The sequence below is a fragment of the Polyodon spathula genome, chromosome 1 (genome assembly GCF_017654505.1).
Source record: "Polyodon spathula isolate WHYD16114869_AA chromosome 1, ASM1765450v1, whole genome shotgun sequence".
Taxonomy (NCBI): domain Eukaryota; kingdom Metazoa; phylum Chordata; class Actinopteri; order Acipenseriformes; family Polyodontidae; genus Polyodon; species Polyodon spathula.
Genome location: NC_054534.1, coordinates 84076684 through 84148772, shown reverse-complemented (window position 1 = coordinate 84148772; position 72089 = coordinate 84076684).

Sequence of the window (72089 nt, the reverse complement as noted above, 5' to 3'; positions counted from 1 at the left end):
TTAATAGTAGTTCTATCTAATGCAGGGCAGGGTAAGCCTGTTCCCCTGTTTAAATTAATTCCATAAATCACCTAATCCAAATCACATTCCAGCACTTCTTTGTCAGAACCCGTACCTTTGTTTCGTTATCAGAAAACTCTTTCTTTGTCCGACACACCTTTCCACTGTTCAATTTCTTTCCTCTCTCTCCATTTCAACCCTCTCCCCTGAACACACCAACTGAAACCTTTTTAACCCCAACTTGATCACTCGCATCTGATCAGCATTTGCCCATTAACTATACAATTAAGCAATTGTTACATTTGTCATCATACAATGTGTGTGGCTATCCCCAGGGTCCAAAAGCCTCTAAATTGACGTTTGGTACATACACATCATCACAATATATATATATATATATATATATATATATATATATATATATATATACACACACACACACACACACACACATACCATATGTTTAAATGGCAATGGTTAAAAATCTATTTTTAAATCTGGTGTTTTGTACATTTAACATGTTTTAACTAGATGGCAATATAAAAAAAAAAAAATGTTATAATCTGCAATAAAATCACCTGTTGTTTAATATTTTAACTATTATTGTGTTATTTTATATACTGTTATTTTTGTTAATGGCTTCAGAGAATTTAAGAAAAAAGTCCCAGTTTTTCACTGTGGAAATCTGGTAATCCTAACCTACATGGACAGTAAAACTGAAGCTCTGATAGGGAATTTGGTCAGACACCATAATCCAAACTGAACTGAACAAAACTCACAAAAATAGTTAAATACAGTATATCCAGTCTTTTCTCAAAGGACTTTGTTTAATGCCGACATTAGAACTGTGCAGAATTGTGTAAACTGCATTATTCTCCTACTGTAGGCATTTAAGAAACTTATTAAATAAATTCCCCCAGTGCTTTTTTCCACGGCAATATGTAAGAATCTAAAAAATGCTATGTTAAAAACCGGAGCAATGCCAATACATAAATAGCTGCCATCTTTTAATATGCCTTGCAGGGTATTGTAAACATCCGGTTCACAGACCACATAAACAGTGTGCTTGAAAACTGCATAGTGAACACCATTGAACTCGGTCCTGAAAAAAATGGAAAAGGACAAAAAAATAAAAACAAAAACTTTAGCTCACATCCAAATGAACACTGTCTCTTTGCTTGCAGATAAGTGTGAATAGCATGCACACTGATATACTGTTTCAAAAGAAACTAACCAGACGGTTTGAAACGGACCCACTGTGAATGCAGCCTCAGTTTAACTTAATTTCGAAACTAAGCTATGTGAACAGGACCTGTCACTTGCTGCCAAATCAAAAACTTTTCTGCAGTTTTAAAAAAAAAACAACATCAATATTTAACTTGTTTAATCTGTTCTGTACTGTACATGCATTCGTATAGTTTTAGTCCCATACTAGAAGTCCATGAGAAAGTATTAAACTTTTTTGCTTCCAGAGAAATCTACTATTTTATTGCCCGTTAAAACTGCCTTAAAGTCAGTTGGTTGAAGAAACACTTACTGCATCCACTAAAGACACATTAAGAGCATCATACCAGAAAGAACACGTTACTATGTCCTTGTTTCTTAAATTTGTATTAAGTATAAAATAACACCAATAAGAAAATTAAGTAGAAACGGGAGTTACTGTGAAAAAAAACAAAACACTTCCGGTAGCATGATTATTATAACCTGCTATTTCTGCATGTAGTCGCAGTAGCTTTCCTATATTTGCCTCAAAATGTTACATATGAAAGGAAGAAGATTGGAATGGGTGTCATATCAGATCAAATGGTTTGTAAACATGAAGTAATGGAATCGTGAACGTGAATGGTCTGTGTCAAAATCCTTAGAACTTAACAGACTGATATTTCCATAAAGGCTTAAGGCTTCAGCAACTAACCCTTTGGACCTGTGTAGATTCCCTTAGTTATTCATTAGAAATCACTACCACTGATACATATTAATACCTGGAGTTGGGGTTGAGGTTGAGTCATCAAACCAGCCCCAATCTCTCTAGAAAGCTTTTATTTTATTTTATGGCATGCAGAGGTTCCCAACCTGTGGTTCAAGAGTAAACCCCTGGTGGTCCTTGTAAAAAAAAAAAGTATCCCTACTGCCAAACTGTTAAACGGCTTCAATACATGGTAACACTTTAGTTTAGGTATCCGTTAAGTGATTATAAACAACAGCAAAAGTGTATAATAACTGTACTGCAAAGGAACTGAAAAGGCAGACAGACTACATCCTTTTTAACTGATTGTAAACAATAGCAAAACATAAATAAATAAAAAAAAAAAAACTATATAATAGTCTGATTATTTCTAATCATAGTCTATACTTGTTAAAAGCATAATTAATAACATGTTTATAGTTTATCACTTACCTGTATAACGGATACTAAACTAAAGTGTTACCCAATACACTACCCCCAGTGTAGTTTCTCAACAATCAAGCTGTATGCCTCCTAAATGTTTTCTAATTGCTATATATTATTATTTTTTCCCCTCTCTCAGTAAGAATACAGTGAAGCAAGTGCAAAGGCAAGTGTAGATTTGCTCGACAAAATAAAACTATAGCAATGGTATTAAACTTACTAGAAACAACTTAGGAAATGTTAAATTGTCACATTTTCTTGCTAGTTTTATAAATCATTTGCACGTTTATTATTTGTCTTCATAGTCACTGCTTCTGAATAAGCTTTGTTTTTCTGCACTGCACTTAAATAAAAAGGGAACCAATCTACTTGGAGAATAGATCCTCAAGCAGGTTCAGAAGCCTTTAAACTAGAAAGGAAGGGGGGAGAAATCAACAAAAAAACAGAAGGGAGACCGCATCAAAACAAGGTCAACAACTCAGGTAAGACAGCCATTAAATGTATTTATCTAAATGCTAGAAGTATCAGAAACAAAATGTTAGAACTTGAAGCTAATGCACTAATAAGTAACTATGATGTGATAGGTGTTACAGAAACTTGGTTGTCTGAGAGTGATGGGGACGAATAAAATATTTGTGGGTATACACTATATAGGAAAGACAGGCAGGACAGAAGAGGTGGGGGGGTGACGCTATACATAAGAAACAGTCTTGAAGCCCAGGTGTTAAATCTTGACAAAGAAAACAAAGCCGAATCAATATGGGTCAGAATAATGGACAAAAATTCAAAGGGCATAATAAAAGGAGCATGCTATTGACCGCCAGATTCAGATGGTGAGCAAAATAATCTGTTATACAATGACATTAGAAATGCGTGTAGCAAAAAAAAAAAAAAAAAAAAAAAAAAAACATTATATTGTGAAAGAAGATAGCATTATACCAATCTGAATATTTTACTGCTAGTAGCCAAGGTAGATGGGTGTACTGTCTGTGCCAAATGGATGTATACACTGAACATGAAGGATCGATTAGCTATTCCACATTGATAAAATGCTTTTAGAAACATTAAAGCAAAACAGAAAAGCCCAGTTTAGTTCTTCAATTCTGATCACTGGGATTAGCCACAAACTTTAAAGGTTTCAAGAAAGTTGAAGCCAAAAGACCAGCTTTAGTTTCCATGTACTGCCAGGTAGTACAATCTGAGTTATTTAATAATTGTAATCCCTAGGCAAGCCAGATGTCAGCATTGTCTCCTGCTTTATTTACAGACAGACACACGTAATAATCACTGGCACCTTAGGTTCCAATTTTTTTTCCCCCACATGTATCAAAATATAACACAAATAGGACAAATGCACTGTTAGTTTAAAATGTTAGGGCTTCATAGGGATAAGTATATGACCCCATTATCTTGTGGTTAAGGTTAGGATGAGGGTTAAGCCATCTTCACTATAAACCCCAAGGATCCTAACATACAATATAGCATGTGCCCCTTTTTTATTTATTTTTCATTATAAATCACATGTCATCCATTATTATTATGGTTTTGACTTAACTGCTTCACCTATCATTAGTGAACCTAATACAGGTGCAGGTAATGAATGGCCACTACTGCAGATCTCAAATCTCCACTCTGTGGTGCTGTGCTCTACCCCATAATACAGCATCAAAGCTACACTTTGCTAATTTAACCCTGTCTTTTTAGTCAAACAATTGCTGACTCCCAAGTGTGCTAGTCCCTGTTGTCTGCTCATCACGTGCACTACAGAATTCTACATGAATTCTGGGGAATTATTGAGGGAAATGCCAGATCTGTCCCAAATGAATTGAATCAATGTAATAAATAAATACACAAATAAATAAATACATTTTAAAAAAATGTCCAAATTTACACGATAGAAAAAACAACATATATATATATATATATATATATATATATATATATATATATATATATATATATATATATATATATATATCAAAATTCAGGATTTAAACATGTAGTGGTATATTCAATTGATCTACACTTATTGGCTTATTGCCGTCATTAAAATAGGACCTTTTCTGAGGTTACATATTTTACAGAAAGATCTGTAAAGAGGTTTGGTCATAACCTTTCAATTAATTAAGAAGCTGGGGTATTTAGACCCACAATAGGAATATGGCATTAAGAAAATAACTAAAATATCATAAGTCCATGCAGACCAGGTACTGTAATGTAATAACTATATCACAGTAAATACTGCCGTGCTTAATTGTGCTAAGTATTTAAAAATAAATAATATTACTATAGCAACATTACCACCACACAGCACAGAAATTCATTATGTAAAAGGTGCAAGTTGCTCAGGCTAATAAGCAAGAAAATAGAATTTAAAACCTTTCAAATTGTTACTTAAAACTTGCAGTGTCCCACAGTCAATTTTAACAAAATTCCAATATTTTCGACAGTTAAGATTAATCAGAAAGTGGGCTTTGTTAACCATTAATTTAGAGTGCATATAGTACTGATATACTAATATTTAAATACAGCACTCAAATGCACATTACTTAAAATGTATTCAGATATTCATGTTGTTTTTGTATGTTCCAATGATTAAACCTAAAAGATATTGAAATGTGGAAACTTGTGGAAACTAACTTAATACTTAGTGAGCATCATTACTTTTTTCCAAAATGTTTTTATCCATATTTTTGTTAACCAATGCACACACCAAAAAAGCCTTAAAAAGGCAACAACCTTCCTAAATTGTACCAAATATTTGTATAGTTTCCAAAGGGTCTATTCATAAAAGGACTTGCAGACTGTCCTAGGTAACTGAATTTCATTTAAAACTAACTAAAGTCATCCATATTGATATTCATAAAATGACCTGTGCAAACCAGCGACTTTCGCTGAGCAATTTATGAATGGGTATATATTCGTTCACGACTGAAATCTGTCTCCTTTTGATGGCATCATCAGCTCTATAGACATTTGCTCAGTTCCGTCGTTAGCTGTTGGGAACATAAACAAATGAAATCTACCGACAGCCGCACCCACAGTGTGCCTATATGATACGTGATTTATATACTGTAAGATGCAATCATGTTCAGGTTATTTAAATTATAATTGTTATTGTTCCTTTGCTTTGCAGGACATACGAAATTAAATGAAAAACACTTGTAAATCAATTATTTAAATCATTATTTCAGCTTAACACAGATACAGCATTACTTATTAAAAAAAAAAAAAAAATACTCGGCAGTGTTACTCACTTGGGCATCAACTTTTATTTGAATACAGTTTAATTTAAAAAAAAAAAAATCTGTAACAATTTGTGTCTGTTTTTTATTTATTTATTAATATATGGGGGGATTTGTTAAATACGTTTTTTTTGACAATGTCATTTTGATGCTGTCATTAGTTTAGACTCCCCCGCACCCAGAGTTCAATAACTTCAAGTTGTCGACAGCAATTTGCTGTCGTTCACTCTTATGAATAGCAGGTTGACGCTCAGGACCAATGACAGCTTTATTCTAATGAGGTAACATTTAACCTTTCTCTCAATTCATTACAAACATGCCTTCATAGACGAAAAATCGCTGGGGCTTAACGACACATCTGAATGATCTTTTATGAATATCAACTGCTGTTAAATACAGTGGCTTGCGAAAGTATTGACCCCCCTTAGCATTTTTCCTATTTTGTTGCCTTACAACCTGAAATTAAAATTGATTTTTATTTGGATTTCATGTAATGGACATACCCAAAATAGTCCAAATTGGTGAAGTGAAATGAAAAAAATAACTTGTTTAAAAAAATTCTAAAAAATAAATAACGGAAAAGTGGTGCGTGCATATGTATTCACCCCCTTTGCTATTAAGCCTCTAAATAAGATCTGGTGCAACCAATTACCTTCAAAAGTCACATAATTAGTTAAATAAAGTCCACCTATGTGCAATCGAAGTGTCACATGATCTCAGTATATATACACCTGTTCTGAAAGGCCCCACAGTCTGCAACACCACTAAGCAAGGGGCACCGCCAAGCAAACGGCACCATGAAGACCAAGGAGCTCTCCAAGCAGGTCAGGGACAAAGTTGTGGAGAAGTAAAGATCAGGGTTGGGTTATAAAAAAATATTTGAAACTTTGAACATCCCACGGAGCACCATTAAAGCCATTATTAAAAAATGGAAAGAATATGGCACCACAACAAACCTGGCAAGAGAGGGCCGCCCACCAAAACTCACGGACCAGGCAAGGAGGGCATTAATCAGAGAGGCAACAAAGATACCAAAGATAACCCTAAAGGAGCTGCAAAGCTCCACAGCGGAGAATGGAGTATCTGTCCATAGGACCACTTTAAGCCATACACTCCACAGAGCTGGGCTTTATGGAAGAAAAAAGCCATTGCTTAAAGAAAAAAATAAGCAAACATGTTTGGTGTTCGCCAAAAGGCATGTGGGAGACTCCCCAAACATATGGAAGAAGGTACTCTAGTCAGATGAGACTAAAATTGAGCTTTTTGGCCATCAAGGAAAACGTTATGTCTGGCGCAAACCCAACACCTCTCATCACCCCGAGAACACCATCCCCACAGTGAAGCATGGTGGTGGCAGCATCATGCTGTGGGGATGTTTTTCATCGGCAGGGACTGGGAAACTGGTCAGAATTGAAGGAATGATGGATGGCGAAATTCTTGAGGGAAACCTGTTTCAGTCTTTCAGAGATTTGAGACTGGGACGGAGGTTCACCTTCCAGCAGGACAATGACCCTAAGCTTACTGCTAAAGCAACACTCGAGTGGTTTACGGGGAAACATTTAAATGTTTTGGAAAGGCCTAGTCAAAGCCCAGACCTCAATCTAATTGAGAATCTGTGGTATGACTTAAAGATTGCTGTACACCAGCGGAACCCATCCAACTTGAAGGAGCTGGAGCAGTTTTGCCTTGAAGAATGGGCAAAAATCCCAGTGGCTAGATGTGCCAAGCTTATAGATACATACCCCAAGAGACTTGCAGCTGTAATTGCTGCAAAAGGTGGCTCTACAAAGTATTGACTTTGGGGGGGGGGGGGGGGGGGGGGGGGGGGGGGGGGGGGGGGGGGGGGGCACGCTCAAGTTTTCTGTTTTAATGTCTTATTTCTTGTTTGTTTCACAACAAAAAATATTTAGCATCTTCAAAGTGGTGGGCATATTGTGTAAATCAAATGATACAAACCCCCAAAAAATCAATTTTAATTGCAGGTTGTAAGGCAACAAAAAGGAAAAATGCCAAGGGGGGTCAATACTTTCGCAAGCCACTGTAGCCGGCTATGGATGGAATCTGATCATGTACTCCTGTTTTCTCATTTTGACAGGCATTAGCCCTTTATGAATAGACCCCCTAGTCATTTAATTAGAGGGCAGTTTTTAAGTTATATATCTAAAATTCAAACATGAAAAAGAATAAATACACACATTATAATATACAACATTAATTTTCAGTCTAAAATCTTACAACATACAGGTCCAGCTGTGTTGTTCTAAGGAGTCCTAACAGAAATACAATGCTACACACAGGGCTTTTTTGTATGCCCGTCTGTCCCTGCAATTGACAGTAGTCTCCCCAAGTGTGTGTGTTTATAAGAAAATTGTTGTTTTATCTGTGACATTTCTAAGCAGTCGGTTTTTATAAACTATGTGTACACTACTGAATAAACACACCCTCAGGTAATTTCTTAATCAAACCCCACAAAAATAAAATCCTACTCAAGATGGAACAGAATTTATCCGAGCTTTCATTGTAACTAAACATTGCCATTAAAGAAATTATGGGCTGTGTGATCCACATGTGAGAATTGGCATGCTGCTTGCTGCTGTACATGTCTACCTCTTTCTCTTAATCCACAGACAGCATGGAGAAAGAACATTTGCTACCCTACACACTGTTGATATCTGTACTAACTAAGCTAAATAAGGTATTAAAACGCAAGATATAAACTGCACCCAACAACTCACACATGTACCTCTTCTGAGAACAGCAAAACACTGTCCTCTTTTTACAGAATCAGGTTACAAACTTAATTCCTATCACATATTAATACTGGTGCAGTGCCTTCCACAATTCAAAAAAACAAACCTGGATATGACGCCATTTGGGGGGCAGCAGCCTGAGGTCTTGCTGAGAGTGATGGAGACTTTTGGACTGTACTTAAAGGGACAATACCTTTTAAGTTTGGCCTATCAGCTTTTCTACACAAATATTGTTTTATTATGTCATTGCACGTAATACATTGCTTAAAAAACCAACCAAACAAAAAACAAAGAAAAAACTGCCATGCCCAGGAGTCATGCACAATTGCAGTGGTGTAGATATACTGCTTCAGCTGGGGGCTGGAGCGTAAGCACCTTTGTGTGCTCAAAGTTTTAACACAAAGCTACAGTTATGGCAAAAGTAAACTGAAAATACACTTGTCATAGATATATTTTTTCTTGTAGTACAATTAAAGTTATGCAGTTATATGCGACAAACATTATCTTTGCCACTAGATGATGTTCAGCTCTACAGCAGATATGTTTTAGATCAACACTGTAACCATATTCATTTTTCATTTTAACTATATACTCCATGTTTTCCAATGGCTGTTGATAGGTTGTTCACACAGTATTAAAACAGTTTATAGTACCTGTGTAGGCTATAACATCCAAAAACAGGTAACTCATGTACTAATACAGCTCTCTTCAGTAATATTATTTAGTAGGAAAAGAATGAACAAACTACACATTACTGACATGTGAAATGCAAGCTACACACCATCCTTAAAAGTGGTTTCTGCAATTTGAATTCCAAAGTGCATCCAAATATTATCAGGCAAGGTCACTAACCTCATTCATGTATCATCTAACTGAGGTCCAGGTCCTTCAACACGAGTCCACGGCTACAGCTCGTAAACATACACATATATATATATATATATATATATATATATATATATATATATATATATATATATATATATATATATATATTATATTTATTTTTTTAATCTATTTCCAGTATTGACATTTGGTCATAAAAAGCTTGACGTGTGAGTCACAATTGCCATGACATTTTATTTCCATTCAGTTGCCAATGAAAATGACAAAAAAAAAAAAAAAAATGTAATAAATAAGTAAAGGAATTGTCACACTGGGGCATGCTACTGTGAGAAATCACCACTTGTCCAATGCCACCATGTTACCCTTTTGAAGTCAGGAATGTAGGCTGAAGATGTTTATTTGTCATCCTGTTACGGAACTTGCTCTTGATAAAAGCAGGTTTTGCAAGTAGACCCACACATTGTCCATATTATCAGAGTCAGCTGGTATTCAGGACCAAGGAACTGACTGCTGTACAGAAAACATCAGAACAGTCCGTACATTGACAAAACTGACATGACACACAGCTCCAGAAAGTCAGCAATAGTATTCAACTCTTAATGGTCCAATAATAAATTGATTTATACAAGCAGTATTTTTTTGACAAAATTTGAAAATTGCAATTGAATTCCTTCTTGAGTTTCTCAAAAATGTAGTAAACCACATAATCTTTGGTTGGATTATCACTCACAGATCTGAACAATTCTAGGCCTGCTTGCTGAACTGCCAAACCAACTTTTGCTTCAAGTGTGGTACCAGTTCTGATCAATCATAAGAGCGGTCAGTACATTTCCTATTTTTATAGAATTATAATTGCTATGCATCACTATCTAAAAGAAGAATTACAGCAAAAATCTGTGTCTGCTGCTTGGATTATTTTTACATATACATTTTTTTGAGAAAATGATTTCCTAAAAAAAGATAACAGTTCCAATTTATGTCTGTCTATTGCTCAGATACATGATATCTAAATCTGAACTTTTAGTATTCTTGGTTTGAGTAGTCATTATTTACTGTAATCCAAACCTGATACTGCTAGGCTCTCACTCTTTCCTTATTGGTCCAACTCCATTTGCTGCCATTCACTTGTTTTCTCCTTTTTTCTGTCTTCTATCTTCACCTCTATTCATCCTTTCCCATCCAGTTTGTTCTCTCAATCGCAGTCTACTACCCCCCTCTCTGCCCTGGTTTTTTTTTTCAGACACATCAGTAGCCAGGAGGATACTCAGCTAACTGCAGCACAGCCACTGAGCAGCTGGTTACCATGGAAACCAAGAGGCTAAGTCCCACCTTTGCTAGGCCTAATCTGTCAATCAGATAAAAGACAGGACTCCAGCAGAAAGTTCTAGTGTTGGTACAACATTTACAAAATGGACATTATTATTTGTAAATAAAGAAACAATGGTCAAAACTTCTCTTAATACACACCTACATAGTGGGTTTGCATTGTGTAATCATAATCACAGCAGGCACATTAGGCTAACAACGAAAGGGCATACACAACGGTAGGAACGTTTTAAAAACACAAACTATTTAAACACAGCTGTTTTATCGTCTTATTAGCCCTAATCGGTGCTTGTCTTGTGCAGGCATTTTTAAAGGTAGAATTCAGTAAGTTGGTTGTGTTCAAGCAATTGGGCTTTAAAAACAAAACACAAATACAGTACATAATTGAAAAAATATTACATTGAAATATATAATGACCTACAAATTTGTGCTAGTATTGGTATTACTAATACTGTACTCGTATTCGGCATACATGTAGTGTATGGAAAACGGCAAAGGAAAATTACATGAGTCTTCTGAAGCTATTTATATAGCGAATATTTCAAAACAAATATATTGTAGCAATCTGTCCAGTGTGTTTGTGTACTGTATTCCCTGCTGTCTATATGTGTTTACGTGCTGTGTGTTTATTCCCTCCCTGCTGTGTTACGCCACTGCCTTGTTTACCTTTTGTGTGTGTATTCCTGTGCATAATGTAACCTGCCTTTTATAATGTAACCTGCCTGTTTGTTTCCTCTGGTCTGTTATGATTGGTTGTTATCTCTCTGTCCCCACTGGCTGTTGTTTGTCTGCGCCCATTGGTCCTAGTGTGAAGGTGAGGGCCAATTGGATGTGCAGGAGCCCTGGTACTCCATTAGCATAAAGGGCCGGGGCTGAAGTTATAAGAAGGCGGTGCGATGCCATTCTGTGTTGTTTTATTTGGTATTGAATGCAGTGAATCGGACAGAGCAGTTGACTCTGGTGGGTGCAAACTAACCCCCAAAATAAAAGCAATTTAAACCAAAAACCAGTGTGTTTCTCCTATTTTGTGCCTCCTGCTAAAACACTACATTGGCATCACCCAATAGACACCGACCATTCCCCACCCAGTTGGAAAGCACCCCATATCACCGGGTCCTCCCGATTCAGCTTGCTTGACCTGCGGAGCTCCGACACCAAACCAAGGACTGCTTTCTCCACTGGACAGGGCATCTGGCAGTTCAATTTCATGCCATTAGGATTGTGCAATGCCCTCGCCTCATTCGAGCAAATAATGGAGAAGGTACTGGATTGCATCCCCCGACAGACGTGTGTGGTGTACACGGATGACCTGCTGGTACACACTCTGACTGCTCAGAAGCCATGCTCTACCTGTGGCAAGTGCTGGAGCGGATCCAGGTTGCTGGACAGTGGCTGCACCCTGGCAAGCAACCTTCCTTGGTCACCTGGTCAGCGAGGAGGGTACTGCCAACGATCCTTGGAAAGTCTCTGCCGTGCAACAGTGGCTCACCCCAGGTATGCAAGACAGCTCCGGAGTTTCTTGGACCTTGTAGGAGGTTTATGAAGGGGTTCGCAACCATCGCCAGCCCCCTGCACCACCTCCTGGACAAAGGCCAGCACTTCCAGTGGGCCGATGAACATGGGGATGCCTTTGCCAAGCTGCAACTTGCTCTGACCGATGCTCCTGTACTCATCGCCCCCTCTGTGTGAGCCCCTTTCAACCTGGACACTGATGCGAGCAACGAGGGCATTGGCATGATGCTGTCCCAAGGGACCGCTGAAGAAGGAGAGCGGGTGGTAGCGTACTACAGTTGCGCCTCCATAAAGCAGAGTGCAACTAATGCGTGACCCAGAGGGAGCTACTGGCGGTAATGCAAGCCATAAAACACTATCAACCCTACCTCTGTGGTCACTGGTTTCTGCTCTACACTGACCATGGTGTCCTCCAGTAGTTGCTACACTTCAGGGAACCTGAGGAGCAGGTAGCCCATTGGCTGGAGAAGCTCCAGTCTTACTAGATGGACGTTCCACATCGATTGGGGGGGGGGGGGGGGTACAACAATGCAGACGCCCTGTCCAGAAGACCTTGCAGAGAAGTTCCGTGCTGGTACTGTGTCAGGCAGAAAGCACGAGAGAGAGGCCCTGGAAGAGATGTGCAGCCCCTGCCGAGAATGGCAACAGGACTTATATCTCATCTCACTCCTAAAGTGGAAGAAAGAGGACCGCCGTCCCAGCTGGTCTGAAGTAGCCCCCCTATCACAGGCTGTGAAAGGGTTGTGTTAGCTGTGGGCCACCTTGGAACTCCAAGGGCATCCTGCACTGCCGATGGCAAGTACCATCCACAGACAAGCCCTGCCTGTAACTAGTGGTGCCACCGTAACCACGGCACGCCAAAGTAGAGACCCATTGCTGACAGTACGACAACTGCACCACCAAAAAAGGTCCCACCGAGTGGTTGCATGCTCCCCTCTAATTGTACCAGGTTTGTAAAGTGATAGAGAGGGTTCGCGTTGACATCATGGGCCCTTTCTCCACCTCTGACAGTGGGAAAAAGTTTGTTTTGGCAATGGGAGACTACTTCACAGTGGTCAGGAGCTCCACTCAGAGCAAGGTGGAGCAAGACCCACACCACCCCTATTCACCCCCAAAGCGACGGCCTATTGAGTGTTTTAACCGCACACTTGGCACCCAACTTGCCATCGCCACCAGTGAGGACCAGCGGGATTGGAGCCACCACTGATCCTGCTGGCTTGCCACACTGCGGTGCAAGAGTCCACATGCGGCACCCCTTTCCTGTTGACGATGGGGCGGGGACTGCAGACGCCAGCTGCAATCCCGTATGGGTGACTGCCAGTGGTAAGTGAGCTGCCAGGGATGGAGTACACCCAGCGCTTGCAGGGCCACCTGAATGGCGCTCGTGCCTTTGCGTGGGAGCAGCTCCAAGCCACCAGGGTTCAGCAACAGTAGAATTATGATCTACAATCTGCAAACTTTTTGAGGACAAAAAGAGACTAAGGTGGGGGCAATGTGTTTGTGAACTGTATTCCTTGCTGTCTATATGTATTTACATGCTGTGTGCTTATGCCCTCCCCACTGTGTTCCGCCGCTGCCTTGTTTACCTTTTGTGTGTGTATTCCCATGTATAATGAAACCTACCTGTTTGTTTCCCCTGGTCTCTTATGATTGGTAGAAGTTTCACAAAAACAAAGAATTTTAGGTAAAATCTTTTGTACCAAAAATTTTGCTTTTGTGGATGAAGAAAATAAGTTACAAGAAATACAGTAGTCTACAATTATTTATTTCCACAAAATTGCAGAACCTAATTCTACAAAAGCCTATAAAATGCTGGCTTGTAGGTGATCATTCTTAGAGAGCATTAAAGGGTTAGGCATAGTATGATTGCTGTCACTACCAATAAGTCAATATGAGAAAAAGTAAGAGCTATTCTGAAATTATTTATTGTAATAAAACTGGAGAAGAATACAAGATAATTTCCAAGCATTTGAGTATGCCAATTTCAACCATTGTTTCTATTATCAAGAAGTACAAGACTCATGGTACTGTCATAATGCTCCCTAAGAAAGTTCTTTCACTAAGAACAGGTAGAAGAATTGTGATAATAACAATCCGAGTTTGACTGCCAAAGATATTCAATTTCTGTTACGATTGGTCTTCCATACCTTTCTTACTTCATGTCAATCTCCACATCTGCTGTATGCACAGTTTCATGGCAAATGCTTGGAAAATGCTTGCCATGTAACAATACATTCTCAAATGCTCTGTTGTGAAATAATATAGCTGACCAGTGGATAGTGGAATGCACATCTTGCTATAAACAATAGGATAGCTGTACTGCATAAGCATACTAGTATTCAATTATGTGAGTCTTGTGACTACCTTAACCTTGACGACTACTTCTTAGTAAACAATATTTGCAACAATAATCATCTGAACTGAAAATTGACATATTGCAATGAAAAGGCAGGTATAGGAAACATAACAACTAGAGTGACCATATTAACACCTACACCTAATGTACTGCAAGTGTCAGAGTAAAAGCTATTTTGGATAGAGGGTACACCAGTGACTTTGTTTTTAGCTGTGTTGCATTACATGATGGCAAGATAAAAAAAAAAAAAAAAAAAAATGAAGGCATACACAGGGATAAGTAGCATCATTCCACTGCGTAATACCACACATTTCCTTTTATTAAATGAACTGGTGCAGAAATTGCATTACAACAAAATAGCTTCCCAAGTACTCTACTTCAAAAAGAATGTCAGTAATAGTGAAAATGATAACATTGCACAAGGTTTATCTCATTAATCATTCATAGACCCATCTAGGAAAAAATAAATACTGTACATAAAGTACTAAACTGTTCTATTCAAGGTTTGTGTGGAAAGACACCAAGGGAATGGGTTTACCATCCCAAAATAATGATAAAAATACAATGCAGTGCTGCTGCAATGTGAGAAAAAGAAGTTGAATAACTGAACAGATAATGTTAAACCACTGGCTGTTTTAAGATTAGGGGACATTCATGACAGGGGCTCTTATTTATTTCTTCATTTATTTGTTTTATTGGTCCCTAAAGTATATAGGATGGAGCATGGTATATAGGTCTCTGTGGGGTTTACTCAATTTAGTTTCATGTGTATTTATGGATATTTGACCGACTGTTGTCTTTAAAGAATAAATTATTAAATAATCCATCAAAACAATCAAAATAATGTATTACAATAAATAATAAATGTTTTAAGCAACAGGTTATAAACTTGTAGATTTTGTAATCCTAGATTTTGTGATCGAGATACCTTTAAAAACAAAACAAATTTCGTAAGCATAATTGTATGTAATATGGATATAAGTAATCCAGCAATGACATTTTCTAAAAAAAAAAAAACCTAAAAAAAACAGATAAAACGATCCAGATAAAAGAAATCTGGAACACAAAATATCAGAAAACAAAATCCGGATCAATGATACGATAAAGTATTTATATATATATATATATATATATATATATATATATATCTATATATATATATAGATAATATATATCTATATATAGTATATATATATATATTCAATGCTTAGACTGCATATAACGAAACTGACGTATATTGTGGTTGTTCAAATAGTTACGACACCCCCCCCTCCCCCCTCTCCAGAGTAAAAACTAAATTTTTTTATTATTGAAAATAAGCGCGTTCCCCGGCAATTCAGATACTATAAAGAATATTGTATTTATATAGAAGTTCAGATCTAAAAATTAAGCATGAATAAATCAAAATAAATAAAATAAGATGTTTAGGTTCTATAAAAAAAAAAAAAAAAAAAAAAAAAAAAAAAAACTGTTATGAAAAACCACACTTTAAAAATATAATTCAATCAATCACTCAGATTTTGAGCTCCGGCCCTCTTCAGTTCCTGTTTGGAAGCACATCAAAACAAACCTAATCCTTAGTACCATATTAAAGCTGGAGAACAGCTAGTCCCCAACTTTGTTCCACTTTTTTTTTCGTTGCACTTGGTATTAAGTTAGTACGCAGCTGGGGATGATCCTGAGATAGTACTGTACTAGCTGGTACGCAACTTAGTACGCAGCACCATACTAACTAAGTTCGTTGCAATTAACCCAATGTAACCCGGATGGCTGTGGTAATGTCAGACCAGAAAGAGACAGACAATAATACTGTAAGGTATGAAATGCTGGTGCGTGTGTTTATTAAACAAATAATTATAAATAGAAAGGTTGAACACAGAAAAACTTATCCAAAAACAAAATGGCATGATGGCCAAAACAAAACAAACGCAATACAAAACACTGGTTTTAAAGCCAGCATAAGTAAAAGTTGTTATCATTTAAAGATCTCTTTTGCTTACGTTCCACCTCTGAACACCCCACCCCAAATGTGAGATCCGTGCCTCTTTTATACAGCTTTGCCTGGGCTCAATTGCTTGTTAAATCATTCAATCAGAGCCAGGCACAGTCTGCACCTGAACTGCTTCAGCAGGGAACTGAATCAATCCTTCCCTGCTCAACCAAAACATCTGTGCACAAATTCAATCAACAGTTAACTCGACAGGTGGATAATGCGACACCTTTGCTTAATACGACAGACAGTCTTAGACCCTGTTCACACTTGCAGTTTAGGCTGACCCACCTTATCTCACGTGTGAACGCATGAAAAATGAAAAGGCGGCCCTGGGCAGGGTGAAATTTAGACCAGCTTTTTGATGCGGCCTAAAGTACGCAATGCCGCCTCAGGGCCGGCCTATCTGCTTGTGTGAACCCAACGCAGGCCCTGGGCTGACCTTAACAAGTCAATGAGGGGACGTAGCTCAAACCACTCCACCTACTAGGACGTGCGTAGTAGATCAAACAATGTTGGTTTTAAGAGGTAGCACCTGGGACAATGCAGAAATTAACCCTTAGCGGTCCATTTATTCAGCGCTCGTCAGGTGCATCAGGTCTAATTTATTTTCACACGGGCTGTTTTAAATATTTTTTTCAGAGTAACACAGGTTTAAAAGGTATCGAATCGCAAAAGGACAGTCCTGCATCACCAGCCAAGCCCCACTTGTTCGCTGTATTTTTCACGTACCTCTTTATAGATACTAATAATTAATGCATATTTATAGATACTAATACTAATGCATACTAATAAATCCTCTCCCGATCACTTGTTTTATCACCAAACTCCTCAATGCGATCCAAGTCATTATTTTATTACTATAACATCTCAAAAAGCTCTGCAAATGTCTGTGATATTCTTTGAGTGTTGGATGCAGAAACAGCTGTATCTCCTTTATGTCCATGTTATCTCTGTGGTGCACAGGATTATCAGATACACACTTTTGAGTGGAGTTCAGAGAAAAACCTGAACTCCACCTGAAATCAGTCATGAATTGTAAGTATTTCTTTCATTAAAATGATAAAACTTACTATATATACACACACATACACACACACACACACACACACACACACACACACACACACACACACACACACACACACACACACTGTAGATTGTAGCTAAGATTGTAAATCTCAGTATTGATAAATAATATATACGACGTTGCATATTCAGTCACCATTAATATAATAATCTGTATTGTGACTAAGGTAATGATGTACGCATCCTTGTTTAAGAACATAAGAAAGAACATAAGAAAGTTTACAAACGAGAGGAGGCCATTCGGCCCATCTTGCTCGTTTGGTTGTTAGTAGCTTATTGATCCCAAAATCTCATCAAGCAGCTTCTTGAAGGATCCCAGGGTGTCAGCTTCAACAACATTACTGGGGAGTTGATTCCAGACCCTCACAATTCTCTGTGTAAAAAAGTGTCTCCTATTTTCTGTTCTGAATGCCCCTTTTTCTAAACTCCATTTGTGACCCCTGGTCCTTGTTTCTTTTTTCAGGCTGAAAAAGTCCCTTGGGTCGACACTGTCAATACCTTTTAGAATTTTGAATGCTTGAATTAGGTCGCCACGTAGTCTTCTTTGTTCAAGACTGAACAGATTCAATTCTTTTAGCCTGTCTGCATATGACATGCCTTTTAAGCCCGGAATAATTCTGGTTGCTCTTCTTTGCACTCTTTCTAGAGCAGCAATATCTTTTTTATAGCGAGGTGACCAGAACTGCACACAATATTCAAGATGAGGTCTTACTAGTGCATTGTACAGTTTTAACATTACTTCCCTTGATTTAAATTCAACACTTTTCACAATGTATCCGAGCATCTTGTTAGCCTTTTTTATAGCTTCCCCACATTGCCTAGATGAAGACATTTCTGAGTCAACAAAAACTCCTAGGTCTTTTTCATAGATTCCTTCTCCAATTTCAATATCTCCCATATGATATTTATAATGTACATTTTTATTTCCTGCGTGCAGTACCTTACACTTTTCTCTATTAAATGTCATTTGCCATGTGTCTGCCCAGTTCTGAATCTTGTCTAGATCATTTTGAATGACCTTTGCTGCTGCAACAGTGTTTGCCACTCCTCCTACTTTTTGTGTCGTCTGCAAATTTAACAAGTTTGCTTACTATACCAGAATCTAAATCATTAATGTAGATTAGGAATAGCAGAGGACCTAATACTGATCCCTGTGGTACACCGCTGGTTACCACACTCCATTCTGAGGTTTTTCCTCTAATCAGTACTTTCTGTTTTCTACAAGTTAACCACTCCCTAATCCATGTACATGTGTTTCCTTGAATCCCAACTGCGTTCAGTTTGAGAATTAATCTTTTGTGCGGGACTTTGTCAAAAGCTTTCTGGAAATCTAAATAAACCATGTCATATGCTTTGCAATTATCCATTATCGATGTTGCATCCTCAAAAAAATCAAGCAAGTTAGTTAGGCACGATCTCCCTTTCCTAAAACCATGTTGACTGTCTCCCAGTACCCTGTTACCATATAGGTAATTTTCCATTTTGGATCTTATTATAGTTTCCATAAGTTTGCATATAATAGAAGTCAGGCTTACTGGTCTGTAGTTACCTGGTTCAGTTTTGTTTCCCTTTTTGTGGATCGGTATTACGTTTGCAATTTTCCAGTCTGTCGGTACCACCCCTGTGTCAAGAGACTGCTGCATGATCTTGGTTAGCGGTTTGTAAATTACTTCTTTCATTTCTTTGAGTACTACTGGGAGGATCTCATCCGGCCCAGGGGATTTGTTTATTTTAAGAGCTCCTAGTCCCTTTAACACTTCTGCCTCAGTTATGCTAAAGTTATTTAAAACTGGATAGGAACTGGATGACATGTGGGGCATGTTGTCAGTATCTTCCTTTGTAAAAACTTGTGAAAAGTAATCATTTAACATATTTGCTATTTTTTTTTTCTTCCTCTACGATTTTGCCATTTGTATCTCTTAAACATTTAATCTCCTCTTTGAATGTTCTCTTGCTGTTGTAATATTGGAAAAACATTTTTGGAATTGGTTTTAGCTCCCTTAGCAATGTTCATTTCTATTTCTCTCTTGGCCTTTCTAACTTCCTTTTTGACTTGCATTTGCAGTTCTGTGTACTCTTTCTGTGTACTTTCTTTTTGTTCCTTTTTTAATGCTCTGTAAAGTGCCTTTTTTCGCTGCATTTACGCATGATCCAACACGATTGCATCTTTCCACAGTAACCGACTGCACTGTCAACACACGCCTTTATCGTATCTTATGCAATAAGTACAATACCAACAGTGTTGCAAAAAATAAGATCGCGACACTTATTATCAGTACTGAAGGGATAGGAACTATTAGAAAGACTAGTGGATAACTCGACGCTGTCGTTTCACTTGACTAACTTCTGACTGGAAACGGATTGTTCATTCATTCACTCGCAACTGTCAAGTGCAGCTGGATACAGTGTCATAATGTGTGAGAAGTGAAAAATTAGTTCTCGTTCAATTGGCATTAAAGCTCAGGTTATTTGGGATAGCAAGCTTGTCAGCAGAACTTTCAAAGCACATGTTTTTGCGTTCGAAACAAATCAGCAATTCTTGACTTCACTGTGAAATTGTACATTATTTATTATTGTTTTTGTCACAGAGTTAATTCTGTATAATGTACATTTGTTAACTTTTGCTATTTAAGCCATCTAATTAGACAGTACAAGCCAATACCTAAAAGTATAGTCTAGAGTTTTTGTGCAGTTTGTGGTTGGATTGTTTTCAATAAAAAGAACGGTGTACAGTGCTTCCTCGAAGAGCATTATAAACGGGGGAGCGGGTGGGTGATGCAGCAGGGCACCATATAATAAATAGTATATTTAAAAAACAAGAAAAAAGGTAACATTACCACTCATGGATAATTTTCATTGGCAGTTTTTAAACTATAAATAGCCTGGCTAAACAGCAGTCGGCAGTTCAGTTCAAAGCGACAGACAAACAAACCAAGATCTAGAAGGAGAGCGGGTTGGGCAAGGGGCGAGGGGAAGGGGGAACGGGTTCACACCAGGGTTCAGCTGCTGTTCAGAGTGGGGCTGAAGCAAAGCTGAAGTATCTCATCTCCTAGAGAAAGCTGCAGCTCCTCTTGCAGCAAAAAAGAAAATATATTAGGAAAGATAACCACGTAATAGGCCTAATATTTATTTAGTTATAAAATGAATGCTGAATAAGATGTCTGTGTTATAAAGTGCCAGCACAGCTATTTTCAGCTCAGATATTGTATGAAAAGGAAAGTTGTTTACAGTTTGAATATACTGTGTTTACTATAGAAATATTGCATGAATCACTAGCATAGGGAATTGGGGGACATGCTGTAGGAGTGTTATATCTGAGGCGAGTTACAATCGAAAACCTTTTTATAGCGAGGGAGCACTGTAGTAATTTTATTAATTCTTATTTCAATTGAACTATATGAGTTGTTCCGAGTTTGTACAGTCCTGTATACTGTAATTGATTCATTCACTGCAGTTCTGTCAACCGTGTTCATAAGGACATTTAACTAAAAATAAACGTGTGAATACTGTAATAATGTGAGTTCTGTTACTTATTATGCATGTTAATGCCATGGCTCGTGTGCAGCCATGATTAACTCGACACCTTAGATACATCAACGCTAAATAGCATTCCCGTGGGATGTTGAGTTAACTGAGGTTGACTTTACATACATATACTGAGCATCAAAAGAAACGTGTCACTTATATTTGGATAAAATTCACTAGATGTGATCGAAAAATGACAAAATCTATTTTGGAGCAGGTCCAGTGACTTTTTATTGTGCTGATTAACAGCTGACATCACAAAGATGCTGCAAAATGATCTGTCGATCTTGGGCAGGTGCTGTGACTCTTGGTCTCCCAGTTCGTGGCCTGTCATTGACACCTGTCAGTGTGTCTGGTTATATGGTCTCACCAGGTTTGAAATTGCTGGCTGTGAGCACCCAAGACGGTGAGCCACAGTACACTACCCTAATCCAGCCTCCAATATGCTTATTGCAAAAAGATGCTGCTCTCTTGACAGACATGGCATATTGTTTTTTTTTCTGTGATTTTTTTTATTGCTTTTATTCAAGCTTGCAATTCAACAGCTGAAATAACTCAATATCCAGTGTCCAATCAACTGGCTCAATAATTAGGTGATTAAGTGCATATGCTTCAGTCATAGTCACTCAAGCATGTCATGGTCAAGGACAAATGATCAAGTGATTAAAAAGAATCAACAACATTTCGTCAATGTCCATCTTTTATATACCTTATTTATTTTTTAAAATAAATGTGTTATAATAATAAGTTTCTTTTGATGCTCGGTATATGTATTTTGATTAATAACAACACAAACACAAAATAAACAAAATACAGACAGGGCCAGGGTGTACCCTCCCACAAACAACAATTAATGTTTTATAATACCAATAGGTACAATCAAAAGATTTTAAGCAGCAGTCATTTCCAATGTTGCTTCTCCATTTCTAATTGCCTTCCCACTCACTACAAATACTATCATCTTCAAAAATTGTAAGAACAAATCAAAAGAAACAAAGTCAGATTCACAAATGTTTTGACTGGTGCCTGGTGACTTTTTAAAACATTGTCAATGCTTTTTCAAAACATAACAACCTAGGAAGTCCTACAAGTTTAAATATGACAGATAAATCAGCAAACTGAGATAAGCAGTGGAAAGCTAAATCAAAGAAACAGTAAAAAAAAGTATTTGAAAATACACTCCAGAACCCCAAAGGAGGTGGCCCAGATTATTTAAACCTGGTAAAGAAATTGAGGAACGTTGTCTATGGTAACAAAACCTTCTATGGTAGTGATTCAGTTTTGTGCGTGTGGTGCCACCAGGTGGGGTGCGGTACACAAACTAGTCCGACCACATTGCATATGTTAAAGGGTAAAAATGATGGAATGTGGTGGCTACTGCATTCAGATCTTTATGTTGTTGACTAAAGAGACCAGCAAGAAACCAAAAAGGTACATATACAACATGTTTTTCAACAGCTGAGTAGAATGAGAATGTATTGCATACTTGCCAACATTTGGAAACTGTTCAGTGGGACAGTTGTCTCCGGGAGGTGGGGTGGTTATATGCATCATACACATGGGAGAAGTCATAGGCAAAAAACAGCCATTAACACATAAGAGACATATCCCCCCCCCCCCCTATTTTTTTTTAATAGGCTCTGAATTATAATATAATAGTTATGTCAATGTATGTAACCACATCCAAATTGCCATACTGCAGCAAGATAATAACAAGTAGCATTACTACTAAAACGATTTCACTTGTTGTATCGATTGTTTGGCATAAATGCCATAAATAAACATGGTTATCCTTAAGTAGCACCAATGGCCCAAATAAAACAGAATAACATTTACTGATATTGTTTTCATATTGTTTTGTTGGGAATGGTGTAACTAAGAAAAATACCCAAATATTTGCCATAATAAATATGTTTTATGTGAATATGTGTGTTACAGAAGTAATTGCAGAAGTATTCACTCCCCTGCAAAGTTTTCACATTTTGTTGGCACCTGAGTGTACTCCAATGCTTTCAAATTAGATTTTACCTGTAAAGTCTACACAAACTACTCCACATTGATAAAGTTAAAAAATGCATATAGAATAGAAATAGGTAAGATTTACAGAGAAAAACAGATTAATCTCAGTTGCATAAGTATTCAACCCCTTTGCTACTGCAGCCATAAATCAGCTCAGGTGCAAATTATTTGTTTGAAAGGTCACAACATTTGTGAAATGGTTTCCTGTGTGTATTCAAAGTGGTTTAACTTGTAAATAATTTCCCTCAGGTATATAAAGACTTTCAAGCAACCATGAAGACCAAGGAGCTTTTGAAACAAGTCAGAGACTTTTAAGGAAAAACGGTATACAGCCCGTTAAATTCATAAAAGCTCTCTGGTGCACCCTGCTGGAAGAAGAAAGTATTGATTTAACATTTCAAGCTGCACCCCATGATAACTGCAGTATACTGTGCTGTGCCTCAAGTTACCACTGATTTGCCATGGGGAAAGTTTTCCACAGAATCCACTGTACACCCATTGCGTGGGTTCAGAAGCATACAGAATGACAACTGCATAAGCTGATCACCATCTCAGATGGTTGCTACTGTGCAACTTAACCCACAGGTGGGTCAGCATGGACTCCATGATAACTGTATACAGACATTTTCTCAAATGGAGATTGTATCAGATATTTCTCAGATTGCCGCATGGCAACACAAATGCATTTTAGAAACGAATAATGGTTTTGTATGGGTTGAGGATTGTCAAGTATGTGTGCATTGCTTTTCCCATTAAAAAAGACAATCCAACAGGTGTCAGGCATACTAGGCCAACGTCTGGAATCATGGTGTGGTGCGCCATCACCCCTTGTTATTGTGCAAGGCATGACAGCCCAATGACATTGATGACTTGCCAACATCTCACAACATCATAGATGTGCAAAGAACACATCCAGATGCTATCTTGGCGTATGCATTATCACAATCTTTCTCCCTTTGAAAGTGTGCAGGACTGATTGGAACACTTCTGCTAAGTCTTCTCTAACCTGCTCTGACAGTTCAATTTAGTCAACTAGTAGAGGCCACCAAGTCATCTGGATGACTTTATCACTGCACAGGTTGGCCATATGACCAACTGATGGCAGCCAATGTAGCCCTGTGCACTGCTAGGGGCTGTAACATGCAATAAATTGTAATCATGTCCAAAGACTTTGCCCGACTTCTGTATCAAGTTTCATCAGTGTGGGCCACCTCCTTCTGGATGGGGCCATTTCAATGTTCTGGAGTGATGAAGCCCAGAAAAGATTTAATTGGTAAATATCACTGACTTAAAATGTATAATCCTGCTATGTTGCTGATTTAGCTTTAAATAACTGCAAGTTTAGACAATTAAACCCCCGATTTAAAGTATACAATCAAAACAAGGCCAATGCTAAAATGGTGTTTTCAATAGCTTTACAAAACACTGGTGACTTCTAGTGTGCTACACACTGTATATACTTTTTGGTAATTGTGATATAAGAAATATTCTGGATTAATCCTGCTTTTTCCACAGATCTACAAATATCCTTACAAACATTCAATTCCAGAGGGAACAGCCATTACACTGTTTTATAGTCTTTCCCATTTCTCTGTAGATAAGGGAGGGCCCTTGAGACTACAGTTCTATGGTGTTTGACAATCTTAGGTCTATGCCAGATTACTGGAATATCTCTGTGGAATCTAATTTTTATTGGATTGGGAATTGCTCTGACCATGAGATCATTACTAGTTACAAATAGAATAATGTACTGGTCAGAATGTATTATCACACAATAATATGCCTCAAGTTGGTTTTGAGAAATAATGCCAACAAGACATATATTATTGTGTGATAGTAATATATTCTGACTCATATGTTATTTTATATGTTCTATATTTCTTGAAGCGTACAAAAGTGAATAAATCAGAAAACATTTATATATATATATATATATATATATATATATATATATTTATATTTAATCTTTTTAGGATTTCTATCTGTTGTAAATATATAGATTAACAAGAAATATAGAACAGTGTTTTTTTCTTAATTATTTATATTGCTATTATTCATAAACTGCTATAGTGTTTTTTTTTTCTTTATTCTAAATGTATTATTTCTTTTTATTGTACTGTCCTTCTTGTAGCGAGAGTGCTAATTGTGGCGGTTTGTTTTTAAATGAAGCTACTGACCAGGGAGCATCATGACATAGGAACATGTATATTATAAGAATATATATATTTTATTCTTTTTCAATATAGCATTTTGTTTCCATGGCAACATAATATAGTAGTTACATTCAGGTTGTGGTTCAGGACTGTGACATGGGCTATGTTTACATTTACTTTTAGCAAGCTAGTATGCCATCCCATAATGCACTATGCTGTCACGCACTATTTATTTTTTGTGTGATAAAAAGTGGCACAACCCACAGAAGGGCTCCTGGCAGTTTTGGCTTGATAAACAGCGTACCATTCAGAACATAACAAGGTGGAGACAACATGAAAAATTCTTCATATTACTTCAACAAGAACAAACAGAAATCTCAATCCAAAATCCCTCACACAGGTACATTTTTTTTCAATAAATATAATTTTAACACAGTAGATAGAAAAGGAATGCTGTGAATATGAGAAATAGGATTTTTTTTAACCTTACTATGGAAAATTGCTTTAGCACATGTAATTTGACAATTTCGGTCTAAATAGGAATATTTTTGACAGAGGGAGGCCATTCAGTCCATCTGTTCCACTTGGTTTCTCGTAGCTGATTGATCTCAATGCATTGTTAAGTCAGCGCTTGAAGGATCTCAATTATCCAGCATCAACAACCGTGACCCTAACCTTAACCCCGACCCTAATCTTTATCTCTACATTCACATACAATCATACACAATGTTTTTCTGTGTGCATAGATTCTCAGCTGTTCACTAAAATATGGTACTGATTAGTTGTATATTAATAAATACTCATTAGTATAAAGAAGTACCTGCAAGATCACAAGAGTTGTATTGTTTATTGTCTGTTTCCATAGAAATAGCATATGTTTTGACTACCATAGCACAGCTAGCATTAAAGCTGAGACAATACGCTTTCAACACATATGTTGTGCCATTGTGTATAAATGTGGGATTAAATTCCTAAAATAAGCCTTTTGTTGATCATTCTGCTGCTCCCCTAGGCAATGCAAGCTTGAATCTTATATTTTATAATTTTTGAAAAAGCAGATTTGTTCTCAGTTGACATATCAGATTGCTTGTGTTAAAGCGATATCTATATAAAAAAGAGAGAAACAGATATGATTATATCCCCATACTATGGAGTAGGCTAAACCCAGGAGTGAAATTCTCAACAAAAAAAGTGCAGTTAATCTTTGAGCAGCCAGGTGTAAACATTAAAAAAATGAAGCCAATTTGATTGCCAATTAATAAATACTCAGTCAAGCACTTAAGTTAAACCTGAAATGGTAAGTATTAAGAAATATTACACTATACAGTAACTTCTGTAGACAGGGAGTTTTGTTTCAAAATATCCTAAAAAAAAAAAAAAAAAAAAAAAAAAAATGTATTTATTATTAAAGAAAATTATGTAAAAAAAAAATGCTTTAAAAAAATTAGGCAAAAAGGTCTTTGTCAAACAATGCACAATAGGGGCTGAAATTTGTAACGTAACAGGTATGACTATTAAAAACAATCATATACCTGATGTGGCCATTTTAATTTCCATAGTATTCTCTGAAATTATTGTCATACTTTCCAGACCCTGGTTACTCACTTACAACAGGACCTGGCCATGCTACAATGATAGCCTTGGATTAGAATATATATATATATATATAGTGATGGAGTGTACATTCCGGAGCAAAATTGGTCAGCTGTGAGGCCGTGGCTGTAAAGAATGTACACTCCATCTGGGTAAAGGTTGTGGTGATGGTTTCAAAGAAAACTAAAACAATAAAATGTGAAGAAAACATAAACCAACTGGATAGTAAACAAACTGTGAAATAATGTAATGTGATTAAAAGTAAAATTACAGTTAAAAAATTAATGTAAATGAGTTCCCACAGTTTGATGTGTTAGGTTAAATCAAAGACTTGGGTTTATGTTATGTTTTGCTGAAAACAAGGTATTATGTTAGAAAGGATATTTGAAGGCTTTAAGACCCTGGGGAGCATACCTATGTGATGAGTTATCATCAATTTATCTTAATTGTTTAATTAACTAATTGTCTAGCAGTTAAAGCTGGTAAAGTTGAGGTGGTGGAGGAGGGGGAGAAACAAAGAGGATAGACGAAATGCTGAGGTAACAAAGAACTTTAATGGATAGTTTGTTTTAGGGTAAGCAGAATTAGCCTGCCCCTGTTTAGTTTGGAGGGAAAAATAAGTGTTTAGTTTAGGACCCAAGAAAGGGTTAGGTTTTGTTTGTTTATTTAGATTTTTGTTTTCAAAAATAAATACAACCCACCGAAGGTAATTGCACTACTGTTGTCAGTGTTTGTTATTTAAACACACCTGGTAGTGTGTGGAAGATTATACTATACAGTCACAAAGTGTGACCAGAAGCAAGAATTTGTCTCTATCTATCTATCTATCTATCTATCTATCTATCTATCTATCTATCTATCTACTGTTGATGTCTGGCTGTCGCTGTGTGTGATGGGAGTGCTTGCAGCGTGTGTGTAGAGTGAGGAGCTCAGCATGAGTGAGGGGTTTTCTCCCCTGTTATTTTCTCTTTTTCTTCCTTTATTTCTTATGGGTTAGGTTTTGTTTAAAACAAAAAAAGGTTTAACAGTTGGGTCTTTTATAATTTTCGTCCATGATGGCCAAAGTCGGGGGAATCCCGAGGGGTTCAGTTCCTAACTTTGAAAATATAACACGGAGAAATGGCATAAAAGTTGTAGTGGATGTGTCTGTCCCGGTTGAGAAATGTGTGGTTGAACTTGGAAAAGTAATTGTGTGTGAGAATATCAAGTCTGTGTCGCATATGAATAAGGTTGCAGTGGTATTTCTGAGTAATGAAATATTAATTTCGGAAATGGTTCAGCAGGGTTTGGTTATTGACGGAGTGTTAGTGTCTGTTCTGTCTCTCGCGACTCCCGCCAGGAAAATAACAATTTCAAATATTCCACCTTTTCTGAAAAATGAACTCATAGAGAGAGAGAGCTAAGCCGTCATGGTCAAATAATGTCAAGCATTACAATGATTCCTCTGGGTTGTAAATCGCAGGATTTAAAGCACGTCGTTTCTTTCAGAAGACCGTTATATATGCTTCTGAATGACACGACTGGAGAGCTAAATGTAGAGTTTAGGTTTCGGGTGGATGGTAGCGAATACGTAGTGTTTGCTTCTTCTGATTTAATTAAATGTTTTAAATGTGGCCGTAAAGGGCATATTGCGAAGAACTGTAAGACTGTAGGAGAAACTGAAAGCGAGGGGGAAGAAGCCATTGAGGTGAGAGAGAGCACCGTGAACCGGAGAGCCAGGTTGCTGGTCCTTCAGATCACAGCGCTGTAGATGGAAGAGCGGAGCGAGAGGCTGAAAAGCTCCAACTTGGTTTGGTCGAGTCTGGTGGGGTAGATGGGGAGAGTAAGCTGCAGGAATCATCCAAAATAAACAGGAAGATGGGTGAAGCTGTGATTGAGGCTGAGGCTGGAGGGATACCTGTGGTAGTTGACGGACAGGGTAGTGAGGGGAGAGAGTAGATTGAGGAAAGCACTGAGCAGAATGAGGGTGCAGTTTTAAAGTTAGAAAAGGAGATGGAGGTGGGTGAGTTCAAATTCCCCAAAGGAAAAAGAAAGGCTAAAATTAGACAGTTTTGCAGCAAAACACAGCCTCGTCTCTGAGGATGTCAGGCTGGTGAATCAGTGAGCGAGCTACCTGTGAGTGGATTGCGCTCAAACACACAACACAGCGGTCAGTGGTGGCGATTTTAGTGAAGACTGGGGCAGTGATACTGACTCATCGATTAGCTCTGATATGTCTGCTAGTCAACAAGCGAGAGGGGGGTATAGTGCTGAAAGCATTCAAGCATTTCTGAGCTCCATTAAAGGGAAAAGAGGGATTAAAGTTATTCAGTACTTCCCTGATTTAAAATTGTTTAAGTTCGGCAGAGCAAATTAGGCGTAATGCAGCTGTATTGGGAATGGAGCAAAGAGAAAGAGATCAATTTAAAAATATAATAAGCAAAGTTCGTGCCTCTCTAAAAAAGTAATGATGGATAAGTCTACACAAGCATTATTTCTTTATGTGTGCATTTTTATTGGTGTTTGTAAATTCCTGCGTATCTCTCCTTTTAAACCCTAAAATGCAGACTCTAAATATAGGAACTTTAAATATTAATGGCGGTAGAGATGGTGCAAAGAGAGCAGCTCTGTTTGAATATTTAAATCAAAAGAAAGTTAATGTTGTCTTGCTCCAGGAGACCCACACAGATGACAATAATAAATCTGAATGGATTCAGTATTGGGAAGGAGAGGTTATTTTTAGTCATGGGATGAATTTTAGTGCTGGAGTTGCCATATTATTTGCAAAAGAGTTTAAGTATGACTCTATCAATGTGAATGAGAGCATTAAAGGGTGCTTGTTAAAAGTGCAAGTATCTGTAGAAGGTAGAAATTTAGTATTTGTTAACATTTATGCACCAAATGATGGGAGAGAGAGAGTGCTGTTTTTTCAGACTCTCAATGGAGTTATTGCCCAGAGTCAGGCTGAAGAGGTGGTTTTATTAGCTGGTGATTTTAACTGTACAGTTGACGACAAGCTAGACAGAAATGGCCCAGAGCCTCACCCCCGGTCAGTTAAGGAACTGGTTACTGTTCTAACAGCACAGGATATGGAGGATATGTGGAGAGTAATGAATCCTAATGTGAAGCAATATACCTGGGCTAAGGGGAGTGATGGGAATATCTGTTTAGCTCGACTAGATACATTTTATGTTTTTAAGCATCAATTAAATTATTTTTCTAAAGGTACTATTCACCCAACAGGTCTATCTGATCATAGTTTGGTCATTTTGAATATGATTATCCCTATTGCATGTGTTTATTCATCTTATTGGCATTTTAATACTAAACTTTAAAAAAAGTCATTTTTTTAAATGTTTTAGATTCTTTTGGGAACGATGGAGGAGGCAGAAAAAGGCGTTTTTATCAATAAGGCAATGGTGGGACATGAGTAAAATTCAGTCCCGACTGTTTTGTCAACAGTACACTATGAATGCTACAAAGAGCACTAGTGAGGCAATGAGAGAGCTGGAGGAGGAGATTACTGAACTCCATAATGCATTGGAGGCTACATACAGTGACAGGCTTTATCAAGTCCTGAAGCTCAAAAAGAGGAGTTTGGCTGAGTTGTTGGACTCACAGGTACAGGGAGCGCTGGGACGTTCAAGGTTTTTAAACTTTCTCAGATGGATGCTCCAACTCAATATTTTTTTGCATTGGAAAAGAAAGTGGCTCAGAGTAAGACAATACACTGCCTTAGAACAGCAAATGGTCAGTTGCTGTGTGAGCCTGCGGCTATCAGGGAGCATACTGTGGGTTTCTTTTCACTGCTGTATATGGCGGAGGCTGTGGATGGATCCGAGGGAACTGAGCAGTTCCTCCAGGGGCTAACACAGGTTCCAGACGAAGAGAAAGAGAAGCTGGAGAGTGCACTGACGTTGCAAGAACTTTCTAAAGCTCTGGAAGGGCTCAACACAGGCAAAACGGCCTGCCAGAATCTATGGAATACCTGTTGAGTTTTATAAGACTTTCTGGTCTAAGGTGGGAAGTGACCTTTTGGAAGTGATGGAGGAATGCATTGTGGAAAATAAACAGTACTGCCGACGTGCAGTACTGACTTTGCTGCCGAAGAAAGGGAACTTATGTCTTATTAAGAACTGGAGACCTGCAAGTATTCTTTGCACTGACTATAAAATCTTGTCAAATGCATTGACAAATAGACTAAGCAGAGTAATGAGCACTATTGTGCATTCAGATCGTACTGTGTACCTGGCCGAACAATATTTGATAATATATTTTTAGTGCGGGACTTAACAGTTGCCTCCAAGCTCTTTGGTTTTAAAGCTGGTTTGCTTTCTCTTAATCAAGAGAAGGCTTTTGACTGGGTAGACCACCGGTATCTTTTTGATGTTATTAGGTCATTTGGCTTTGGTCCCAGGTTTCTGGGAAAAATTAAGTTGCTCTACAGTAGCATTTTTAGTGTACTTAAAATAAATGGTGTATTATGTTCTCCTTTTAAAGTTCAAAGGGGAATTTGCCAGGGTGTTCCCTATCAGGAATGTTATACTCTCTGTCATTTGAACCCCTGATGGTAAAATTGAGAAAGATATTGAACGGGTTGTCTATCCCTACTGTGACAATGGAGCCTGTTAAGGTGGTGGCTTACACTGATGATCTTGCTATCTTAGTATAAAATAAGAAAGACATTCACATCATAGAGGAGAGCTTGAGGGTATTTGAAAGAGTGTCCTCAGCTTGGGTAAATTGGGACAAAAGTAATGCCTTTTTAATTAGAGAGTGGGAGGGCAGCAGACCACCAGATTTACCATCAGGGCTTAAATGGAATAGGGAGGTTTTCAGACATCTGGGTGTGTACTTGGGAGAGCAGGGACTGGCTAAAGAGAATTGGGAAGGAGTACTGGATCAGGTGAAAGGACAACTGGATAAATGGCGGTGGCTCTTAATTAAACTTTCCTATAGAGGAAGAGTTTTAATTATTAATAACCTGGTCACGTCAATGCTGTGGCATAGATTAATGTGTTAGGATCCCCCTCTGACTCTGCTGTCGGAAATTCAGAGATTATTGCTGAGCTTCTTTTGGGATGGGCTGCATTGGATAAAACAGGGGGTGCTATACTTGCCTGTAGAAGAAGGAGGACAGGAACTGATGGACATAAGAAGCAGAATAACAGCTTTTAGACTCGTTGCTTTAGAGGCTGCTGTACTTTAAATTAGATTAGTAGGAAGGCTGAATTTTGATAGGCATCTGTTCTTATTGGATGTTGGAAAGTTAAATCTCTCTGTCTTACCTGTTTTTTACAAGGGGATGCTGAATGCTTGGAAGGTTTTTAGAATTAACAGAGATTTGAAGTCTGTAGGGTTGTATTGGTTGCTTGAAGAGCCTCTAATTTATAACTCTGCGTTAAAATGCAATCTTTTGGAATCAAAGAGTTTTGTTTTACTTTTAATTTCCAGAGGAGTAGTGAAGGTCGTAAATTTAATTAATTTTGATAACCGAGCCTGGAAAACTGCAGAATCACTAACAAGTGAGCTGGGTGTGAAGTCCGTGCGTGTGATGGAGGGTTTTTTAGTGCAGCTTAAAGCTGTTTTGCCTGCAGAAGGGTTGCAGCAGTTGAGACAATTTTTCCTAGGAAAAAGCCAGCTGGATATAGAACCGCCAGAGTTGGACCTGTAACTTGAACCTGCAATAGAGCAGACCAGTGATACCCTGGGGCACATCCTAAAGTTTGGAGAAGGATATAATGTTCATGTCAGTGAGATACAAAAAAAAAAGATATGTATCGGACGTGTGTGAAAGTGTTGCATTTTCAAAATTTGAAAAGCTTGCCTGATTCACATTGTCGAGAGAGGCTACAGGTAGAGGACTCCATCACACCTGCATGGAGGAATCTGTATGGATCACCAGTTCCTGAAAGAGTGGGGGATCTGCAGTGGAGAATATTGCACACCATGTGGCCACCAACTCATTTCTCTCCATTATTCAGCTGGGAGGAGAAGATACTTGTCAATTTTGCTTGATTAGGGAAACGGTTTTTCGTTGTTATTTGTTTTGTCGTCGTTTAAAGCCTTTGTTTGAGTTACTGAATGATTTGTTTAGTGAATTGGGTCTGAGTTTTACTCAAATTACTTTTAATTTTGGGGTGAAGAACACTAAAGGAAATAAAAATCTGTGTCAATTGGCAAATTTTCTACAGGGCCAGGCAAAAATGGCAATTCTGAAAAGTAGGAAAAACAAAATGAATTGAGTTTTAACTGATGTGGTAGTACCTATTTTTAAAGTGTTGGTAACCTCAAGGATTAAAGTTGATTTTACTTTTTATAAATTGGTGCACCAGCTAGAAATGTTTCAGACACTTTGGGCAGTTGGGGAGGTGGTGTGTTTGGTGGAAGATAATAAACTAAGAATGTGTTTGTAATGATTGTAATAGATAGTTTTGTATGGACATCTGTGCTATTTATTTATTTTGTACTGTTAATATTGATTGATTTGAAATAGATATTATTTTTTAAATATCCTCTATCTATCTATCTATCTATCTATCTATCTATCTATCTATCTATCTATCTATCTATCTATCTATCTATCTGTCTCCGGTGTTGTAACCAGAGCTGATATTCTACTGAGGTCAAACTTAAGTTTCAAACTATAGCTGGCAGTATTTATATGACTGCTTGGTATTTACTATTCAACCTCCAAATCTATATCACATGGCAAACCAACAGAGAAAATGAAGGAACCTTTTATACTTTACTAGAATTTCTACATGAGCATCAGTATGACAATGCAAAAAACCACTACCTCTTTGTCCTCATAGCTAGTTATGGCCATATATATCTATATCCCAGTTATTTTATTTACATTTTTTACTTATTACTTATCCTACAATGATATATTCTGTTTGCTTCTCTGTTGTGTTTCTGTCTATATTAATTGCCATGATCTACTCCAAAAAGAAAAAAAAAAGCTTTTGAAAAGGCTTCTCAAAGCTGAATAAGAAGAAATGTGATGGAAGTCTTAGGCCAGTTTCAGACGGATTCTCTAGAGCGGTGCCAAACTCAATTCAAGCACAACATTTTGACTAAGTCCCAATTAAGTACATGAGTGCCGCCTGAAACAATTAAGTTCACTTTGACACTTTTGATGCGAGCATGCCTTCCTCTGCCGCTCCGAGCGGTCCAGTGCATCTTGGTTTCATAAGGAGCTCCAGTGGTGAACTGAACTAAGCTGCACTTAATGCTAATGTACACAAATGATATACAGATGATATGCTAAACAGTGTCATGTATCCCACAATGCTAATCAATCATGGCAGAGCCCACGGAGGAGCAGCAAGCCAGGGGTCGTATTCTTGAAAGTCTTCTTTAGACAAAACTTAAGAAAGTTTGTAAGAAAATAGTTAAGATCTTCCAAAGATTGCTCTTAAGTTCAGTTCTTCAGTTTTTCTTAATATCGTCCTACATTTCTTAAGAACTTCTTAAATATTGTCTTAAAAAAAAATCCAGAGTAATATAGCCGTATGTATGTATTTATTTATTGTTATACCCGCATACGTATTATAGCGTATTACTAAAATAAATAAACCATGCAAATCAATCCTTGTTTGCATAAACGCAGACTTCTGTTAATTTCATCTGAGAAATTTATTTTGAACCAATTATACATTTCGGCAAATCTAAATAGAAATAAAACAACAATACAATGACTATTCAATAATTGTCAGTGACAGGCTTTTTAACTAAACGGGGATGCTGTGATTCTTGTTCTTTTAACTCCACTTAATAGAAATGTAGCTGGAAAAAAATGTATCGTAGCCCAGCTCCCAGCAGCAGCACGGAGCTCTATTTTTTACTGACTGAAAATCGTGCTTCTACCTGGGGAATCTGCTCGCTGATCAGTCCTTAGTACTATGGCTTCCGGAAATGCAGATAGCCACGGTGACTAGCTTGTAGAGCGGCGAATAGATCGTGGTCTTCTTAAGGGTAAAAACAGTCCCTGAAGACTGAAAACCTTTTTAAATTCAGATGTATTATTATTTATTTATTTATTTATCAACATTTGGTTGGAGAAGTGAAATAACATATTAACTATCTCTACTTACTTTACTATAAAATACCTGTGCTTTCACAGAGATGGTGTTCCAGTTTTGTGTCTGTTGTTTACAAAAACATAATGACAGGTTTTACAAGAGACAAATCCAGTCATGTTCATTATTTTCATTCGCTATGATTCCAAAATAATTTCACACTTCTGAGTTACCTCTTGAACTATTATCCACTGCATGATATAAACCTTGAGCTATCTTTTGTTTCACTTTGTTCACAAACATATTTAATATCACCAAGCAGACATGATAAAAAGATCTTGCAATGTATCAAACAACCAAGAACAACACTGCTTGGTCAGCTCCCTAATCGTCTGCTGCTTTAATGCAGGAAATACTGGTCGATTTACCTATTTACCTTCTAATACGTTATTTGGGAAAAGGTTACAGACAAGTATGCTGAAAGGACAGAAAACATTTTTGGTGATTCAAATTCAGACCAGAAAATTATTATTTTTTTACCCAAATCCGAACCGCAAACTGTGAAAAAACTTTTTTTTTTTTCATAGTGAAGCATCAAATATACAAGGTAGACAATGTGATTGCATTTAAGGTACAGGAGTATTCCTATGCTAATCTATGACACACACACAAAAAAGCACCTTCAGTAAGCCCCTCATTTGCTATTGACTATCACATTCTTGACATCATCTGTGCCTTTTTTTAGTGTAAGAAGGGACACTGGCGAACATATTCATTAAATTATACATTTCAACAAAGGTCTGTTTAGTTAATGATTGTCAAGGCCAATTGATCATATCAGTGAAAATATGTTAACTTATAAGTAGGTTTATGTTTGTAGAACATTTTCTGCAACTATCTGCAAAATCAAGCATCAGACCCTCTGATCTCTGCGGAATTGTTGTCAATGCTGGAATTGAGTGAGTCAATAAAACCAAGGTGGTTATCATGGTGACAGAATGGAAATTGTCTCTGAAGCATACCTTGATTCAAACTTTGCTGAAAACTGCTTTAACAAAATGCCAGGGCTGGACCGTTTTACCATCAAGTCAACCGATTACATAAAAAAAAGAGAGACTGTGAAGAATTAATCAGCAGTGCCTATCAGTGAAAGTAGAACCAAATTGAACAAATATTGATTGATAGAGTATGGGGTTGAAATATCATTTTGAGGCAATATTCCTTGGTAGTAAATCATTTATAGTCTCCCACTGTGCACTACATGTTGGATATAGACAGTTCCATTGTACGTGGGATGATTTTTATCAGTTGTTTAAAAGGGATCTGCAGTTTTTTTTTAATGTTTTTGGAGGGAGGCACATTTACACAAAAGTCTATTTTCACAGAAAACAACCAATCTTTTTTTTCTACACCATGTAGTTGAATGTCTGCAGTGTCAAAGTGGATTTTCTCAACTGGAACTTTTGATGCTATCAATGGGGTTTCTGTCAGTTTTCTTGCAAAAGCCATTTACGCCTGTAGGCTCCAAATAAAGGTAAGCTATACAAGGAAAAAGGAAGTATTTGTTTCTGTAGTTAATTATTACAGTTTTAGGATATATAAAAAAAAAAAAAACTCCTTTCAGTAAAAATAGTGTACATTACAGAAACATCTTTGAAAAAAGGTAGGTCTAACTATCAAGACACACACATCCTTCTCCAGTAAAACCTGATTGCATCTTTCTGCTTTCTCAGAAAACAAAATACAAATTAAATGTAAAACACCAATTATACGAAAAGCCTGAAAGTGAAAATCAAACAACTGGCTGCACATGCACAATGGCTATTCAAACCTTTTCAATGATGGCATTTAATTTTTCAATTAAGTGCAGAAATCTTTGGGGCTAAATGAGAAGGAAGGCTAAAGGAAATGAATGCAACAATACAAAATTGCATATAATCCAAGTCCTTGTTTCCAAGGCCACACATAAGTAAAAGCATGCTCCGTTGCATGGAGATACTACATTTTAATTATATGAGGTAGGTCTTGGTGGAAGATAAGCGACGAAACAGGGAGATGACATCAGGATTTATTTTGATTGCCAGGTTTTTTTATGCATCTGATAATAAACTATTCCCTTACAAGGTTTAAGCACTTGTTTCATTGAAGCATGGGATTTTAACCATTTCCTGACAGAGCAACTATCATATGTTGAACAAAAGAAGTGTCAGGCCTACCAATAATTCTAGTCTGATTGCATTAAAGCAACCAGCTTGAAACATAGTTTATGAAAGTGCCTTTATTGTATAGGAAGGTAACTGCTTGTGGCAAAGTGGCTGCTGATAGTGAAAAGGTGTATAGCAGGTGTGTTGTTGGTGCAATATCCAAAGAGACCAACAGACAACAAAGCACAGGTGAAATGGTTTGCTTATTTTTTGTTTATAATCCAAGGGTCTGATGACCAGACAGTAAATAATAACGAGCTTGCAATACACAACCATGTGTTTTGCACAGTATTGAAAAAGGGTTGCAGTCTGGTAAATTATATGCACAGTACTTAAAACACACACAATTAGACACACACGATCACTAGTCCAAAGTGAGTGCTCTCAGTGCTTGTGCTGCAGTACACTATAATATGTGCTTTATTTGTGAATGACAGTGATAACAATGTTAATTGTGACTGAAGTGCAGTGTTGATCAGGTTTGTGCTCGCCCTTGGCGACAGCTCCGGATTTGTGTTTAGCTGTCTAGTGCTATAATCAGAAAACATTGACAGTTAATAAACATACACGGACAAACAAACAAAAAAAAAAATAACACTAAATTACTGAACAACACTAAACAAATATTTCCAATACACTTTCACTGCGTCTCTCACGGTCCTTCCAGTTTCTAACCAAAAACCAAGCAAAGGAAAAGATTAATGTTTCTCTGGTCCCTCTTATGCTATCCCGCATGACCTTGGTAAATGATTCCAGCTGAGTCTATTGCTTGCAGCTGCTACCTCGTTTACCTTCCAGGTCAATACGTTCCTGCAACAGAGTCTTGCTTCCATCCAGTCTGACCGACTTCCTGACCTTGGAAACGAATTGTCAGGCCAGCCCGTCCAGAGACTTCTCCTTTCGCTATTTAGCACCCTTACTAGTTGAGAGGGAGATTTACAACCAGAACACATTGTATTTCTGTCACACTGCCATATAAAAATAAAAAGCTCCTCATCTCACATGTCTTTCTGAAGTGACTGTCTTATCTACACTCAGTATAACAATTTGAATTCCATGTGCATCATTTTACATTTTGTGTACTATAGTGACAGGCTATGTCTGCATATATGATGTTATAGGTGTTACATAAATTTGGTAATCTGAGAGTGATGGAGATGAATATAATATTAATGGGTATACACTGTATAGGAAAGACAGGCAGGACAAAAGAGGTGGAGGGGTAGCGATATACATAAGAAACAGTCTTGATGCCCAGGTGTTAAATCTGGACAAAGAAAACAAAGCCGAATCAATATGGGTCAGAATAACAGACAAAAACTCTAAGGGCATAATAACAATGGCATGCTATAAACCGCCAAATACAGGCACCGAGCAAAATAATCTGTTATACAATGACATTAGAAATGTGTGCAGCAAAGGAGAAGCCATATTAATGAGGGACTTCAACTTCCCCCATATAAAATGGGCAAACTGGCTGGGGAGCACGACAGACGAAACTGAAATGGTGAAAATGACAAATAGCTGCTTCCTAATGCAATTTGTCAAGGCAACAACTAGAGGGGAGGCATACCTTGATTTTCTCTTTTCAAATAAGAAAGACAGAATAACTAAAACAGAGGTAAGAGAATCATTGGCAGACTCAGACCATAACATGGTGTCATCTGAAGTGATTTTTAAAACCCCAAAAGTAATAACTAAAGCTAAGATTTACAATTTTAGGAAGAACAACTATGAATGAATGAAGCAGAGACTAATAAAAGTATTTTGGAGTAAAATAGAGAAAACATCCAGTAAATAGGATGGCTGTTTTTAAAAAAATGTGTACTGCAGGCAAAAAACTAAAAAATATATCCAAAAGCAGGCAAATCTAAATCTAAAATAAAATTGCCAAAATAGTTTAGTAGAACAATTAAAAAAAATATTCAGAGAAAAAAGGCACTTTACAGTGCATTTAAAAGGGACAAAGAACAAAGTACACAGAAAGAATACCTGGAACTGTACACAAGTCAACAAGGAAGTTAGAAAGGCCAAGAGAGCGATAGAAATGAGCATTGCTAGGGGGCAAAAACCAGTTCCAAAAATTTTTATAACAGAAAGAGAACATTCAAAGAGGAAATGAAATGCCTAAGAGATACAAATGGCAAAATCATAGATAAAGAGAAAAAAATAGCACATATATTAAATGATTACTTTTCACAAGTTTTTACAAAGGAGGATACGGGCAACATGCCTCACATGTCGACCTGTTTCTATTCAGTTTTAAATAACTTTAGCATAACAGAGGCAGAAGTGTTAAAGGGACTAGGAGCAAATTACATTTAATAGAGAAAAGTGTAAGGTACTGCACACAGGCAATAAAAATGTAATTAAAAATATCATATGGAAGATATGGAAATTGAAGATGTAATCTATGACAAAGACCTAGGAGTTTATGTTGACTCAAAATGTCTTCATCTAGACACTGTGGGGAAGCTATAAAAAGGCCAACAAGATTCTCAGATATATGTTGAAAAGTGTTGAATTGAAATCAAGGGAAGTAATGTTAAAACTTTACAATGCTTTAGTAAGACCTCGTATGCAGACTGAATCTATTCAGTCTTGAACAAAGACGACTATGCAGTGATCTGATTCAAGCATTCAAAATTCTAAAAGATATTGACAATGTTGACTCAAGGGACTTTTTTGATCTGAAAAAAGAAACAAGGACCAAGGGTAACAAATGGAGATTAGATAAAGGGGTAGTCAGAACAGAAAATAGGAGGCATTTTTTTACACAGGGAATTGTGATGGTCTGGAACCAACATCCCTGTAATGTTGTTGAAGCTGACACCCTGGGATCCTTCAAGAAGCTGCTTCATGAGATCAATAAGCTACTAACAACAAAACAAAGATGGGCCAAATGGCCTCCTCTTGTTTGTAAACTTTCTTATGTTCTTATATGGTTTAAAACTACTCTAAGTGCACAACACCAAACAATCTGAGTAATATTGGTACTGAGCACTGAGATGGTAAATATGGGTGTTTCTGCATTAAAATGAGTTCTGGAAGGAGGGTGGTAACACACTCAAAATACAGAAAATGACAGGTACATGTTAACAATGTTAACAGTGCTTAAATGTCAAAAAACTGGAGCTGTCAAACAGCACCACTGTCATAGCAGGATGACTTGAATATGTATTTAAAGATTTACCCATTTGGTTTACTTTCAAAAGTCAACATATAGTCCAAAGAGAACCTCTGCAAGACAAGGCACTTGTTAACTCTTCAAATACAAACAAAACAATATAAATAAAACATTCCATCTCACAGCAGTACCCCCACAATATAAACCATTTACAACCTACATAGACAACTTGTGCATTATTTGTTCTTAATTTTACACACAAAAAAATGTTTTATTATTTCAAGACTGTTACGACATTCAATGTTAGATTGCTTATTGGAAAATTATACTAATATGATTGTGCTTCCTAATGTACTTCCCAATATTTTCGATAACACTTAATAACCCTTTTACAAGTTTGACAAGTGAACAATGATGAGCATTATAACTGTTTCTCTTAACTACCAAGATGTGGTGAAAACAGCATCGCCCATTTAAGCTATGGAATGTTTAATTTTTTCTGCAAACACTGTTTATTTATTGCTGAACACACCCACTGGCCATGATAACTAGCAGTATCTACTTGAGATTGAGATGTACTTGAGAAGCTGTGAGGGGAAGCACTCATGGAGCTTGCTGGCACTGTACCTGGCTGTAGTCAGTTGAAATTTCTCTCACCTCCCATGGGAACTAAGTACACAAAGGACAAGAAAAAATAAAAATCAGGATACAAAGATAAGTTGTTGTAAATACAGTATAATCGTAAATCTCGAAAAACTACTCACTTCTAAATCTTTTGTAGTCGTTTTTGTATTACTTTAGTATAAATACATGTTAATTTGGATTCATATGTTGTTTTTTTCTGACTTTATGTGAACGAAAAGACACACATTTGCCTGTTTTCCCATTGGAAATAGTGCTATTTTGAAATATCACTGTCCTGGTCACAAAAGCAAAGTTTGTGGGGAATAATAGCCATTTTCTATACTTTTGAGGCATAAGCAATTAAGAAATAACACTTACTACCCAGGAACAAAACAAACAAAAAAATGTTACACTGTGTTATCAGTTAAACAAAATAAACACACTGTTTATTAGGTACAGTGTACAGGCTTTTGTTGCATCTGGTTATTTTGAATATATGGACAAACAACTGATTTTAAAGTTCAAATGAAGAAAGCTTATTTATTGCAGCTTTCAACTCACTTTAACATAGTGTCTGTCGCAAATGTCTGCCTCTCTCCCACCTAAAATCTCAGAAATAATAAACATGATAATGACTCCACACTATCTGATAACTGGCAAACACAGGGACATTGATTGCACACATTATTTGTGTAATGGCTATAGATACAGCATAACAGCATCTATACAAATAAGATATGCTTTTCAGCTTATAAAACAGATTACAAAATCTAAACATGTCATCACGTATAATATAGTATTATTATGTAATCATGTGACGCTTCCAAGCATCAAAATACAATGAACAAGAAAGTTTCCATTTTGTGGATTGCGCAGATTCATTGTATGTCCACGAAAAGCCAGATTTCGTTCTGCCAAACAACGTGACAAACAATGGCTACAAGTCTAGTCTGAACAGATTTCCAGTACTTCTTTTCCAGTTAAATTAATTCCATGTTGGCGTGATCAATAGTAGTCTTGTCTTAGTGCTCATTCCAACCTGTATATTGCGCCATGTTCCCATGTTGTGTTGTGTGTGGTTTGAATGTTCATGTTCTTAAAGAGTATGTGAAAGGCACTGCCAGGCCTTGAAGCCTTCCTTGGAAATATTGCTGTATCACGTTTGCCAAAGAGTGCACAGCAAAAGCAAAACACTGCATCCGAATAATGAGAAGATACAAGCCACGTACCGAAGAATTTTGTCATTGCTCTTCATGTGCATGTAGTAGTTCTCTTTCGTAAAACGGAGTGCAACTGAGGCTGCATCGTTCTGTGGAAATTCCATTTCCATAATCAAGTTCAGACTTATTTTTACAATTTCGCATCGTTGATCATTGCTTATATGACTTGGTCAAAGCATGGGGTCATTAGATAACCTGCTGATATCTGCTGTGCTAGCCACAGCATGATGTCAGAGGGCCCTTCTTGATTTCTGCAGGTATTTCAGCTCGTGGTTCAGTAACATAAGACAGTTTACAAACGAGAGGAGGCCATTCAGCCCATCTTGCTTGTTTGGTTGTTAGGAGCTTATTGATTCCAGAATCACATCAAGGATCTAGGATCACAGGGTGTTAGCTTCAACAACATTATCGGGGAGTTGTTTCCAGATTCCCATGATTCTCTGTGTAAAAAAGTGCCTCCTATTTTCTTTTCTGAATGCCACTTTAGCTAATCTCCATTTGTGAACCCTGATCTTTGTTCAGGTCAAAAAAGTCCCTTCGGTTGACATTGTCAATACCTTTCAGGATTTTGAATTTGGGTTAATCTACTTGCGTATGGGGGTGATTTTTTAGACTCTCCAATTAAATCCACTATGAAATTGAATAGGTGTATTCTATTACAAAAATAATCACAAAATGTAACCAGTGTATGTATTCACGTGTATTTTTTTTGTTAAGCATAAACACATTTACAATCTCCAGCACAATCCTCCTCTGTTTTTTGTTAATAGTCTTCTCAGGTCATGCGGCTGTCGGTATCAGTAATGTAATTTATTTTCCCCAATAGTCATGTGTGTTGAGCTAGTCGGCAGCACTCTGCACCGGCAGAGCCCCTCCCCTGGCCCAAACTTCTCAAAAAGTGGCATGCACTGCGCTTTGACTTTACCTAGTCACCAGTGACACGTAACTGTCACCTTTGTTGTCTTTTTTGGGACAACAAAGATATTATGAGATATTTTTGCATATTGTTAATAAAATGTAAAAAAAAAAAAACGGTCAGCTGGGAGCCCCCTTGCTGCCTCGGGGCCCCATGCGACTGGATTGCATGTCCCTAACGCTGCCACTGCTTGCCATTTATTTTAATTATGTCCATTTAAATGTCTGTGAATATAAAGAAGCTTTAGTGCATTACTGTGGTCTTATATTTCTAGTTGAAGACGATTAACAGTTCTACATTATATATTTATTATAAATATTCAGCTAATACTGTAGTGTGTTTGTTGTCAAACTCTGTTGCCCCAATGAGGTCATTAAAAGAGTAAGTAGCGCGGTTTAGAAAAAAAAAAAAAAAAATCTGTGTCCTGTGTCTTCCGGTTTTCATTCCAACTGAGTTCTCAATTCCTTAATTGAAGCCTTAGTTGAACTATCCATTAGTTTAATTATACTTTTTTAATTGTTTTCAGCTTTTAAACAGTCGGAGATTTCAAGTTAACTGTAGAATTTTATAAGTAACTTGAAATCAGCAACTTTTTAGGAGCTGATAACAATTAAAACAGTCTAATTAAGCACATTATTAGTTAAACTAAAATGGCTCAGTTAAGTAACTGAGAACTCAGTTGGAATGAAAACCAGCAGACACAGTCGGTCCCCAGGACCAAGATAGGAAGAGTGATTAAAAAAACAAAAAAGCAAGTGCTCTGGCTTTTCTGATCTGTACCACATCATGGATTGTTATTGCTGTGTTACCTGTTTGACAATGTAAGCAATGATCCTTACAGTGTCAGTGCACTAGAGGGGCTATTTTGGTTATGTGTAAAAAGTTGACATCATGTTAACAATGAAAAGGAAAATGACAGGTACACTATTTAAACAGTTGTAGCATCACCTGGGGATGTGTAACACTATATATTTTTGGAACCCTGCTACTTACACTTTATAAATTAAAGAATTCACTTGAAAATAAATTAATTCATTAACTCCCTTCTTTTTAAAGCTTTGTGGGAACTCAAACATTTTTCTCATAATTCCTGTTCTTAACTAAAGCAGGTGCAAAATCATATTGGACTTGTTGTATGCATCAGAAGTAGATTCCATCCACATGGAAGACAGAAACAGCATTAATTAACTTCTTTTAGGTTCTTTTTTTTCCCTATCTAAATCTGACACAGCTGCAATCAGACCGTTAATATATTGGGTATTATTATTGTTTCAAAAAGTGCATCACAGTGACTTGAAAACATATTTACAGTTTCATGTAATTTCTGCAAGCTGTTTCTGTAAAATAGCCTCAAGAAGTCTGAATGTAAAAGCAGGTCACAATGACCTACAGTACATTCTGATAATCTAAAAAAGGTGTACTGAGAGATATCCATTCAATTCCACCACAACTGTATGAGAGGTTCCCAAGACATACTTAAAAATATAAGTGAGACATTTGTACAAGTACCTCCAGCACTCTATAGGGTACCTGTCATCAGAATATCATCCCCTGTTCTAAATTGATTAATTGAACCAATTAAACCATGCAGTTTGTGTATTAACCAGGTTCTCATGAGCATTCCTGACATTGAACACAAAAAGTAACTGTAATTTAATACTGGGTATTAACAACCACCTCAAAGAATGATCTGACTTCCCTTCCCTGCTCAGTTCTGTCCGATACCTGTGAATTGGAGTGCCCTGAATATCCCTATTATAAAATCCTGTAATTATCCCAGCTAGGAATGCATCTCTCTAACAATAGGGACATAGTGGAGGCTGGCGACGACTAAATGTAAAAAAAAAAAAAGTCATTCCTAAAATACCTGAATCTGCTGGTACGATGTCTCCACATACTGCAAAATAGAACAACTTTAATGAAATACACTGAGCAAGAGTAGAATGAGTATCTCCCCATTAACAACATTGTTAAATATGCCTCAGTGTTATTTTTCTATGGGATTACATTTGTTTTGGCATGGAAGATGGAATTATTTTGAAAAGCTTATTTACCAGCTTAAAGATTTAGAATTTAATTTGAAAAGACAAAACTGTGGATTTGACATTTCTACATGAATTATGATTCATGGGAGTTTTGCATATGGGTAAGTCTTCTTACTGGAGACTAAGCAGGATGAAATTGCCAACTCGCCTAAATATATGGTTCCTATTTTATCCACCTTGTACAATGCTCAAAATAAACAATACACATACTGCAAAGTCCATGTATCACCAGTCTTTTTTTTGCAATCTTGGCGTATTCAAATTATATAAATTGGAATACTTTGGTAAATTAATGATCCATAAGAGATTTTCTGGACAGGAGTAGTTTAATTAAATATATAACTTACATTGGTTAATGGAAACAATAACAGCTCAATTCCAATCTTTTTTTAACAAGAAATCTCAGGTAAGTATGTAAGAATAATTATTTTCACTTACTGGACAAATAAGAAAGATGAATCATAGTAGAAATTTACATTAAGCATTAAAATTAAAAAGTTATGTATTCCTATATTTATAAAATGTGGACTCAATTGGCCCCTAAAATTGGAACAACAAATTTAATTCTGTAATATAAAGAATACCGTTAACTCTGCTGATTTAAATTTGAATGCCCATTTGGGTTAAACTGCTTTAATAGTTTACACTACAGTTTACTAGGTCTAGTTCTAGAGTTCATCATGTTTGTTGAGGTTGATGCAATTTCTTCATTCATTGTTGTTTCAACTTTTAGTATCAATCTATGCTGTTGCTGTTGCAGTACTTCTTGTGTACACTGTTGTGGAAAGACAGGGGCCCTGCACATGTAGTTATTGTACATATTTTTTTTTTTCTTTCTGGTGCTCTGATACAGATTACTGAGTCGCTGTAATACCAGGGACATGCGCAGTGCCACATAGGATACCTCTGCTGCTTTTTTTTTGCATGCAAGGAGCAGCGCAACCATTTTTACACATTGCATTGCATACAAATATTTCATAATATAAACATAATTACTGGATAGGGATGAAACCATAAGGTTGTCTTTTACATTTGTGTTTTGTAACACTGAATTCTGTGTAAATGTGGCCTCTGAAATGCCGTGCCAACTTTATGTACTATGTATTTCAGGAATAAACAGCGTTTAACTTGAACTGCTATTTGGCATCCACAGTTTTGTAATTAATTCACTGGGGTAAAGTAAGGCCTACACAACATATTCTTTACTCCTGGGATATTTTATTACTTTTTAATGTCTTGCTGTAAAACACAGGCACACACACGGGCCACACTGAGCAATATAATGGTTTTTATTACTTTTTGAAAATGAACAAATATCCAAATGAATACTTAAATTAGGAGCGAACATTCGCACATGAAAGTCCTGTGCTCGTCCCAACATATACATATATATACACAAACACACACACACACAGTACCGGTCAAAAGTTTGAGTACACTTGCTAGAAACTACGTTTTTTTCATAATTGACAATGTTTTACGTCGTATACGTTTCTGTAAATACTTGAAAATGAAAACACACGTTACAATATACAAAACAAAACATAAGGACTATCAAAGCAATGTTCAAGAAAATTGTCTATAAATCTTGGATTCCTCAAAATAGCCACCCTTTGCCTTAATAACAGCCTCACAAACATGAGGCATTTGGTTAACAAGTTTCAGCAGGAAATCACCCGACGTGTCTTCCCAGCTCTACTGCAGCAATTCCCAGAGATGTAGGGCACTTGTGGGTGGCTTTGGTTTGACTCTTCTGTCCAGTTCGTCCCATACAAGTTCTATGGGATTGAGGTCTGGAGACTGGGCAGGCCAGGTCATTAGATTGAGTTGTCCTTCACTTTCCTTCTTCGCCAGATAGTTTTTGCACAACTTTGAGGTGTGTTTGAGGTCATTATCTTGCTGAAGAATGAAGGACTGCTCAACTAGCCATAATCCTGATGGAATGGCATGCCTCTGAAGTATGATATGAAAGCCATGCTGAGCTTGCCATGGACTTGGTAAAGATCACCAACTCTTTATTTAAAAAATATTTCAAATTTTCACTCATCGGTCCATAAGACCGACTTCCACTCCTCAAACATCCAGTTTCTGTGTTTTTTGGCCCAGGCGAGTCTCTTTCTCTTATTCTGCACTCTTAACAATGGTTTCTTTGCAGCAATTCTTCCAGTTAGGCCAGCTTCACGCAATCTCCTCTGAACAGTTGATGTTGAAACATCTTTTCTTCTAGTAGCATTTAGCTGAGCTTGTATTTCAGGGGCCGTTAATCGCCTGTTTCGCAGACTTGTGACTCGAATAAACTTGTTCTCTGATTCTGAGGTCACCCTTGGCTTGCCTGACCTTGTTCGGTCCTCATGAGTGCCAGTTTCTTCAATTGTTTTATCTTGGCCACAGCAGTTACAGCCACTTGCAAAGTTCTTGCGATTTGTCTTAAAGATTGACCTTAATTTCTTAAAGTAATTACAGACTGTCTGTCTTTTTTCTTTGCTTAACTGAGCGTATTTTGTCATTTTCTGCTCCCTTACATTCAGGAATGACAAACTTGTGCCTATACTATCTATATTTATAGTATTCATGGACCCGCACCTGTTAACAATAATTGATGACAAAAGGTTAATTAGGTAACATGCTAGTTAACTCAGAGAACATCTAACAAAGACACTTTTATACTTAGACCAGTGTTCTAATACCGTTTTATACACATATCAGACTTTTAACTGACTTGGGCTTCAGACTGAAATCCCTTTGCTTTGGGTGACCATTTCATTGAAATTGACAAGATTTACATTTTCATTTAAAAATGTAATTTTTGAATGCAATTCACTTTTGATTATCAGCTTATATAAGTACACGTATCATATAATGAAATATTAAGCGTTTATAAACAGGTTTATACAGTTTAAAGCATAGATAATCATGAAAAACCTGGTTTCAAGCAGGCGTACTGAAACTTTTGACTGGTACTGTATATATAAACGAGACAGAATGCATGTTCTAATATAATTAAAAGTCAAATGCATCAGATTTTCTTTCTTATCTGTAAACATGTTATGATGTTTTCTTTCTGTGTGCCTGCTGTAAATGTATCTGCTCATTAAAACTGAAATGCCCGTCTCACTGATGTCACATGAAAAAATAAGTATCAAGGGAAATTCAGTTCCTCCACTATCCAATGATATGCATTTCAAACCTGTACGGCAAAGTACGTGGCCCAATAATCTTCAATATACCATCATTTCCATAATGTCTGCATCTTCTTTATGCGTGGAAGTGAACTGGCAATTGTATTGCTTATTTCTTCAAAAGTCAGACACGTTCATTCTATTAAGTTTGTAAGCCCATGTTTACTTTTTAACTATATGTCTGGTAAGTAATTAACTGTGTCAAGCAGGTTTTTAAAATGTTTGTAGTATAAATACATTTCATTTTGGCATTTAAAAATAATGTACTGTATATTTCCTGACTTTCAATAATTTTGCAGTATGAAGTGAAAAGCATAAAAAACATTAGAATCCAATAAAACCACAAATAAAAGAGTATAGAAAAAAGAACTGTATGGTGATAAAGCACTACAACTAAAAATAATGGGGTTATGCAATAAATGAGGCCACCACTGCCAACAAGAAAGCAAGCAAACAAATACATCAATAAAAGTGGAATGTAGAGTCAAGTACAAGCCTCCTATCACTCCTCTCCAAAATATGTAGTGCTAGACGCATTTCCTGTATTACATTTTTTAAGTGTATCATCAACAAAATCATATGTATTAACAGTCTTTATTTACACAAGTGAGTGAAGATGGCATCTTTGTTAATGAGTGGCAACAAATAATAAAATATGACTTCTGTAAAGCTGTTGGACATAGAGATAAAAAAAAAAAACCTGTGTTGTCCATTATGACCTTAGGGTCAATCATGCTTTTTCAAGGATATAGAGGAAAGGAACTAAAGCCCTATACATTAGAGGATGGGAACCTTGTGTAAAAATTGCACCAGGTTTGATCTAAAGAAAAACTGAATATATCCAAACTAATCCTAACCAGAATGTGTCAGTGTCTCAAAGATGGCTGGAGTGGATGGCGTCAGACCAGAGCCAGGAAACAAGCAACAGAAAGATGGAGTTTGGTGGATCTGAGTGAATGGTCTCGCTCAGCATTTAATGGATGAACAGACAGACTGAAAATAAACGGTTGTAACAAACAAAAACAGGACATGGCACATTCGCCAAAATACTAAACAAAAACACGGTGAGCAGATATTTTACTACTCCTACAACTACTATTATTATTATTCATATTACCTCCGTCTCCAATCCCATTCTCCACTCAGCGAACACACAACCCCGAGTATGTGAAAACATGCTGCTTTTATGCAGCTGTGCCGAGACTAGACTGCTAATCAATCACTCAACTGGAGTCGCGGTACAATTGCACTTTAATTAATAAAGTGCAATTCCCTGTGCTTACATATTATTACTTTTGACTTGCATGTGAAGTGCTGTGCAATCCTCATGCCTAAATACAAATATACATTTTAAACACTCGTGTTACACAGACCTGTTTATATCCCATGTACCAATGACTATACGCCAACATTAACACACAACATATAATACACACAGGGGTGAGCACTTTGCCACAGTCAGGAACAACTTGAAACAGAAAAAACAACTACCCCAACTCTGGCTGTTTATATTTCTTCACAACAGACCTGTTACACTGGCACTAATTCAACAGTCACAGCCTGACTGACAGGAAGAATGACAGTTTACAGTTAAATTGTTGCCATTGAGGGAGAGGAGGATGATCTAATCCGGTTTTATCATGCATTTACACAGAAGATGGCTAATGGGTTGCTGTGGGATTGTGCATTTCGTATTTAATAACCACAAATGGCCTTGTTCAGGATCTAACACAAGGTATAGGAGAATCTGTCCTTATAACACTTTAGATCCTTGATAACGTATGGTATAAAACCAATATGTACAGTAATAAGCACACATTACGTAGCTATCTGCATTACCTGGTATTACATCAATAAAATAGCCTTACATACACATGGTCTGTGTATCATTTTGGATCGCTGGTTTTGAGTTCTTGCATTGTTAAATTCCTCAATAAAACTCAAGCACAAATTATACTAAAGTTTCCATGATTTGTATTTCATGATTTTCTCCCTGCATTAGGAGATGTTGGGATTTCAACCAGGTAAGAAATTAAGAGAGTTCATTATTTTTACAAAGCCAGTACAAATAATCTCAGATGGCTAATTGTGATGAAACTTTACATTAGCCCAACCTATTGAAAGGATCAGAATCTGGGGGTATATGAAAGGTTCTGTCCATCTTATATACACTGGGCATAGGTCATGTTGATCACTGTAGCAGGGTTAAATCCCTGCATGTGAAAAGTGTTAATTGTGTGAATGTTTGATGGAGAACCTAACAAGCAGGTTGGCCTGTTCCAGCGGAGCATCCTGTGTAAAAGGATTCCGGTTACACACCTCAGGGCTGCTGCAGCTTCAGAGGGCAGAAGGTGAAACCGCTGATGACTATGTGTAGATCCAGGGCCAGGTTGTTTAATCTATGCAGAAACCTCCCGAGGAAGCCAAGGACCATGTGCATACCTGGGGTTAGGGTTTGGTGAACAGAAACAGGACCAGGAATTAAGGATTGTAGATCCCACCCAGTAGAGCAAGGTGTAGGACCTCTATTTATTAGCGGAGTATTGCGTTGTAACAACACTTTGTAGTATTTTTTTTTTTATTGTGTTTTTATTTTACACTCGGATGTATGCATGTATTTAGTGCCCTCACCTTGTTGCTTGTTCCTTAGGCATCTAATGTTTCTAATGTTGCAGGGTTAACCTAAAAAGCCACTGAATCATACAGTGTATTTGTATTGGCTTTTATAAACACATGTTAGATATAAAGGACAAAAAAATCTACTGTTTTTTAAGTATCCTGATACAGAGGTAAGAGTAGAAACACACTTATATAAAAAAAAAAAAAAAAAAAAAAAAAAACAACCTGTCAGTCAGTAACAAGATATGCTGTCATGGTGTGATGATTTGACAGCAAATAGTAGCACTTTAGCTGTTTAACAACCCTTACTGTGTTTCAAATAGATATAGCCACACATACTACATGTTTACATCTACCTCTGGGCATAGGAGGTTTAATGCTGCTGGGCTCTTCAAGCATGAAATTTACACCTGATATGTGACCATTTTCAGATCAAACACACAATCCCAGGAGAGTTTTAAAAGAGAATTTTAAGAACAAAATGTTTTATACCAGTAGATTCTTGTAGATTGTATTTCCAGCCTTATGTTTTTTGTTTATTTGCTTGTTTGTTTTTTTGGTAAATTACAAATTGAAAAAGCGACATAGAAACTTAAAACTAAGTACGATTTGAACAGAAAATTCCAATTAAAGGATTTGAAGCCTGTGTCACCCGTAATACTTTAACTCCCTAGCTGAATCCATACAGACTAATATACAGTATGCATCTTTTAAAATGTATTAATACATTTTCAGAATTCAAGGGAAGCAAATTGAATTTGTTGAGGTATTTTTACCTCAGATATTTTAATAACTACAACAGAGGATTTTTCTCCTCATTGTTATTCTTTGTTACGGGGCTGTGGAAGCACAGAATTACTCTCCATACTCGCTGTGTGTGAAACATTTTAAACCTGCCCCCTTACTGTTTAATTGATAGATGCTGGAGGTCAGACAACTATATATATTATATATTATATTATATAATGAATATATATAGACTATATATATATATATATATATATATATATATATATATATATATATATATATATAAATATTATATCCAATTTTGTTCGTCATTCAATTGGTTAACCAATTGCCTAAATAACGGATTTACGTTCTTAAACGGAAAGGGTTTCAAGGTTCGGTAAGTGAACGGTCTCACTACGATGCTATAAGCTCTTTTTCGAAAAAAACCATATAAAAAAGAAAAAAAAGAAAGAAAAAAAAAAATATATTTTATATCTGTTCCTGAACAATAAATGATCTGCTCTGAGATTTGCAAATAGTTTGAATGAACAAGTTGTTTTTCAGAAGCTCAAACCCTCACACTAAAGGCATGGTAACTGAAGTGTTAAACCCTTATATTACATTTCTTATGCTCTTTCACTTTGTATCTCATTACTATAAGAGGGTACTCAGAGAGCACAGCTTTCCTATAGAGTTTTCTATCTTCAGTTATACATAAAAGGCTTAACTAGATTGAAAAGAATGCAGGCAAAGGAAAGTATCTCAAGAAAAGTAAGGATCTGTATGTTATGGGCACCGAATGTTGTCTGAAGGTCAATGTTGGAGGCATACACAATATGCAAGTCATGATCTCATCACAAATTCTTGTGACAGCTAATCTTGGCTATCTTTGTTATTTCTCTTATCCATAATGTATGATTGCACATCATTTTTTCCTCTAGGCCATTCTACAGTCTCTATAAATTTATATATACTTAATTATGAACAATAATTGGATATTAATAAGTACACTAATCCGTTGCATATCTGACTGTGATGGGACCAGAGTAAGGGTGGATATGTAAAAATTTGGATGAATGAATCCTATTTTAAATACCATTATACACAGCTGGAACAATTTCTATATTCACACAATTATTGCTTTGAAATTCAGCTTTTGTTAGGGAGCCCCCTTGTTTAGAAAGATACAGGGTATAATGCTTATGACAGGATAGCCATCTGCCATGTGGGTGCATGCATTCCCTGCTGAGTGGCAGGCAGGAGATCGAGAAGGAGGTTGAAGTTGATGCACCCCGCAGGCAAACAGGATTTATTTACATATCAACACACTGAGCAGCTCACGTGACACTGCCAGCAATGGCAATGCATGGAGCACATACAACACAGTGTACGAAAGCTTTGGTAGGATCTACAATATCTGAACTAATCTGATCTGTTCAGTAACAAACTAACATGGCTGAAGAGTTTGATCATGGCGGATAAACAGGTAGGGCGGATATGTGACGGGCAGATACACTATATATGTGCGTGTGTGTGCGTGTGTGTGCGTGTGTGTGTGTTACTGTTCACCTACAATTTGCTGACGACATCCTCGTATTTACAACGAGCCCAGAGGAATTACAAACAAGAATATAAGAACTACACAAGGCTAGTATCAAAGCGGGTTTGACAACGAACCTGAAGAAGACTCAAGTCATGCTCAATAAATATACCACTCCACAGGCAATTGAAGTCAATGGGATCAAGCTTGAATTAGTCAATAACTACGTATACTTAAGACAGTTAGTTTCAGCAACAGGGAACCAAATGTGCGACATCAACAGAAGAGCAAAAATGGGCTGGAGTGCTTTTGGAAGATTAAGCATGGTTCTGAAAGGGAAACTACCTATAAGCCTCAAGAGAAAAGGCTTCGAACAATGCATGCTGCCAATGATAACTTACGGATGCAAAACCTGGACACTCAATGCAAAAATGTCAAACGACTCAACGGAGTATGGAAATATGCATGCTGGGAATACCAAAAAGAGACAAGAAAAGGAAGGAATGGATAAAAGCAGAAACAAAAGTAGGCAATGTTATTATAAGAGCGAAAAAACTGACATGGCAGTGGGACAGACATGTAGCAAGAAGAGCAGACCATCACTGGACCAAGGAGATACTAGACTGGATCTCAAGAGATATAAAGCGACCAAGAAGAAGACCTCCAGGAAGATGGCAAGATGAAATTAGGAAACAAGCTGGAGCAACATGGATGAGGGACACAGCAGACAGGCTTTTGTGGAAGAATCTTGTGGAGGCCTTCATCCAGCAGTGGATTGAAAAAGGCTAAAGATGATGATGGTATGTTACAGTGAAAGTGTGAAATGAGTGATTGTATAGAATTGTTAGTGAATGCATAGAATCTTTAAAATAGCCTAGTGGATGTGTGAAATATTGAGTAGCACATGTGTAGATGCCTTTTCTTTATTTAGGTTTATAAATTCTATGAATATTTTACATGCATCTATTGTTTATTGCATTATTATTTGTTTAAAGACTAAGTTGTTCATTTTGTTTAATAAATAATTAATGTTTATTAATCTATGTATTTCTTGTCTGTATTCTGACTACTAGCTTATAAGACTTATTTTAAAAACAAAAATATCATTGGTTTGGACTAAATTATGAATACTCATGTTGCAATAAATACAGTAGAGCAGCTTTATTACACAAATCTATTTTCATTTTAAATGTGTTATTTTGTATGATTTTATTCATTTCTTATACTTCTATACTATTATGTGACAGTGGATGTGTACAATCACTGGTGATTTTATAGAATCACTATTTATTGTGTACAGCAAAGTTCAATTTTATACATTCACTAAACTGGCCAGTGCTTGTATAGAATCGTTAGGCTTTCTATACAATCACTGGATTTCACACTTTCACTGTGGTGCCACTAGTCATTGACCTGTGGTTTCAGATAGTCAGTTATTTAGGGGTCTAAATTTCAATGAAATGAACAATATGCTTAGTAAAGAAAAGATGTAAGTCCTCATGTCCGTTCAATGTATCTTTACGTAAATTTGGTATAGCCTTCTTTGTGTTTTTCACTTAATTGCCAGTTTATTTTACAAGGGGGAGTTTAGTTTTCCATTCCTCAAAGCAGGACAGTTTCAATTGCTCAATACACACTGAACTGAACACATTTGGAATTCATTTGGTTTTATGGCAGATTTGAAATCTCTGGTTACCAGTCTCTGTTATTTTATGGGTCTGGGAATGGCAATTACGGTGATGTGCACTACTGATAAACAAGTCACCACAAGTATATTCATATTGACAGGATAAACTGCCTCATACATATTGGGGTTATCTTGGTAAAATATTTCAAATACATAATGAAACGTCAATATCAGTAGTCGTTCCAGACACTCTTCCTAAACTAATATGACTGGGCCCTGCTGATAATAGCTGCCTTGAGCAGGTAGTGATGATGTCAAAACATATTTCTCCTATAAGTAGCTCCTCTATTACCACAAAGCCTTAGTTACAGCTGGAGGCATTGTTACTAAAGGGTCCGACATTTGAGAAAGTGTATGAATAGGAAAACAAAAGTTTTGTGTTTGCATTTTTATAAGAAAAAAAAAAAAAAAAAAACAGCACTGTCTATTGTATCAGATAGAAACATTATCAATCAGGAGGAACCAGTTTAGGACCAGAAATACTATAAAGCAATAATATTTACAAGAAGAGTTCAGAATCATTCATCTGCACTCTACATAGATTTACAATATTCAATTATTATTATTTTTTTTTACAGTGGTCCAATTACTATTATTATTTACCCTTACATACTGTGTGTGTAGTACTGGCATGGACGAAAGGGGTCTCTCTTAGAACAAGATTTATAACTTGATATCTGTAAAAAGTACACACAACAGTGAAACTTGTTTATAAAGCCACTCATATAGACAGGCGATTTAGCTAAACAAAGATGGGTCACTATAGCCAGATATTTTTAATACTAGAACAAATGCAACTGTATAACATTTTTTGTCTCAAAGATTCAGATACCAGATCATCTTGTTTTATTTGAAAAACGAACTGCATCAATAAATATTAAACACACTTTACAGTTGACATGGGTAGTACGTTTTTACCCATCACATACAAGAGTGCTTGAGTTCTAATGGGATAAAAAAAGCACACTGTTCATTTCACACTACTCATCCAGAGCATAATAGGAACAAGTTGGGCTGGCCTGGTACAGTACCAGCGAATCCTGCGAGCCACAACGATTCATTTCAAATCATCATTATAGTATTGTAGTAGTGGGTGTGGTCCCTGTCACACAGGTTGAGGGGATAGGCTGTTCCTGTGCCAAGCAGCCTACTCCTTTGCGCAAAATAAGTATTGACTTATTATCACATATAAAATGATATTGTTCCCCTGAGAAACTACGTATAACAAACTCTGACACTATGTGTGAAAGGGTGACCAAACGTAAGGCAGGCAAAATCAGTCACACAAATTAATAGATTTGTTTAAACACAAAATGCACATATTTACTTACAATTTAAATAAAATAAACATAATATAAATCAGTCTTATTTTTGTTACCGACAAGTATCTTCTCCCCGAGAGTTCCATGCCTGAACCAACCAACTCAGTTGATTTTTTCAGGTAAATACCGTATTCTTCTAATTCAGTATGCAGCCCATATTTCCCACCCTCAATTTGAAGAAAAAATAAAACATCAAATAAAGATGCATTTACACAGATACAGCCTCAATTACACATATAAAAAAAAAAAAAAAAAAAAAAAAAACATATATGGAGGCAGTTTGCGGTCATCTGTTGTTACACAGACCATTAGTGTTATGTGCTGCTTTTTATTTCCAGTCGTCATTACTCCTGTTTTTCTCCCTTTTTGTCAACCGTGGTATTGTTTGGCATATTGAAAAATACGTGGGTCTGACCAGCATTTCATCTGTCCAAGCTGGTAATGTTTGTTTGAACTGAGCCTAATAAAAAAAATGCTGAAAATGTAAAAGCTTCTCTTTAAATTCTTCAGAAGCTATGTCTTTTGTTAGTGATTTTAATACGCAGGCCATTTTTGAGAAGAAAAAAAAATGTGTTAAAAAAGTGTGTCTTTAATTTTAAGGAATATGGTACTTTTTGAAGGCAAATGGCTGCTGGGAGCTGACCAACCCAAAGCTTCTTGTTTGTTTCAGATAAATGACCATTACTCAAATGATAGAGAAAACAGGTACAGTACAACATCGCATATACGACCCCCTGTGGACTGGGGTATAGAAGGATATGTGAAAAGACGGATTTGCGAACATTTATAGAAAATTACATTTACACATGCATAAATAGGTTAGTGAACAAAAGCAACACTCAAACTGCATGGGGATTTTTTTTTTGCTCTAAAAGTAAGCAAACGTAAACAAGATTAATTAGGCTACAAATACAGTGTTGCTATGTGGTTTCCTATAAGCCATCTCCACACAAACTTTAAAAAAAAAAAATATATATATATATATATATATATATATATATATATATATATATATATATATATATATATATATATATATATATATATATATATATACAGTGCCTTGCAAAAGTATTCAGACCCCTGACCAATTCTGTCATATTACTGAATTACAAATGGTACATTAAAATTTCGTTCTGTTCAATATTTTATTTTAAAACACTTAAACTCAAAATCAATTATTGTAAGGTGACATTGGTTTTATGTTGGGAAATATTTAAAAAATAAAAATAAAAAACTGAAATATCTTGCTTGCATAAGTATTCAACCCCCACACATTAATATTTGGTAGAGCCACCTTTCGCTGCAATAACAGCTTTAAGTCTTTTGGAGTAAGTATGTACCAGCTTTGCACACAGTGTGATTTTGTTCCATTCTTCTTGGCAGACTTGCTCTAGGTTGTTCCGATTGGTTGGACAACGCTTGTGGACCGCAATTTTCAAATAGTGCCACAGATTCTCAATGGGATTGAGATCAGGACTTGTGCTTGGGATCATTGTCCTGCTGAAAGGTGAATTTCCTCCCAAGCTTCAGTTTTTTAGTGGACTGAAGCAGATTCTCTTGCAGTATTTTTCCTTCAATTGCAACAAGATGCCCAGTCCCTGCTGATGAGAAGCATCCCCACAGCATGATGCTGCCACCACCATACTTCACTGTAGGGATGGTGTGTCTTGAGGCATGGGCAGTGTTAGGTTTGCGCCACACATAGCGCTTTGAGTTTTGGCCAAAAAGCTCTATCTTGGTCTCATCTGACCACAAAACCTTTTCCCACATCGCAGCTGGGTCACTCTCATGCTTTCTGGCAAACTCCAGATATGCTTTCAGATGGTACTTTTTGAGTAATGGCTTCTTTCTTGCCTCCCTCCCATACAGCCCGGTGTTATGCAGAGCTCTTGATATGGTTGCCTGGTGCACCATTACTCCACTCCCAGCCACTGAACTCTGTAGCTCCTTCAAAGTGATTGTTGGCTTCTCTGTGGCTTCTCTCACAAGTCTCCTTGTTGTTTGAGCGTTGAGTTTTGAGGGATGGCCTTTTCTTGGCAGTGCCTGGGTGGTGTGATGCAGCTTCCACTTCCTGATTATTGATCCAACTGTGTTCACTGGGATATCCAAACACTTGGATATTATTTTGTACCCTTTCCCTAATCTATGCATTTATATTACTTTATCTCTAACTTCTGTAGAATGCTCTTTGGTCTTCATTTTCCTTCAGATTCACAGCCTTACCAATGATTCTTCAACAGTGGGGTTTTTATCCAGAAAATGTGACTGCAACTTTAATGGTTCACAGGTGGAGGCCAATGGTAAGGTAATTGTATCCTCATTAGGGCAAATTCTTTCATCGGTGCAAACTGGGAGCTTCCACAGCACAGGGGTTGAGTACTTATGCAAGCAAGATATTTCAGTTTTTTATTTTTCATAAAAACATTTCCCAACATAAAACCAATGTCACCTTACAATAATTGATTATGAGTTTCAGTGTTTAAAAATAAAATATCAAACAGAACTAAATTTCAATGTACCATTTGTAATTCTGTAATATGAGAGAATTGGTCAGTGGTCTGAATATTTTTGCAAGGCACTGTGTGTTTGTGTATATATACACAAAACAAACAATAAATGTACACTAACCTGCAACTGATGGCTTCTTTCTTAACTCTAGAAGTTCCTGCCTCACTGGTTCTGCTTTCTTAGTATCTCTGTCATGATACTTTGTGCTCTTACATGATATTGCCAACAGCCGTCAAGCAACTTGGTTTGAATATTGCTTCAACTATTTTAAACAAACCGACGGTAAACACTGCGTTTATGAATCTTGCTTTGTTTAATTCAAATGCATGTACAAGCTACAACACGCTGCCAATATCTGCAAGCTTGTACTCAATCATATAAACTCATTGCACAAAAAGAAGCTATCTCAACTGATGTATTCAAATGTCACTGCTTTCTTTCTGTTTCCATCTCAGAAGCTGCATTTGCTGGCAATGCCAGTACTCCCTACTTTTAATATTAAGTTATTTATTTAGCGAGACGGTTAGTTGATCGGGGCAGTCATGCAACGTTCCGCTGTACTCATCTTTAATTTGCAACAGCAAATATTGATCTTTTTCTCTCAAGAAATTGAAACCCATTAAAACTGAGTTCAAATACCAAATCAATAGCAAACTTAGGATCACACTCCAGTCACCTTTTACTAAACTTTACTTCTTTCTTTCTGCCTCTCTGAACCCTTTCCTATGGAGATTTAACACTTTACTCTTATATTTCATGAACAAAAGACATGGTTTCTAAAATGTAAAAGTATATTTTCCAACAACGATGGTTTGATTCAAATATCTCCATGTGGGAGTCCTTCAGGAAATATACTCATTTGCAACTCCATGGCCAAGAGGTTAGATCATCTTACTAAACTGAAGGAAAGGAAGCCAAAGGGCTTGAAAACAATGTTAGGAACACTGACCTTGTGTATTAAAAACAATTGTTATTAGCATGGGTCTGCTAGCTACAGGCTATACTAGTTTGAGGAACATCCCACACTGCATAATTTCAGAAGAGCCAATGCATAACAGCAGGAATAGACTCCTTTATGTAAACTGGAAGGCCTCTTAAACCTAACCCTCTTTGGAAATGCACAACATGTAGACACTCAGCACTCCATGTTATTTGTTCTCTTGTCATTGACAGGGATATCACCATCTGAAGCACCAGCTGAAGCCTCATATTTATACTGCATTTGTTCTTCTGCACATCCACCAGCTGACCACTAGAGGCATGCAGGTGTGAGCGTCATGTCAGAATGGTATCTGCCTGTGGCAGGGTAGCGCCATGGCCCAGGCTGGCTATCGGCAGGCATTAGACCCAGAGACAGAAAGCTGCAGTTTAAGTATGTGTGTGCACGTTTATTTAACAAAGATAAGAACAAAATAAACACAGCACAGGGCCCAAATAAAAGGTTTAATCAAAAGAATAACTATGTGTAGGCTGGGCATTAGCCTTCACTACGACATTGCTAAATAATATCAAAATCACAGCACGAGCACTACCCCCAAACTCCTCCCTTCAACAAAAGATTTCGAGCTCCTTTTATACATGTGGCCACTCCTTAATTAGCATCAATTGCCTAACTGGGGAATGGCCACAAACCAATCCCTGCCAACCTTACATTCCCACCCACACACCATTTATAGCAGCAGGGCTTCAGACCTGCCACACTGCCTTCCATGTGCAGCCAAGCTGCAGACAGTCTATGTCAGTCCATTTCAGAATAGTAAAACTCAGCACCACAAGCTCGGCTTCCAGTAATCCTCAGAAGAATATAGTCAGATTTGTCTAAGGTGAAAACTACTTAACATTTTATCACAGACAGGGTGGGGAGCTGGGGATTAAAACAGAGAGTTCAAAGCTAAAATTCACATTTTATTAGTGTTTTTTATGAGGCTAAAAATCCTTGCTGGCAGTGTAGATTTCCTAATGTTTTAACTATTTTCAGCCTCCTTCAGTTATGCTCGATTCCCCTAGTGGTCTCTGGGTAGCTGTCATTGGCCATGTTCGATTTTGCGCTATGTGTCTCTTCTTAGCTATATAACTAGCACTGCTAACCTGATAGACTTGTTTCTGGTTACTTACACAGCTTGACTGATTGACTGTTCGTGTTGAAGATAGTGGCTTTAATTGACTTTGCAGCTGTCACTCTCACACACCACCCACATTTCCAGATCGCCTGGATCGAGTTTTTTTTGGCCCAACAAAAAGTTTGTATTTATATTTTTTATTTCAAAGGACAATGGAAACATGTAATACATGTAAGCACTACATTTGGTGATATTCTAAACTTTAGAAATCTGTTTATTTAGAAGTATATGCATAGGATACAGGCTTCTGCAAAATAAACTAATAATAATAATAATAATAATAATAATAATAATAATAATAATAATAATAATAATATGAACTAACATCCCATGTACAGTAATCTCTGTATTTTACTGTATATAATTTTTTTCAGTTTATTTTATATAATCTGTGAAATTAACAGTAACTATTTGTTTTATATATGTAAAAATAAAATGTGAGAAGGAGGAGACGCTATATGCGATATATTACTAACTTTCATTGTATTTAACAATCTGTATTGTGGACATAACACCTGTCTGTATAATTAATTATTATAAAGCAGATTTCGTCTGTTCCACAAAAATATATATAATATATATATATAGTATTATATATATTCTATATATATTATATTGTAGCAGCAAAGCTATAAAGCTCTTTAGAAATTGGCAGGGATGGGGTTAAATTCCCCTACCTGCCTGGGTTTATTATGTTCAGGTGGCTGGGGTTGATTAGTTGATTAGGTTGATTAACGATCAATCAGCGCCCAGCCACCTGATATAAAAGGAGGCCTCAGCTTCTCATTTGGGAGAAGGGAGCTGAGGAAGCAGGTTGGTGTTTGTTGTGTGTGATTTTTGAATTTTCTAAATCCAGTGAAGGCATTGCCCAGCCTGGAAACTTTATTTTTGTGAGTTTTGTTTTTGCTTTATTTGTGTTTGAGTATCTGTTATTTTGCCCTTGTGCACTTTATTTTTGTTTATTTATAATAAAATAGTTATTTTTTTGAACTGCAGTCTGTCTCTGGGCCTCTATCCACTCGCCAGCCTGCCACATTTGGTGTCAGAAGTGGGATAGCGCCACCTAGAGGCTCAGAGCAGTATTTTTTTTTTTTTTTTTTTTGAAAAAAAAAAATGGGAAAGAAGAGCAGACAGTGGAAAAGGCAGGACAAGCAGCAGCTGAAGAAATGTAAGCTGCTGCAGCCACCGCTGGAGGACCCGGCCAGCCTCTTCCCCTGGTGTTCCTGGTGTGGGAAGGAGGACCATCGTTGGCGGTCCTGCCCAGACGTGCCACCGGCAAACTGGTGTGGCCGGTGTGAGGAGGACGGCCACAACTGGGCAGGATGCCCCTACAACCAGGCCCAGGAAGAGGTGCAGTGTTCACCCCGGGCATCAGGGGCCACCCCACTACCTCCAGCACCACCACCTTCACCACCGTCCCAGGAGATCTGGGACTGGTTGATGCACCCTGAGGCAGACCTCGTCCACGATCTCCCCATAGTTATCAACACGCTGTGGCGTCGAGATGGGGAGAGGTGGGAACAGTGGGAGGAACAACACCACCCGGCGTCCTTCCCAGAGGTTGCCCTCATGGTGGTTAATTACCTGGCGGTAGACATGGGAGATCCACCGGTCACTCCAATAAAGAGAGGTGAGCCGCCTTCCCGAGAGCCAGAGAGGGGTGAGCCGCCTTCCCGGGAGCCAGAGAGGGGCGAGGAGCTGCCGTCGCTCCCAGAGCCAGAGAGGGGCGAGGAGCTGCCGTCGCTCCCAGAGCCAGAGAGGGGCGAGGAGCTGCCGTCGCTCCCAGAGCCAGAGAGGGGCGAGGAGCTGCCGTCGCTCCCAGAGCCAGAGAGGGGCGAGGAGCTGCCGTCGCTCCCAGAGCCAGAGAGGGGCGAGGAGCTGCCGTCGTCCCCAGAGCCAGAGAGGGGCGAGGAGCTGCCGTCGCTCCCAGAGCCAGAGAGGGGTGAGGAGCTGCCGTCGTCCCCAGAGCCAGAGAGGGGCGAGGAGCTGCCGTCGTCCCCAGAGCCAGAGAGGGGTGAGGAGCTGCCGTCGCTCCCAGAGCCAGAGAGGGGTGAGGAGCCGCCGTCGCTCCCAGAGCCAGAGAGGGGTGAGGAGCTGCCGTCGCTCCCAGAGCCAGAGAGGGGTGAGGAGCTGCCGTCGCTCCCAGAGCCAGAGAGGGGTGAGGAGCTGCCGTCGCTCCCAGAGCCAGAGAGGGGTGAGGAGCTGCCGTCGTTCCCAGAGCCAGAGAGGGGTGAGGAGCTGCCGTCGCTCCCAGAGCCAGAGAGGGGTGAGGAGCTGCCGTCGCTCCCAGAGCCAGAGAGGGGTGAGGAGCTGCCGTCGCTCCCAGAGCCAGAGAGGGGTGAGGAGCTGCCGTCGCTCCCAGAGCCAGAGAGGGGTGAGGAGCTGCCGTCGCTCCCAGAGCCAGAGAGGGAGGAGGAGCTGCCGTCGCTCCCAGAGCCAGAGAGGGAGGAGGATCTGCCGTCGCTCCCAGAGCCAGAGAGGGAGGAGGATCTGCCGTCGCTCCCAGAGCCAGAGAGGGAGGAGGATCTGCCGTCGCTCCCAGAGCCAGAGAGGGAGGAGGATCTGCCGTCGCTCCCAGAGCCAGAGAGGGAGGAGGATCTGCCGTCGCTCCCAGAGCCAGAGAGGGAGGAGGATCTGCCGTCGCTCCCAGAGCCAGAGAGGGAGGAGGATCTGCCGTCGCTCCCAGAGCCAGAGAGGGAGGAGGATCTGCCGTCGCTCCCAGAGCCAGAGAGGGAGGAGGATCTGCCGTCGCTCCCAGAGCCAGAGAGGGAGGAGGATCTGCCGTCGCTCCCAGAGCCAGAGAGGGAGGAGGATCTGCCGTCGCTCCCAGAGCCAGAGAGGGAGGAGGATCTGCCGTCGCTCCCAGAGCCAGAGAGGGGTGAGGAGCCGCCGTCGCTCCCAGAGCCAGAGAGGGAGCCGGGCCGCCGCCGCCGCCGCCGACACCAGAGGGAGCCGGGCCGCCGCCGCCGCCGCGCCACCAGAGGGAGCCCGGCCGCGCCCGCCGCCGCCACCAGAGGGAGCCGGGCCGCCGCCGCCGCCTCCGCCACCAGAGGGAGCCGGGCCGCCGCCGCCGCCTCCGCCACCAGAGGGAGCCGGGCCGCCGCCGCCGCCTCCGCCACCAGAGGGAGCCGGGCCGCCGCCGCCGCCTCCGCCACCAGAGGGAGCCGGGCCGCCGCCGCCGCCTCCGCCACCAGAGGGAGCCGGGCCGCCGCCGCCGCCTCCGCCACCAGAGGGAGCCGGTCCGCCGCCGCCGCCTCCGCCACCAGAGGGAGCCGGGCCGCCGTCGCCATGCTACCTTGGACATTCGGGGCCCCCTCAACCAAAGAAGGCTTGGGGGCTCCGACATCAACCCCGCCCACCACCACCCACCATAACAGCCCACCCAAGGGACATAATTGGACTCTTGGGGGGAGGAGGGTGGGGGGGGGGGGGGAGGGGGGAGTTGGCCGATTGCGGCCGGTGTACGTTGTACATGGGGGGAGGTGTGTGGCAGAGCAAAGCTCTGCCCTTTAGAAATTGGCAGGGATGGGGTTAACTTCCCCTACCTGCCTGGGTTTATTATGTTCAGGTGGCTGGGGTTGATTAGTTGATTAGGTTGATTAACGATCAATCAGCGCCCAGCCACCTGATATAAAAGGAGGCCTCTGCTTCTCATTTGGGAGGAGGGAGCTGAGGAAGCAGGTTGGTGTTTGTTTTGTGGGGAATTTTCTAAATCCAGTGAAGGCATTGCCCAGCCTGGAAACTTTTATTTTTGTGAGTTTTGTTTTTGCTTTATTTGTGTTTGAGTATCTGTTATTTTGCCCTTGTGCACTTTATTTTTGTTTATTTATAATAAAATAGTTATTTTTTTTTTGAACTGCAGTCTGTCTCTGGGCCTCTATCCACTCGCCAGCCTGCCACAATATATAGTTATATATATATATATATATATATATATATATATATATATATAGAATTTATACAAATGTTTGTATACCAATACATACATTTACATGCTTAAATAAAGTTTCATTGAAAACAAAATTGCTTATTATTTTATTTGAACTATGGCCAAATGCTAACCTGTTATAGAAAAAGAATATATGTGTATTGGAAGATGTAATGCCAGCTGGCAAATCATGACTGGTAATAAGAGGAATATACTGAACCAACAGTAAAAATGTTGTACCTATTCACATAAAATGCCAACTGTACAGATTCACAAGGCAAAAATGATAAAACACCTGATACAAATAAAAATATGAAAGTGGTGTATAGCCAATATACACTGGGAAAACAATGGAAATGGTTACTCAATCCAAGCTGATTTCACCCCTTTCCAATTAAAAAAAACTACGACAAACTACCTTTCCCAGTGCAGCTGGGCAAGGTCCCTCCTTCCTGACTTGTATCTATCATTGATTTGATCTGAATACTTTAAACCCGCCCCAACTACTGAGTGACAGCACATTCCTACATTTCTATTGGATACTCCGCTTGCGAAATTTAAAACGAAATTACAAGAACAGAGACTTGTTCACAGGATTTAAAGCTATATACAGTTAGATAGGGAGGATTTAAAACAAAATTGAAAATTGTGGCAAAATGTAAAAAAATGCCAAGGCACACAAAAACCTCAGAAGGATGTACCCGTGACCATAAGGATTCCATTGTATAAGAACACAAAGGAAATAAGATACAGTTTAAGTGTGCAAGTAGTGTAGAGTTACTCTACATATTGTGACAGAAAAAAAAAGCCCAAGCATTTTGGAAAGTAACTGAAAACAATAATTTCATATAGTATATAAAAGGTGAAGGCCCTGAAAAAAACTCATTTCAGGGTATCTCAAAAATAGCTAGAAACTACTACCTAAAAATGAAGTTAATAAAAATTGAATATAATAAGTGGTTACTGTAATTTAAAAAATACAACCCACACCATGTATATAACTTGCATGACTGGCATTCTTGAGTATTATATAATGCACACCTCTTGTTTACTACTATATCAAAGCATATATAGGGCTTTATGTATTGATATTACTTACGTGTTCGTAAATATTGCTAATTCGTAGCCTCCGTCCGAACTATTTTTGCATGAGGTGTACTGAACAGCTCTCTTTAGTGAACAGCTACTGTAATATCACCGCAAGTTTATGAACAGCATAAATTACTGATATTACACAGGAGAGATCAGAATTTGCATCTCATTATAAATAGATTTACTATGCAGAAAGTCAAGATTTAGAACTTCCTTCTTGAAAAAATAAATAAGTGGGATAGTGAACAGAAAGAAGTAGTAGGCAAACATAATAGGATGGAGCTATGGCTTCTGCAGACTCCAACCTTGGTACAACTGTGACAAAGGCCAGATAAAAAAGAAAAAACAATTTTTACAAAGACGAAATGTACCTGTTAGTTAGTGAAATGGAAAAAAAAATCTGATAATATTATTTTACACTTTGCAAGGCCAAAAAACATTCATTAACAAAATGAAAAGAAATAACTAAATAAATAAATTCAGTAGCACCAGTGTCGGAGCTAGGATTTACTGTGAAGTAAACCCACCCCCCCCCCCCAAAAAAAAAAAGAAAAAAGAATAAAACATGGAGCGCTGTTGCAGCACAACAAGAAAACCTTTCGAAAATTAATACATCAAAAATATCCTGAATAAGCGTCTGTCCCAATTAAATGAGAAGCAGTAGAAACAACCTTAGTCACATTTTTTTAATGAAAAGAAAAAGAATGAAATCGCATCACAGTATGATTAAATGTTAAATGCATCATTTAAATATGAGTCAATGTTTTTCTAATAAAACAAAATTAATCGAGCATGCGATGTTGACATGCCAACTTTCTTTGTAAGAGCAACCTGAGAAACCACAGGAGACTTCTTCTTCTTCAAGAGTTCAATGTTGTTTACGCAATTTACACAAGACACCACATAATTGCTACACTCTACTACATGACCTGTCTTGCTCTGAAAAGCAATCTCTGTTCATCATTTGAAAATACCGTATCCCAATTAAGCAAAGTGACATCCCAATTAAACGACATAAATAGCATTGGGAAGAACCGTCACCCGGAGTTATATCCCATTTAAGCAGCAATCCCAATTATCAGTATTGGAGCTAACTGTACTGATGATAATAATAATAATAATAATAATATATATAATATATATATACATATATATATATATATATATATATATATATATATATATATATATATATATATTATATATATAATATATATATATAGCGCCTTTCACAGTGGACCACCAACACAAAACACTTTACAAGATACGAGACTAAGATAAGAAATGATTTCAGTTTGCTTCCCTTCATTAATAAACACCTTAACATATAAAAGAAACAAAAACAAAATGTATTTATTGCCATTGCTATTTAATATAGACTATTAATAAAATGGTTTATTTATATACTTTAAGGTGCTTTATTTTAATGTAACAAAAGCCCGAAAATGTTTAAACAGGAAGTTTCACAAACGAACAGCTAGTTGAATCTACGCCAGTGAGGGGCATGCATAAAAATAACAGGCACAAACCGAAGTCGTAAATCAGGAAAAAATGATAATACATCAAGGGTAAGAGCGAAACTTCAATATTATAATGAGATTCGTATATTTGCATACAAAAATAGTTTGAAATGAACAGTCGTAAATAAACTACTGAAGCAGGGATGAAACTAAGCTATGTGAGTGAAAATGACTTTCATACATCTTGGGTAGGTCTAAGAAGTCACAAAAACCTACGACGATCAGTTGATACATAGAGCCCACAACAGATAACCCATGTATAACGTAACTCCTCTATACTCTGAGAATTACGGTAAATGTACATCTATATACTAGGTGTACATCGATAATCGGTAGCCTATTGGCATGGCACCAATATAAGGAACACATTTTTGTTATTTTAGCTAATAACGTACACTAATATTCATGCTTGAATTTCTTCCACCACATAATTTAATGTTTGGTTTGGTGCACTTACTAATGATGTAAGAACACTGAGACAGTAATTTTCCTTGCAGTACTGTGTAGCATGTGATCAACCTGCAGTAAATATGTCTCAAAAGAGCAGTGTTTCATTTATTTATTTTTTTAAATATCTGAAGAAAACAATAGGATAGCTGAGCTGTGTGCAGCAGAGCAGACTTGATGCTGCATTAAATCCAACAATGAACTGAGTAGAATATTATTCTGATGCTTTTTTCCCCCCTTGGTTTTAATCCTAAATAACATTGATGGTTATTATTATTATTATTATTATTATTATTATTATTATTATTATTATTATTATTAAACAATGTACTTCAAAATGACCTTTTATAATTGTTGTTGATCTTGCTTAATCTACATTGGTTGTGGGTGTATCAGCATCATTTGGAAGCAAAAATTGATTACTGTGCCGTCTTGTTAAGTAACAAATTCAAGTTTGACTGAATTTTGTAACCTGAAATGTTAATGTCACATTTAATACTTTTTTTCTACAGAAGTGTTTTACTACTACAAATGCAAAATGTTATTTTTCTGTGACTATGTTGTAAAACAAATGTATACACTACACTATATAATAAGTTATTCTTTGTATTCTATTTCTGAATTAAATGCAATGACTAAACAATACCTGTTCATTTTTGTCATTACTACAACAGGCAAATGATATGTTCGTTTTTTAACATCTAGAATTATAAAACAGTTTAAATATAGGCCCTATGTCTTGTTCTAGTAGTTTACATAATACTATATATATATATATATATATATATATATATATATATATATATATATATATATATGTGTGTGTGTGCTTTTCAGGTTTTCAGGTTTTCAACCTAAAACAATGTTCTTAAAAAAACATTTCTTAAAACAGTTCTTAAATTATGTGAATATAGCTTTATTTGCAAGTGAAAAGAAAATAATGCTTTTCAATTTTCAATTGATACACCATCCTTTTATATTTTCACGACACCCCATTACACATTTTCTTCTTTTTTGTTTTGTTAAGAAAACTAATAAAATACACAGTTTAATGGACATGAACAAACTCATCTTGATGAAATAATTAAAAAGGTAATGGCAAGATACATAACAACTATATTAATAAAGCTACGTACAGTTGTCCTTTCAGTTTACCAAAATATATGCTATATTGAAATGGATTGCTAACTAATACAATTTTCACAAACAAAACCTGTTACTCCCAAGCTGTAATTCACTAATGTGCAATCATTTCTCTTTGCTTGCTCAATAGCGAGCTATTCAACAACTCTAGTTAAAATAAATAATCTAGTTACACACTGACAACTATATCTGACATCTAATTAAATCCCATTTGATCTGTGGGAGAGTACAAATAATTATCTAATGCTGAAGTGGCATGTTTATGATTAATCTTTTACTGGCACTACTTACCAATACATTTTGCAAATTTGGAATTGAATTGTATATAGCTCAAAAAGCTAACTCTGGACTGCAGTAGAACTGAAATTGCACAAGCAAAACTACAAAATAAATAAACCAGTAACTTAGTCTTATCTGATGAATCATCAACAGCTGAGAAAATGTCACAATAATCCATCTGTTCAGAGTCACAGTTTTAAAAAAAATATTATTTACCCACAATAGCAGACAATATACAACAGAATCCCTTCTTTTTAAAACTGCACAGATATCTAATATGCATAGCTAATATTATATACCATAGGTACTTATCATGGATATCATATTTCAAGTTGGCAGAGCTAAGAATCTGCCTATCAGATACTCACAACAAATAAATACTTCTGGGATGCAATCTTTTAAATTGAAAATGTAAAAACATATATATTTTTTTTCAATTTATATTTATCCTCGATATATTTATTCATTTTGTAATGTTGTACATTATCCCATTTCCTTGCTTTCAATGTCTGCACCACAACATATGCTTATGCCAAACAACATCAATAGGGCCCAATTCTATTAAATTTCTTCTGTATCTTTCACAAATATGCTTCACAAACAGATCCCTTAAAACTGAAATCATAATTGAAAACATAATTTTGTAAATTGTGCTAACACATTGAAAGGATTGACCAAATACATTTGTCAACCAAAATAGAAATGCTCAAAGATTCTGATAGAAATGTGTTACAGGCACAACTATTTGTGACCTATTGTGGAAGAGCATTTGAAGAGTGTGAGACCTGGGAAATAAGGATGTAGAGACAAACTCTGTTGTAAGTGAAGATAGCAGCAAGAGCTATGTTTTAGATGTAGAACATTAAAGTGGCATTTAAAAAAAAAAAAGGAATGTGAACTGGGAACAGACAGTAAAGTTATTGATTGTTTTGCCAAAGTTAAAACAGATGAAGACCTAAATATCATTGCCAGCGATTGGTTTTCGATCAGTATGTAAGTGGGCTGTAAGCTTGTTTGAACAGTGGTTAAAGCCAGAAAAGAAATACAAAAGCTGATTTTAAATCTACCATCTGTATAATTGATGGAGTGGGGATGAAAGTGCTGTTGTTCCTGAAATAAAAACGTGAAGGGTGGGTTGTTTATGTGGAAATACATTTTGTGGTAGAATACGGGGTACAGCTGTATAAGGGGTATATATAGGACCCCAAGTAGTAAGCAGTCTTTACCCTGCAATGTAAGAGAGGCATTACAAAATGTGGGTGGAAAATGAATTTAGTTCTTGCTGTTTAATGAGGAATAGAAAACTACATTTCGCAGAATGCCATCCAAGAACACTGATGGACTGACAATCAGTTAAACTAATACACTAGTTTTTAATTTAACAAGCCAGGCTGGTATAAAAGGACAGGTTTCAGAGGTAATAGCTGCCCTTGCGAAGGTCAAGACATGTGTATAGACCTGATATAGACTTGACTACTGTTTACAATAAAGCAACGTAGATTAAATCTGTGATTTCTGAATGATATATTTAAAGTCCATAAACCAGATTAGCAGGGTGACTGAAAGTTTATGATCCTGTTAAGTTTAGTTAGCGCTCCAAAACAGAATCTAGGATTTATTTTTGTTTTCTATTGTTTGTTAATAGAAGCCATGCTCCCACTGGAAAATGGACACCACAAAGCAAGTAAACAATACGGGTACCTTCCTGTTTAAACCCATCCTTTGGTTACAGAGAGTTCCCATGAGCTCTTCTGATTCTGCTTTCAATTATGTGCAATTTGCTTTTGTTCTCCATATTTATGACATTATAAATTGATTGGTGCTGTTTCATTGCATCATATTGTCAGCTGTATGAACCAGCTTCTTCAGATCCATCCAAATGACATTGCCACATTGGAAGAGGAGAATGCTGGTCTCCCTTTTTTCCTGATTTTACCCTCATTGAGTCTCAAATGTGTTTGGATGACTTCAAAATCAAGCAATTCTTTTTTTATTTACTTTTGTTAGTATGTCACGGCTAGGGTCCTATCAAATTCACAATACATTTTCATAAATTTCACGGTCATATCATTTTAAAAGCCTTAAATTTCATGGTTTCAGCTATTTAAATCTTAAATTTCATGGTGGTATAACAAGGTATGAACATGTTGTTAAAAATGGCAAAATATAAACATTTAAAGCCTCAAAGTTCACACAAGCATGTGACTAACAAAGAAGAAAAAATAAAAGAAAATCAAACTGAGGATCACTCAGTGATTGTTGCTTTTCTGTTATTGTTTAAAAAAAAAAAAAAAAAAAACTGGTTCTGGTTTTAAACGTCATTGTATGCAACAGTAACTCAAAAACTATTCTGAAATGGTGTTTTTCTTCATTCCTTGTCTCTGCGGTGTACATACCTGTCCGTATTTAAACATATCTCTTGCTGCATTCACATTGTTTTTTGGAATTGACAGACAGCACCGAGCTAGGGATGGGTCTGTACCTGGATAATATATCCAGAGACTAAAAACTATAAAACGTGAATCCTCTGAAATTACTAACATATTTTTTTAATGTATTTTTCTGCTCATACTACTTGGTATATATTTGGCTTCCAAATTATTTTAGATGATTTGCTGCAATAATGACTGTAGCACTTTTTGATTTATTTTGGACAATGTAAGTCTAATTTGGCTCGCCTGACGCTTTCTTTTTAAAATTGAAACAAGCTAACAATTGCATCAGGAACCTGTAATGGTACATATAACTGCATTGGATATAACTGCAAGGTAAACAAAAGACTAGATTGCTTGGTCCATGATGCATTTTTCAAGGCCATGAATTTGGTAGGGCCTTAGTCATAGCACTACATTAAAATGAAACACATTGAAATATCCACCATGTCAGGTACGTTCCAAGGTTATTTCTCTCTATTACTGTTTCATAAATGGTTAATCCATTCAAAATACTCGAATAAAGCAGTACATGCGATGTTATTAATGCATTGGTCTTTCAAAAGCCCATGTGTTCCCAGTGTTTGAGTTGCTCAGAGTAAA